At 44.1% G+C, this 72,089-nt stretch overlaps 2 protein-coding genes and 1 pseudogene across 2 annotated transcripts in view; 2 read left to right on the top strand and 1 right to left on the bottom strand.

The window, feature by feature from the left end:
* Positions 1–13,067: 13,067 nt before the first annotated feature.
* On the bottom strand, positions 13,068–57,906 carry kif20ba (kinesin family member 20Ba). The gene is made up of 35 exons (XM_070977602.1): positions 57,861–57,906; positions 57,153–57,258; positions 55,930–56,019; positions 55,526–55,648; positions 55,198–55,336; positions 54,162–54,346; positions 53,598–53,652; positions 53,064–53,270; positions 52,579–52,690; positions 52,194–52,265; positions 51,824–51,970; positions 51,230–51,392; positions 50,038–50,187; positions 49,833–49,931; positions 49,005–49,144; positions 48,791–48,911; positions 48,115–48,310; positions 47,306–47,490; positions 44,671–45,147; positions 43,244–44,430; positions 41,949–42,087; positions 41,564–41,686; positions 41,284–41,344; positions 41,052–41,177; positions 40,473–40,603; positions 40,043–40,198; positions 39,352–39,528; positions 37,043–37,168; positions 35,912–36,019; positions 35,359–35,568; positions 23,785–23,826; positions 18,122–18,196; positions 17,901–18,018; positions 15,305–15,453; positions 13,068–14,508 (listed from the first exon to the last, which is right to left on the bottom strand). Exons 2-35 carry the CDS (start codon positions 57,255–57,257, stop codon positions 14,428–14,430), a joined length of 5,775 nt encoding a protein of 1,924 aa, XP_070833703.1. The 5' UTR covers position 57,258; positions 57,861–57,906; the 3' UTR covers positions 13,068–14,427.
* A 3,750-nt stretch (positions 57,907–61,656) lies between these two features.
* LOC139341579 (high-affinity choline transporter 1-like) lies at positions 61,657–68,690 on the top strand (annotated as a pseudogene).
* Positions 68,691–71,916: 3,226 nt separating this feature from the next.
* Positions 71,917–72,089, top strand: part of LOC139341446 (high-affinity choline transporter 1-like) — a 7,323-nt gene continuing 7,150 nt past the window's right edge. Inside the window, exon 1 of the mRNA XM_070977989.1 lies at positions 71,917–72,089. This exon is cut by the window's right edge and continues 11 nt beyond it. Within this exon, the coding sequence (XP_070834090.1) occupies positions 71,917–72,089 (173 nt within the window).

Below are 72,089 nucleotides of genomic sequence, written 5' to 3'. Positions count from 1 at the left end.
TTTGCAGTGAATCTGATTGTTCTTCACTCCTGTCAGTCACAGAGGAAACGACAGAGGCAAGGTCATTTAATATGAGAGGCGCAGAGGTCTTAATTAGCCGTTTGACAGTCGAGCAGCGTGCGGCAGACTTCAGCTGTCGTCCAAACTTTGCTCCGGTGTCACTGAGATTGATTGTGATGCTGTAATTAATTTTTGAACCAGGTTACTCAGACGGCGTTTTGTGGAAGGCGTGTCTGCTGCCCACAGACGGAATGAGGGTCAACTTCGCCGCCTCGGCTTTTGTAAGAGTTTAGACTGAACTTCATATCACAGACAGCAGTTTTTTTCATGTTTCATCCATGTTTTTATTAGATTTGATCCTCTCCTGCTGTGTCGTGTTAGGATGTAGAATCCAAGCTCTGGAAGTTATCAGTGAATAAAAGTTGATTTCAGCTGGAGGGAAAAAGCAGTTAGTGGAGGTTTTCTGCTCTTGTTACGATTAAGAGAAGCTTGAAGAAGATCTCCTTCCTGATATTTAGACATGGTCACCTTCAGCACAACGTTCTGACCTTTCTCATTGTTGGAGAAGTAAGCGAATGTTGCAGAGACTCACAGGAAGCGCAGGGAGAGCTGGAGTTATGTACTTTAGGATTTAAATGGATTTGAAAGTGTCCGCATCATAAAGGGGCTTTGGATTTTAATTTAATGTCGCTGCTGTGGCAGGAAATTGAGTTGTGGGGACCAGAACTGACACTGATTCAAATTTAATCCAGGTCTGAATATAAAGCAGTCTCACCGGGACGTTGAACGAGGTTTGATTTCATTGTGCGACGTGCTCCTTGAGTGGAAAGCTATAATTCAAAATAAACCCATTCAGCATCAGTACATTTACAGCTTGTGTGTCGTGATGTATAACCAACGTGCTGCCTGCTGAGTGTGTGTGTGTGTGTGTGTGTGTGTGTGTGTGTGAGGGACTCTCACTTTCTTACCTGGAGACTCAGTCAGGTCTCCTCCTCGGTCTGTTTTTGTCACGCACTGCTGTGATTGGTTGCGCTGTGGAAAAGGTGAGAGATGAGTAAGTTAATGATTCATCACTGCATCATCCTGTTTATACTTGACTACACTCATTATTTTGCTCAAACAGAAGTGAACACATTACTGAAAATTGTGAGGCTGCTGTGTTCACACATTAATGCTGGGAACATCATTTCCCTCCTTCACAATGTGCTTTGTGTGGGAGTGACACAACATACGACTTGAAAGGTTTGGTAACAAATTCAGTCAATGAGGAAATGTTCTGAGAGGTTTGTTGGAGGTTTTGGCCTCTTTAAAAAACACGAACGTGCAGCTGAAACACAGCTCAGTAGAAACCTTCTTGTTGTCATGATGCCAGCGTATCTGCTCTTTGACCTCTTCTACCACACTGCTCCAGGATCAGACTGAAGCCTGGGCCAAACAGGCTCCTGCAGGCGTGCAGCACTGATGAAAGTTGTCTGCAGGCTGTCCTGCAGGAGCAAACAACAGAGGCTGCATCTATTATTTACAGAACACAGCAGCTCAGTGTCCCTCCAAACCCCGTCTGAATGCTGAAGACATACAAAAGAACAGGTGACAGAAGATTTTCCTCCTGACACAGTAAGAAAACACTGCATGTCCTGTGGTGGCACAGAGGGCAAACATCGCGAATGAATAATAAACTCTGGAGGCACACGATGCTCAGCAAGGCGGCAGAAAGCAAAGAGGAAATCTGTGGGCCTCTGATGCATTTAATTATCTGAAAGAGGTACAAAGAGTCAAAGTTCTGTGATCATTACAGGAACGTAGGAGACAAAACTTGCTGTTTTTGGATAAAAAGTACGTCAACAAAATTTTCTCAAAAGCTTAAAATTATGATCAAAAAGTAGCTGCTGCAATTTGTGAATATGTGATGAATTAATGTTGATAAAATCCCTCAGTACAAGAATGATGAAGAGACAGAGCAGCTTTTAAAGAATTTAAGATGGAAAGCAGTAAAACAGAATCATCTGAGCTCAGTTTGGTGGATTTTCCCGGAGCTTTCGGCCCGTCGGCATGAACGCATGCTTGATTGATTGAAGTTTTCTAAAGTTCATTTTATGAATGTGCTCAGATGAAGTGAAACCAGTCGCTGCCTGGAAGGCAGCAACGTTTTACTACGTTTTGCAGTAAAACGTTCCAAACCAGCAGTACTTTCTGTTCTTGAAAGGATAAATTATTCTGTGTTTTCAGTCTCTCCATCCTGTAAATCTCTAGTCTCATTTTTTAAAAAGACAAAGTCATTTCCTGTGACAGCCGAGTTCTTAACAAACACTCCTCAAACAGCTCCTCTGCTTCTTTTCTCCTTCGAGTGTGAACGTTGTGCTCGAGTTTTGCCTCTTGTCTGTCTGTGCAGTGTGTCCTCATCGGGCCTCCGTAGTGGAGAAAGCAGCTCTGCGTCCTCCATTCCTGGTCAGGGTTTTCTGTGTGTGTGTGTGTGTGTGTGTGTGTGTGTGTGTGTGTGTGTGTGTGTGTGTGTGTGTGTGTGTGTGTGTGCAGCTCATTAATGTGTTTTTAACAGATTTTGAACAACACTGGAGTAATAAATCACACAAACAATACTTCATCCATTACAGCAGCGTTTTAGCCATTTGTGAGTTTTGCTAACTGTTCGATGAGGTGGAAGTTTTTGGTCGGGGCTCCTGTGGGCGTTTACGTTCACATTCGTGTTTTACGACGTTGGAAAGGTCAAATTCTCATGAATAAACTGATGCAAACCATTTCAACATACAGTCACAACAGGAGGCGCAATAAACACCAGCGAACAAACAACTGGTTTTAAAATTGACACAAAATTGAGGAAACTCACCGCTGACGTCGCTCATTGATCCACAGATCAAAAACACTCCGACAAAAATGATCTGAAACACCCACAAAGGTCCAGAAGATCCACTGCAGTCAGGACATTTAGTCCAAAACATGAAAATAATCCACAGATTGATGTTTTCTCCTTCAAACCAGCGGCCGTGGTGCTCGTCTTCTGTGTTTCCCAAACTTATAACTTCTGGAAACATCCACAGATCAGCGCCATCTTGTCTCCAGATACTCAGATCAAATGACACCTGACTCGACCTATCACCATCTGCCATTGGAAGCCTAGCAACCAGAGAAACCAATAACAGTTGATCAGAAGGGCCAAGCCAATCACAGCCAACGTTGCAGATGACTGACGCTTTGATTAGCCAGTAAAATTCTGACCATGCCAGCGTGTGCCCACTTCAGGGACCTTTTTACAGCTCCGGCAACTCAAATTAAGGATAATACACAGAGTTTGAAGCAATAAATAAAAGAAATGGCGTCAAAATAAAGATAAATGGCTTAAACATGAATGTAGATGACTAAAATTTAGATTTCAGGAATATAAATATAGATATTTATGTAGATAAATATATAGTAAATGGCCTTTTGGGAGGATGACTAGATATACATGTAGAGAGACATGAAAATATTCATTTCTGTGGTATTGTTGTCAGTTTTTATTGAAGTTGTAGTGTTCAAATTTCTGTTACTCAGCAGCACTGACAGAGATTCTGACTGCTAGGGATAAAAGTTCAGCCTTGAAGACGCTTTGGGCTCGTTTTTACTGGAGAATATCAGCAGACTTACTCTTCTCAAACCCTCTTTGTGTTCTTGTTTTCGGGCAGCAGTGAACACCGTTACGTTTGATGACATGTGATCCCTCAACGCTGCTGCTCAAACATTTATGTGACAACGACGGAAGAGACACTGAGACGACGGCGAGCTGTGCCGTGGACATGTCACATGACGCGCCATGTCGTGTTGGTGCTGTGTTATTTAAGTGTTGGGTGGTGTTGCCTCTCTTTGCATCTCTCTGTGGTGTACACACACACACACACACACACACACACACACACACACACACACACACACACACACACACACACACACACACACACACACACACACACACACACACACACACACACACGCACACACACACTCTGCCAGCCATTCAGTGCAGCCAGAATCCAGGTCTGGATGGTGGAAGAGAAACAACCATCTGGATTCACTGCTGTCCTACATTCAGCTCTTACCTCCTATGTTATCATCTGAGAGCATGAATAATGCAGGAGGGGAAAAGTTTGTTGCTTGAACGGAGGAAATTTCTCTGTTTAAAAAGGACAAACTCACACACACACACACACACACACACACACACACACACACACACACACACACACACACACACACACACACACACACACACACACACACACACACACACACACACACACACACACGGTCACTGTGTGTCGAAGGTGCTTCAGGTGAAATATCTTTCTGCTGAGTATGATCTTATTTGCAAACACGGTGGAAAAAATGAAGTAGTGACACACACTTCTGCATGATTGACAGCACAATTTGCTTTTTAGCAGAGAGGAACGGCCGTTTGAGTGACAGCTGGAAACGATCCAGCGAGGGAAACGTTTGAGTCAAATCTCTGACATTGTTTTTGAAAAATGTCAGAAATAATTGGATTCTAATGGGATTGTCAAGCACCTCTCCCTCCATCTCCACGCAGCCCATCAGGAGGCTGTTCAGCCTCACTCAGGCTGCCCACACGGACGGTGCGTTCAAGCCCAGCCTGTTTTTTCCTCCGCTGTGGTATCATTTGAGCTGTGGCACCAACACAAGATGCCTGAAAGTGAAAGTGATGGGGACGCGTCGACTAGTCCACATTTCCACAAACCAAGGATATGGTGATGGCCTGCCTCTCTAAAGCAAACATCCCTGAAGTTTGAGGATGAAGCAGGTGTGTCCTCAGCCGCTCTCTGTATCCCATAATAACCCATTCAGCAGGTTGGACCTCCTATCAGAACCTTCATGACAGTCGTGTGTCTCTGGTTGCTCACTGCGTCAGATAACGTGAACATCGTGTCTTAATTTCCTGGCGGGACTCTGCTGAGAGACTTGTCAGACTACATGTTGAACCCTGACCAACACAGCCTGAGCTCTGTCACAACCTGCCATTATATGCACAAGTGATGGAGGTGGAGAGGCCAGAGGGAGCCGACCGGGGTCACGAACATCAGGAACCAGAGCACCGATGCTGTCTGAGTCAAACGAGGGGAGACAATTCACTCTGAGACGTTTGTCTTTGCATTGAGGCCTCGTCAGATGTCAGATAAATGCAGAACAATATATATATAATGTGGCTGAGGCTCAGGAGGTCGTCCACTGATTCCCAGCTCCTGAGCTTATCATAATATTCACGACGGCTGCATTTATTGCAGGACTGTTGTGTTTGACTGCATTTGTTTTAGCTAGGTGTACCGAATAAATTGGCAATGTACATGTAAATGCATGACTGTCAATGCAAAGCAAACAGTTCTGGCAATCCAGCAGTTTTCCTGGTTAAAAACGATCAGCCAATCAGAGCTTTGCATGCTGGACTCATTGGTGACATCGCTCCACCTGAACGTGCTGTCGTGTTCACAGAGATGCTTTTAAGTGTTTGATGGGTACGACAATCCTCATCTGGCCGTGTTAACTGAAAATAATGTGCAGGAAACGCACTCATCAGTCAGCGCCGCTGTCAGCTGCTCCTGCACCGAAATGAAAAGTGAACATGATGTCAGACTGAATAAGGAGGTAAAATGAAACGACTGCTCAGTGTGATTATCGGCCGAGCTCGTGTTCATCTTCATCCCTGATGCGTTTGCTGGATCGGGACATTCTGGCACCGACATTTTCAGACCGATTTATTTTCTGTTGTGCTGTGTCTGCACTCTGCTTTAACTGGCTGGTTTTTACACTCATCACTGACAAACAGCTCGAGTCCCCTGATTTTCTGGACAGAAAGTTACTGGAAAGGAATCTTTCTCCTGCTGAATTGTCCTAAATTCAGACACTGTGTGTAAGAAAGACTGTGAACACTGTTTACCCAATATGGATGCGAACAGCCTCGAGCTCCCTTAAAGCCACTTTCATATTCATATTCTGTGTTTTTTTACTGCTGCTGTATGAATCCATCCTGCCTTCACGGGGGGTTAACGTCTCTCTCTGAAGATAAAAGGTTTTTGTGGGACACTGAGGTTTTGGGGCAATTTGGTCCAGATGGGAGTTTTGGCTGTTTGTCTGGATCCTTTAATACATCCATGCTGGTGTGTGTGTGTGTGTGTGTGTGTGTGTGTGTGTGTGTGTGTGTGTGTGTGTGTGTGTGTGTGTGTGTGTGTGTGTGTATGTGTGTGTGTGTGTGCTCAACCACCTGTGCATTGTGTGTGTTCTTGGTTGTTTTAATCACATTTGATGCCAGATGGATGAAGTTTCATCAGAGTGGATTTAAGCTTCTACAAATATTTTCTCTAAGACGCAGATTAACTCTGCAGGCAGCTTATTAATTGATATAATTAATGTCTTAACGATCGTGGTCGAAATAGAAAATGTACATAACAATAATTTGGAAAGGATTATCCTTTCACAGAAATGTTCTGCAAATCAATTTTACAAGAGATTTAGTGAAACGGCTGTAAGGAAACGAATCGAAAAGCTTTTCAGCGCCGATGTCGAATAAATCATTCTGCAGTTTAAGAGATGAAACGTGGAAAACCAAGCAGCATGGTGCACCATATGTCAGTTTACACAAAGGTCAACAAGCAACAGCAAAGCAACAAGCTGTTCTGCATGTGAAAAGACAACTTTTAGTCTTTTATGGTGGGCTGATACGAGAGGTTCTAACATATTTACTTATATTATTATTATTATCCATCCATCCATCCATCCATCCATCCACCCACCCACCCACCCACCCACCCACCCACCCATCCATCCATCCATCCATCCATCCATCCATCCATCCATCCATCCACCCACCCACCCACCCACCCACCCACCCATCCATCCATCCATCCATCCATCTTCTATGCCGCTTATCCCTTTCAGGGTTGCGGGGTATATTATTATTATTGTTGTTGTTGTTAATAAAATTATTTAAAAAGTGTTCAGTATGCGGCTACACGGTGGCGCAGCAGGTAGTGCGTGTGCCTCACAGCAAGAAGGTCACAGGTTCGATTCCCGGGTCTCCGGCCCCCCCGCGACCCCAAAAGGGATAAGCGGCATAGAAAATGGATGGATGGATGTTCAGTATGCAGTATGCTCTCCAGACAGAAAGAACACACTGCCCCTTGTGGCGGATTAGATGTAAAGCAGGCAAACCAGTGTGTTTGTGCTCCATAACTACAAATCATGTGCATTTGTTTGTTTGATTGATTGATTAAAAAAACAAACATGCAAAATTGACTTTGCAACTCACTGAAGCCACTTAGCTTAGCTTCATATAAAGGCCCATGAAAGAGGAAACGGTGACTCTGTCCAAAGGTAATGAAATGCTCTAAGCAGCTCTTCCAAAGCTCACTAGTTAATTAATTAAATCTTGTTTGCTTATTCGATGAGTATAGAAAGGAAACTTTGCTGTTTTAAAGGGTGATGTGTGAGCCAGCGGCCTGCTGGAGCTTCATATTCATCATGAACGCATGAGCGCTATCAGTGCTCTCATAATAATAATAAGCATATTTCCTTAAATGTGGAACTGTTCCTTTAAGGTTACATCTGTTTTCCAGTGAGGGCTAAAGATGAGTTTAGCTCTCTGCTTCCTTCTGACATCTGACTGCCATCAGAGCCGCTCTCACGTCCTTTTCAGTTGGATTTATGTCTCTGGCGTCTGTAAAACCACTTTGTGACAGACCTTTTAGCTGCGAAGCTATAAATAAGTCTGCATTGGCACAAACGCTCAGTGTATCAAACCACCTTAAAACGCCTCCGTGGTGTCGCTCACTTCTCCAAAAGCTTTTGACATTGTGAGGAACGGCCTCCCTCCCTCCTCTCTGCAGGCTGTGAACGAACACAGGTCACCTCAGGAAACAGGTGACACACTGCATGGCGTCATGAAATGAGTTGAGCTTGAGGTACGAAGGACCCGGCAGCCTGAAATAAAGAATGAAGGCGTGTGAAAGGTTTTCGAATAGAAAATCCAACAGCGGTAATCACCACGGTGCAAATAATTATTTAGTCGACGTTTTGTGCTCAGTGCCTGGAGAGGGAGAGATGTGACGTCTTTTTCTTTTCCTTTCTGCCTTTTTTCAGCCACTGGCACCACGATATCTGAACAAACCCAAAACATAAATCACATCGCTTACTTCTAAAAAGACGATTCTTCAGAGGAAAGAAGCTCAAGATGTGAATTCACACGACGTGGAAGCACAAAAGTCTCTTGTTCTTTGAACCAAAATTTAAATCCTGATTTATACCAAAAACTACAAAAGGGAGTTGTTTCTCAGTCGGTTTGTTAATTCTTTGTGTTTTCTGTTGGTGTTCTGGGGATCTGGGAGATGCACAGGCCTCCAAACCTCATGAATCTGGTTGAAAACATCTCAAAGTCTGGAAATCCCTGCAGCACTGTACAGTCATTAGCCATAACTTGAGCACCACAGTGTGAATCTTTCTGTTTCTGCAGTTTATTTCTGCTGTTCGTGTCAGTCCAGTATGTGGAGCAGATACAGCTCATTATCGATTAGTATGAACCGCTGCTTTCTTCATTAATCTTTGTTAATAACTGGTGGCACGGTGGAATGGTGGCATGGTGGCAACACTGTCGCCTCACAACTGCAAGCTAGCTAGAAGGTCCCGGGTTCGATTCTTGCTGTGGGTGCTGGTGGTGTGTCCTCCACCATGCCTTCGGTGCCTGCTGCTCGAGGAAAAAGGGCCTTTCTGTGTGGAGTTTGCATGTTCTCCCCGTGTTTACCTGGGCTATCCTCCATAAAATACCACCACTAAAAACATGCAAGATCACCACCTGACCAATGGTGACGAAGAGGGTTGGGTCCCCGGGTGCCACTGTTGGCAGCCCACCACTCCTGGTCTGCCATGGAGGAAGACGGACCAAGGATGGGTTAAAGGCGGAGAAAGAATTTCACTTGCATGGCGTGTGCAGTCCTGTAACTGTCTGTGTGCTGTGTATAAATAAACGTGATTTCTTCTTTCTTCTTCTTCTTCTTATAACTTCCCTGCGTCCGAGACGTCTTTAAAGTGCTTATTTTGTCCACCCAGAAATTAGTTTCTGATCATATATGACAGACAAAGCACCAAATCTTCATCAGAGACGCTGAAACCAGAGAATGTTCAGTGGTTTTTCTTATAAAAGGTCTGCTGGTCTACACTTTGGACCTGGTCTAGATCTCTGGTTCCTTGAGGATTGGGTCTGTCTTCAAAAATAAATGAATAATGGATGTGGGTTGTGCCTCGAGCTCAGTAGTTTATTCCAGGTGATTTGGGCTCGAGTCCACTGGGACTTTGAGGAAGACGCCCAAAGCTTTTGACCCAAGAGGATCTGGACTCAGACGTGGATCTGCTGCCCTACAGTTCACTGTAACAGGCTGAAGGATTCACGCTGGACTCTTTGCGTCTGTTAGATTAGACTATTGCTGGTCTTGTGGAGTAAAACGTTCTCGTGACCAAAAAGGAGGAAATGGAACCAATGCTGATGAAGGTTGAATTTCCTTTTTTTAAGACATAAAATTAAGACCAATCCAAACCTGAAAATGACCCCACAAGAGCACACAAACACACTGTGGCTCCTCATATCTCTGCTTTTGTTTCCATCTTTACTCTTCTATCTGTGGCTAAGAGTAAGATCTGAGTACTGAACTAAAAATTAGAAAATAAAAGTAAACTGGACCACACACACACACACACACACACACACACACACACACACACACACACACACACACACACACACACACACACACACACACACACACACACACACACACACAGCCGTGTTGCTCTGTGTGTGTGTGTGTGTGTGTGTGTGTGTGTGTGTGTGGAGTGCGAACAGGAAGGCAGGGCTGTTCACGCAGCACAAAGGGCCCAGCTGTGTGGGACGTGATTGCTAAAATTGCATCATGGCAGCCTCTCCATCACTCACACAACACATGACTGCCTTTCCTTTCTCTGTGCTGAAAGCTGCTGAATTGGAGGGAAAAGAGCGCGAGCTGCAGATGGATGTGTCCTTATTTGAGTTCTCACCTTCGCCGCCATCCTCGCTCACCCTCATCCTCTTGTCTCATTTATTCTTTGTTCTGTAAGCTCTCTGTCATCCTGCTCTCCCTGATATATTTTTCTCTCCGTCTCTCTTGTATTTTCCCTGCATTTACCCTCCTCGGCTGTCATCTCTCTGCCTCTCTCTGTTGTCTGGTGATTATGAGGCTTCTTTCTAATGATGTCTTTGGATTAAAGTCTTTCTGACGCTCATAAAGCGTCTGCACTCTGCAGCATGGAGGCTTTCAAACCCGTATATTCACACCTTAATGATCATAATTTATCCATCGAGCAGAAAACATGTAAATAAGTCTCTGCTGCCCCGCCGACAGTCTCCACAATCAGGTCTGTGGTTGAAGCCTCGGCTCAGCTCGATTCATCGCTCCGCTGCTTAAAGTTAAAGCTGCAGTGTGTGACGTGTTTTGGAAGCTCCACCTTCCTCCTCCTCGTCCTCCTCAGTCTCCATGACTTCATGCTCCAGCACTGGTCACTCCTCCTGATGAGCTGTCCAGTGAACTCATGTAGTCCTGAAACGGTTGATCAGACACAGAGCGGTCCTCTTTGAATAGTTCAGCCTCAGTTTCTCTTGGTTATGATAACAGTAAAATAATGTGGGAACAAACTGGATTACAGGCCGAACCGCCCGATTCTGCAGGTCAAAACATTTATGGCTCAACCTTGACAACCTGTGCGATCGTCTCGTCAGCGAAAACAGGCTGATTTCGGTTTATCGAGGCCGCTGGTGAATCTGGGATTTGTTGGGAGACTCTGTTATGCTTGTTTGCTTCAGAGGCGGCGACTGAAGCGTGTACACAAGGCGAAATACTTTGAGCTGTGTCAAATGTTGACTGCCATTGTATTAAAGGAGCAGTGGAGCCTTTGATGCTTGTATTTTCATCCTAGTTTTCATTATCAATAATATTTCCTGCCCTGTTGGTCTCTGTCTTTGTGACCACCTCAGGTCAGGTCTGCCTGCTGCTGAGTGAAATATAACCATAACTGTCAGGAATAAAGGACAAAACCTCGAGAATAACATTCAAATTGATTGAAAAATTTCCTTTGACAGTTGTTTTTTTTCTCTTCTCAGCCAATCAGAGTCAGCCGTGCTGCTCGTCACCTGCTTTCTCAGCTCAGCTCCACTCAAACTTCCTCCTGTTTGCCTCCATTTGGATTCTCTGGCTGCAGTAACTGATGGAGCTGGTGGTCAGCGGTCAGTCCAGAGTCCAGGTTTCAGGTCATCCCTTCAGAAACTGTCGCTGACGTCATCAGCGCTACGTCCTGTTCCCTACGTCAGCGGGCTGCAGCCGATGCACAGCTGGCAGCATAGCATCAAAGTGTTGCATACTGCAGCTTAAAATAATAACGCAGGTGCTTGTGTCTGCACACACTCAGCATGTTTGGAGTGATCAGGGCTCCTTAAAGGATTTCTCTTTAAATGTAGCTCCATTAGGCTTTGTTCACACAGAGTTCTTGATTGAGTCTTTATTTGTCACAGGAAACATCCACCAGTGCACATGGTTTCATAAGAGAGGAGAAAAGATGGGCGCTAATTATTAAACTGGTAAACACCCTGTCGTGCATGTGTGTTGTTGGGGAAACACGGGCCGGAGCTGAGAGGTCACTCTGATCTGAAGAACTGAAGATACTGACGGTGGCGAGGACTTCTGGAGCCTCTCGACTGTCAGCCTGCTGCTTGAACTTCTTGCTTTCTCCAAAAAGCTGCGCTCACTGAATCAAAGCCTGTGGGTGCGCCGCTCAAAACAGAGAATCTCAGAGTTCACGTCGAAGAGTTGGTCAGAAGAGAAAAGTAAAGAGGAAGAATCAGCGTCTGATTAGTTTGGGGCGAGTCCTCGCAGGACACGCTGGTCCGTGGGTCCATGCAGAGGACGACAGCTGATGTCCACACTGACAGTGACAGTCTGTAGTAACACTTTGACCTTTCCTCTGATTCAGCCATCAGGTCAAAGCTTGAATGACCAGTGTGCAGCACATGTTCACGCTCCCCAGAGGATGACACCTTTTCATTTCTAAGCTTTCCTTTAGCGCCGCCTTCAGGACAAAATGAAGGCCAACACTACGTTTACAAAGGCTCCACTCGTCTTCAGGAAGGCAAGAGAACAGGAGAACCAATGAGCAGCGTCACATGACAGACCCTGAAGTTAGCTCACAAAGATCACGGCTGATCCTCGGCAGCTTCCGTGGGCTGAGCGTGCCGTCAGGGCGAAGGTATGGATGCAGATTGAAAGAGGCGTGACGTCCTTGGTCCCGCGCAGCATCCGGCTGCTTCATCGGCTCTGGTCACATGGTCTGAACGTGGCACTTTAATTTGCACTTGATGTTCTCTATCAGTTCCCAGAGGACGCCTTTGTTCCATGTTATCCTGTGCGGTCATGTTCGCTGCTTGATTGATATTCTTCGATGCTCTTTGTGCAAAGCGACTCCCCGCGGGGGCAGGAACGCTTTCACTCATTCTTCTTTACTTGTGCCCACACGCGACAGTCCACCTCCAACACGAGCCACCTGGGGGGGCTCGCTGTCGCCGACAGCTTTCAAACTTGTTTTTCACACTTCTGCTCTGTAAGTGCAAACATAAAAACTGCTTCTTAGAGCTCAAGTGCCTGAAAGCAGAGTTATGAACTCGTCTGTCATTGTGCAGGTGAAGCAGGTGATTGATATGTCGCTTAATTTCTGCACCGTGTGAGTCGTTAGCGTTGACACCAGAGTGATGGAGTCCTGCAGAGGCTGGCCGGCTTTACCATCACAAAACACGGTCAACATGTGACTGCAGGTCTGAAACCAGCAAATCCACCAAAAACAAGACGAGAGGCTGCAGGAGGACATTGAAAGGTAAATGATAATGCAAATACACAACATGTAGAACAGCTAATTATGGAATATTTTAGACATAAAAAGGTCATAAGAGTACTAAAATTCAACAATATGCTAAGAAATTTAAAAGAAAAACAGCAGATCTGCATATGAGAACAAATGTTTTGTATTTTTAATTGTAAATGACAAATTCAACCTAAAGAAATCAGGTACGAAAGAGGAGAAAACACATGATGCTGTGACTGAAAATAGAGAAAAGTGCACAATTTCCAAAGAGAAACAATCAGGAACGGAACAACAAACGTTTCTGAGGCAGCTTGAACAAAATTTTACTGCACGGAGGAAAAAAACTCAGCAGTCCTTCATCTGGAACCGAACACTGAACGAAAGAGCTCGACGTCCGCCATCGCACCGTCAGACCAGCCGCTGAGCAACACGCCGGTCATGTGATCCGGCGGCGTCTACACTTAGTGTCATGTTTCGCTCCTCTTTACTTTGAGGAAAGAGATAAAGTGCAGAGGGAGTTTAGTGAGCACGTCTGAACTGTTTCACAGGTAATGTGGCAAAAACAGGTTTCTGAGAACAACGTGAGGCGCTCTGTTAGCAGCTGTGCTGGAAACACTTTCAGAAAATAAATGTTTGTGGAGCTTCTGCCTCTATTGCAGATATTTGAAAAATGGTACTAAATTTATTTTTTTAACGGATGTAGCTTGTTCATATAAAGTGAAAATAAACATAAAAATATACCAACCAAACTCCAGCACAGTCCAGAATGTTCAGTGTGAAATTGCACGTCAAAGAAAATGAAAAATACAAGAATAAACATAAAAAAATCAGCATCTTTTGTCTATAAAGTGTAGTGAAAAGATATATAAATACTTACTATTTGAAATATATGCAGTAACTCTGGAGTTGTTTGATGGTAAATGTGAACAAAAAAGTGAGACTTACATACTTTTTACCAGCCAAAAGTTGATTAAATGATTTTGGGAAGCGAGTTATTTGTTATCAGAGAGAAACGACTCACGGCCGAGCGTTAAGACTGGAGGCAGCTGGGAGGCGCCGGCCTGGCTAACGTACGGCAGAGGAGCACTCTGATGGAGACACACCGTGAGCTGGTGTTTGTCCAGAAACAGTGAGCGAGCACTCAGTGAGCTTCAGAGGTGTTTTCTGAGCTTTGCACTGAGACAGTTTAGCCGTTTCCAGCCTTTGTGCTAAGCTAAGCTAAGCTAAGCTAAGCTAAGCTAACTCTTGACTGCCACCTTACCACATAGCAAACTTTACATTAGTGATTTTGCTGCTGTAAGAACTGATTTGAAACACTAAATATTGAAGATTTCAAATTAAATAAGACTACTTAGAAGACATTTTTCTGTCTTGGGGTTTCCAGCCATTAGGGCACAGAAAAATGTTTGTGTGCTCTTGAGAATGAATGGTCCCTTCATTTGTTCGGACAGTGTTAAGATAAAAAAAAAAAAAAAAAGTACAGTACTTTACGAGGACTAATCATTTATCCATTCGAGAGCGAAGGCGCCACTTAATGACCTGGTGGTCGCTCTCCTTCTCCTCCGGCTCTCTGTTGATGATCTGAAACGAGAACAGAAACAACAAACTGTTAAACTCACCGCCTCGTGGTCGTTGGCCTCGGCCACCCAGCCGAGCTGACCGTCGCCTGCCTGACAAAGTCCACCAAAGCTCACCTCGACTCTCCACTTATCAGTCGTTTTGTTGTGTTCGGAGCAGAGTGTGCCGCCATCTTTGTGTTTATATTTGGAGTACTGCGTAGGACACTGTACGTCACAGTAGTTCTGTGTTCGACAGTTTTGATGAGATAGAAAGAACCACGGGGGAAGAAGACGTGCTCCCGTAGAGTCAGACGACATTGGCGAAAGCGAAAGGAAGCCTCGTCCTGATTGGCCGAGTGCAGACTGCGTGTCAGGAAGCACGCTGGGGTTCATAGTGAGGTCAGTAAAGGCCGAATGCTGCAGCGTGCAGAAGAAAGCGCTCGCCCTGTGAGAGACGCTGCACTGTGATTGGCCAACAAACGTCTCAAAGCTTCTCAAGCTGAGTCCAGTTTTCAGCAGGTTTGCTCTTTACCAGCAGTGGGAGGGTTGAAGGACCCTCCTCAGGTCACTTTTGACTGGGACGTTCCTTCCATGTCTTTGAGCTGTTTGGCTGAACTGACTCTCCACTGTTCTCCAGTCAGGCAGCTGAAGTGTATCAACAGCAAGCGAGGTGGTATATTTCATGATAAGTCAAACAGAAATCTTACGTTCATACCATGTATGAGCACTGAGGAGCTGTGTGTGTGTGTGTGTGTGTGTGTGTGTGTGTGTGTGTGTGTGTGTGTGTGTGTGTGTGTGTGTGTGTGTGAGAGACTCACCGGGTGTGAGGGCATGTCCATGGGGGAGGAGATCTCAGGTGGCCTGTACAGTTTCCTTTTGTTCTTCTTTGCCCTCAGACTGAGGGAGGAAGAGGAGGCTGCTGAGTCTGCACCACCCCGACCGCTCACCAGACTCATCATCTTCTTGGCTGCAGAGACGGAGACAATTTAAGACGAGAGGAACGAGCTGACTGGACGAGAGATCTTTTAACTGATTGCTTCGTTTTCTGGTGGTGATGGTTAAATGTAACGTGAATGAAATGTGAATAAATCATCTGAGTCATAGATTTAAGGCATTTCTATAACTACTGTAGTCTGGAAGTCTCAGATCTGCACTTAAATCTTTGCTGGTTTTGGTCTTTTCAGAGAAAACGCTCATACTGAAAACAATGTCCTTTAATTGCTGAGACATTTATATGAAAAAACAATCGAGCATCTGTAAAGACGACAATGTCACAGCTGTAATTAGCAACTGTTCAGATTTAAAAAAAGAAAGGAGCAATCAGAGGAGACTGCGGGGTGTAGGAGAGAAAGGAGGGGAAGCAGCATGGGAGGAAGAGAAAGATACGGCAAGGGGAGGAGGCGAAAGGAAAGGATAGAGTGATGAAAGGGACGGAGGAAGGAGACGAGAGGACGACAAAGATGAAGGAAGACAGAGTGAGGTGATGGAGGAAGTACAATAACAAAGCTAAAAGACAAGCAAAGGTGAGAGATGAAGGGTCGAGGGACAGGAGGAGAGACGGAGAGGGATGGAGGGAGGATCAGATGGCGGCAGAAGACAGCACCCTTGTGTTGGAACCCTGCGGCGACAATTAATTGACCGAGTGAAAGCGTCCGTCCCCGAGGACAGAGCGCAGAGATGACTCCGGTTGATTCCAATATGCTCCCTGTCTTCGCTCTCTCCTCTGAGCCATCATTAGCGTCCCAAACTCGCTGCCCTTGCCCCGTCACTTTGTCAAACCTGTGCTATCCTTCGCCAAACGGCTCCGGCAGGAACTGCGAGGTTTGTCCTTGTGAGTCCTTCGCCGTGATTTCAACTGCGACATGTACAAAGTCTAAAACCCTTAGCGGACCGCGTGATCGCCCCCTGGAGCCGGTCAGCACATGACTGGAGGTGAGCGGTGTGAGGCATCAGAGCGCCGTGGCGAGGGGGGGGGGTGCTGCATGTATGAGCATGCTTTGGTGTGTTTGTCTGTGTGTGTGTGTGTGTGTGTGGGCAGAGTGGTTATGAAGAGCCATCGGCGAGTAACCTTGGTGTTCTTCTTGATCATGATTGGAATACCGAGGCTCACTTTAAATACCACCCCAACTGATTTTTAGTATTTCAGAAATGTTGCATCAGTAAAGCGATTTGTGCAAAGGGCAGATTCTGATAGGCTGACGCAGACTTTCATCATTTGATGACTGGAGTCTTGGTGGTTTCTTCCAGGACGCCTTCAGATTGTTTAAAATGCAGCAGCTCATGAAGATTAAAGAGGATGCACCTCTAATGACACATTACAGGTCACTTGATGGCTTTAAGACAGACTTCAGGTCGTCTTATTGGTCCTTAAAGCTGTTAATGTTGAAATAAACCAACAATGTGTTGACTCAAAAACATGGTTTGGTTTTAAAAAAGACTGACTGTGTTTGCTGGCAGATTCCTCCACGCTTGGTGCTCCTGTGAGTATTTGGGGAAGCACGACGGTGTGTGTGTGATTGCTTCAAAATAAACCGTTGTGTGTGTTTCTGGTAATGCTGGAACGCTCCCAGAGGCTCAGAGGAATGAGACGCATCAGGCTTTGGATTCTGGCCTTTTCATGAGATGTTTTGACAAGAAGAAAAATACAATAATTCTCCTCCTTCAGGAGCTGTTCTTTAAAAATCTCTCCAGACGCTGACCTTTCAGCTGTTCCACACACGACAGCTGTGGGTTCTTACCTTCACACTAAAAGCATCGCGTCAGGTGAACGAGCGGCGGCGCCCGAGGCTGTCTGACCCCGGTGTGACATTGACAGGTGGTGTGACTGTCTGAAGCACCGAAAAGTCGAAGGTATTTAAGAACAATTTCGTCTGGAAATTGAAAAGAGTCAGCGGAGAGAACTGCATGGCAGGTCTGAGCCGACGAGAGGAAAGCAGCAGTCAGACTGGACCACCGTTTGAAGACTTTTTGGCAGCGTTTCTTCACCATCATCAACATGTTTTTGTTTGAGACTTATCTTTGTTTTGTACTATGCGAGAAACATCTCATGGATGGATGATCTTTCTTTGTACTTATATTTACTTTATAAAGTAAAATGACTCTGTTCGGCCTTCACGCTCCTACTTTTTTCCTGTCAAATTTAGATGAATCTAATGATAGTGAATGTGCACTTCCTGTAGTGGTTGACAAGTTTAGTGCAGCTCAGACATGTCATCAGCTGTAGAGGCATTTGTTCTGTCCTCGTGGATGAAAAGTGGTCTTAACCCTGCGCTGGAGTGTCTTTGTGCTCCGTCGTACTGAACCTCCTCTTTGTGTTTGAAGTGAATCATGTGCAGCCTGTATTCCTTTCTTCTGCAGAGCAGCAGACTGAAAGTTAAAGTCCCGCAGTGAAGAGTCGCACACTGACACACTAACCTTTCGTGCCGAGCAGCGTGGGGGAGCTCTGCAGGAAGTCTCCGATCTTCTGCAGCGTTCCCTCCTTTCTGCTGTGGATGCTGCTCTGAGAGTTGTGGCGACCCGCTGGGGAAGAGATCTGATCACAGACGGCGAGCAGTGGTTAGTCTGTCGCCGTGCGCTGATGCACGTGTGATGTGTGATCGTACATGTTCTTGTGTCTGCATGTGTGTTTGCGTCACCTCTTCTTGGTGTGGGGTCAGCTTTGCCGTCAGTTTGGTCCTCGTGTTCCTTCTGTTCTCTGCCTCCACCTCTTCCTACGGACACACATGAGAAGCACTAAGACACACAAACGAACTGAGGGCGCACTGAGTCATCTGCACCAGAGGATCAGTCAGAGGCAGGCGAGCGGGGGTTACACAGAGGCAAGGGGCTGAAAGGACCACACAATGTTTGGTAATGACAGGACGGCTGGGAGGAGACGGGGCCGCTCATGAATACGAGGCAGAAAAACATTCAGACATCTGCGCGTCAGTCAGCAGTCAATTCCACTTTTACCATTTTACCAGCCGGAATAATTTTCAAGGACAGAAAACAAGCTCCAATTTAGGGTTATTTACCTGCCAGAGGGGCTCGAGGAGTTGACAAGCTCAACTGCTGCCAGTCAAAATATATTGTCTGTGTGTCTGAGAAACACCCAATTAATCTGCAGCGTTCACTTTGGAACAGGATTCTGATGTCAGTGACAAACACTGTTGTCAGCCGCGTGCAGAAAAGCATTCATTAAGAATAAACAAAGCAAACATAGACAACATAATGTGGTCTAAGATGCTTTCTTCTGCTGCTGGTCAACACAGTTGTGGAGGAAGCCTTTTGGCTTTCAGGAATAATAAAGGAAAATCTTCTCATGGCTGAATGTTTGCTGTTCCATGCCGGGCATGCTGAGGATGACCAGCCCGCCTGCAGCTACTTTCTCATCAAGCCAAGCGATCTGACATTTTCCTCCTGGTCTGCAGCTTCAGAGGTGATGAGCTGAATGACGTGATGTTAATGATGTATGAGTAAATGGAAAGTGATGACATAAGAGCTGTGATTTCAGACCTTTGCATTTTTCACGTTTTGACTGGAGAAACGTTCAGTTCACAGGTTAAAAATTCGCCTGTCACAGGTCTGCTTTTTCCATAGTGTTATTCCACCTAAAAGAGAAGAATTGAAGACCTGCACCTGCACACTTTATGCCCTTTGGAGCCATCGAGAGGAACAAAGAATGCTGAAAGGCTTCAGTTTTGTATTGCAATCTGACGCTTCACTGGGATGTATTGCTGAAGGACACTGAATGCTGCAAAGCGCCGCGGCCTTTTCACTAAACCTCCACTGTTGTTTCATTGAAGGCATGAACATTCAGTAACCTTAGACATTATCCAACCTTAAAACCTGCTGGCGGCTTCAAATGAAACTCATTTTCTTACAAGTTACACAAAGTCGACGTACTGGGAAACGTTCAACAACAGACCAGGTTTAGAAACAAGACTCAAATGAATGTGGTCAACTCTGCCCTGCGTCCACACACAGCTGTCGTGGTTAAAAGCTTTGGAAGCCAGCGAGGGATATTCTTTGATATTCCCAGACTGGGAAAGAAAAGCGTCACAAATAAAAGCAGCAATTGTTAAAAAACTGAAGAAATCCTAATAAAACCAACACACTCAGAGACGTGATGTGTCGATATGTTCCTGCAGCAGTTTCTGGATGCGTTCTGCTGCTCGAGCGAGTGAAGCGATTGTGACTCACGACTGGTCGTTGGGGGTGAGGCTGACCTGAGGGGGTGACTCAGCAGCCGGGCAGAGGAGGGGGCGTGGAGGATGCCGTAAACATGTTCCACTTTGAAAAGCAGGAAGAAGGTCAAAACATGTGGAGCTGTCAGTGACTCAGCGGACGTTTATAGAAATAATCCGAGGAAGGAAGGAAGGAAGGAAGGAAGAAGAAGAAGAAGAAGAAGAAGAAGAAGAAGAAGAAGAAGAAGAAGAAGAAGAAGAAACATAACGGAGCTGGAGTGTGTGACAGAGTGAGGAAGAAAGAAGGGAAAGCTACTGATGAGGAGTGATAAGTTAAAGCGATAAACCGTAATTGGAGTGTGTGGAGAAAGTAAACAAGATAAAACGTGTGTGTGTGAGTGTGTGTGTGTGTGAGAGAGAGAGAGAGAGAGAGAGAGAGAGAGAGAGAGAGAGAGAGAGAGAGAGAGAGAGAGAGAGAGAGAGAGAGAGAGAGAGATGAGATGATAGAACGAGCGTGTGGAGAAAGTAAATGAGACATGAGATAATGCGAATCAAGACTGAGGACAAAGAAAGATGCAGAGAAGGCTGAGATGTGCTGCGAGTCGATGCTTTCTGGGCACATTTAGAAGAATAACGCCTTTAAATTTGTTTGTTAAATAACAAAAACATGCTCATATTCTCTAGTGAGGCATCAAAAAAGGTTCCCAACGGACTTATCTGTCTGTGAATTAGCTCAAACAAATCTTTCAGAGACGTCCTGAGCTGATGCTCTGGATCGTATCTGGGACCATATTTTAATGGATGACTATGGGCTCAAATGAAGCCTTTCTTTCCTGAGCTGGGTCGGCCAGCTCAGCCTGCTGCCAGATGTGACTGAAGATTAAATGACCCTGAGGGTCTCTGAGGGCGGCCAAATACACAGATTTGCAAAGCTATGATGCTAATTACCGTTAGCGAAAGGGTCGAGAGGGACTTCTCAGTTTGTTTGGTATTGACTTCACTTTCACCAGTTAGTGACAAACATCATTATACCAGCTGTTACTAACGAATGTTAAAGTTAAAGTTTGCTTCTGCAGTCACAACACACTTACTGTTACTCACCAGCTGACATCTTATCTGATATCGGCTGATACACCCTGAACCATACCGTCCTACACACACACACACACACACACACACACACACACACACACACACACACACACACACACACACACACGTCCTGCTGCATTCGTCCAGCCAAGCAGGCTAAAGTTAATCCCCCATAAAAACGTGTATTTCTTCAAGAATGAATCGAGATGACTAACAGCAGAAGACTTTTTTTTTGCACAGCCGCAATAATTATCTTGAAATAACTCTGATGATCTCAATGCACTGCCTGTGATTCGGAGGAGGAGAACAGGGCTGTGAGAACAGAGAAGAACGGCCAAAAAGGACGAGTCGTACCGCGGAAAAACACCAGTTATACAGCGCATCGGTGTGTGTGAGCGTGTGTGTGAGCGTGTGTGATCCACGGCACATCTGTTGACAGGGCCACAAAAATCAGAAAAGCTAAGAATTCACATAAAGGTTTTCTGGGACAGATGCGATGTCTGAAGAAAAGCCACACCGTCGTCAATAAATCATCAGGAGCTCGTGGGCTGGCTGGGAGACGACAGGCATCACGAGAGGCCGAGAGGAGGACGGAGGGACGACCGAGAGGTTTAAAGGACAGACAGACGAGAGGAGCGCGAGCGCGACGGCCGAGGAGAAAACAGAGAATTAAAGGTGAAGCAGTTTGTTTGCTGGAGTGTGTTCTCGTCTGCACGTCCCAGCCTGTCAACGCTCTATTATCTGTGAGGAGACCTGAACAGCGCTGGGTCACTGCCTGCAGTTGTCACACCCATCAGATAAGAGGCGGCTGTACCACACAGCTCTCGGCCGGGTGAGACGAGAGCGCTGGCGCCCCTACACCTAAATCATTCCACTGATTCTGACCATGTGAACGAGACGAGAGACAATACTGGAAGCTTCTCTGCTTTTATAGGGTTCCTATGAAACTCCTTCTTTTCTCTTTTAGTATTTCTGAATTCTGTGTTTTACGATTCCAAAAAAAACAAACAAAAAAAAACTGTCGTTAGGAATATTAGTAAAAAGAAAAACATGAATGGAAATTATATGAAAGTTGGATTTAGACAAAAAAAAAAATCCACAAAAATGCTGCTTTGTGCTGATACACATGCTGTTAGATCAATGATAAACCAATATTGGCAGACGGCATCGACCCGGCAGGCGTGGGGCTCAACATGTTTAACCAGGCTTAACGCTGAGCAGACGAACACTTATCTCACCATTTGATGACAGCAATTCTGCAAAGACCAACAATTTCATGAAGCAGAGGCCGAGAGGGTTCCACTGAATAATTGGAGCATGAAAACTGCCAGTCTGAGCATTTCATTTTTCTATTTTTAAAGCGAGAAGGGGATGTTCTCATGGTTTCAGTGAAGCTGTGTTCAGGCCATGGATTCTGCAGAGCACAGCCGTCATCCACAAAGTGGTGAAAATCAGCTCTTCCCATTGGACTGTGCGGCCTCACCTTCATCACATTTCACCGAGTTGTAATTGGTTAAAAAAATGTTGTAAGTGCAGTGGCACAGGAAGAAGCGAGTCCAGCAGGGACTCCGCTGGGAGCGGAGAGGACCTGTGGTCATACAAGCCACCCGCTAATAATAACTTTATACTTCGACCCCGAGTCATCCGCTCAAGTGTCCTTGAACAAGAAGCTGAATCCCAACAAATTCCAGGAGCACTGCCCTGTGGCTCGACCACAACCCTGACCTCCCTGTAGGAGGGGGAGCAGGCACAGCTAGACTGCACCCCCCAAAGACAGCAAGAGTCTGCGGCAGCACGAACAGCAGAGCAGACCAAAACTCTGCTTTCCCTCCGAAATATTCTCCGGTCAGCCTGCTCGTTTACCTTTGTTACGATCAGAGAGAGTGAAGAGTATTTCCTGCCAACGTCTCATCCAACTACGACCAAGTATCACTCTTTAATCACATTGTGCAGCACACACAGCAATCTGACAGCAAACTGAGAGCGACTGTCAACTGAAAATCATTTTTTCTGCTTGACAGAAACGACCATCCCCTGTGCACGTGTTAAAGCCACCGCGTGAGGCTTTTTCATATCGCCGTGCATTGCTGCGTGCCAGGCGTCACCAGATTTTAAAATTGTCCAATTCTTTGCAGTGTTTTTTTTTATAAAAAGTGACATTATGATTCACTGCTCGACCTCCTAAAAGCAGGGAAACAGATTTGTCACTGACTTGTTGAGTTCCATATTTACAGCCACAGCTGAGCCCAATAACAGTCTCTCACTTGCATATGAAATCTCGTTCTCTGCTGACCTTAAAATCACATTAAATAAATCTGCCACCTTTCATCATCTGTGCTCGGTCCCACAGGACACCACCCATGCTGCAGCGCTGCACTGCACAGCAAGCTTATGATGGAGGAAATGTGTTTGAGGGTGAAAACTGGAGGGAATCTGCGACGCTGCCGTTTAATGTGAAAGTTGTCAGCCATTAGTTACACTTCGCTCTGTAGCGTGGAAATGGGTAAATGAATGGACCGCGACGACAAGCGACCGGCGTAAACATCCTCATGGTGTGATGCCTCACTCTGGATATTGGCTATAATCAGATTATGTGCAAATCAATATATCCTCACTCTCCCTACTGTAGCGAGAAAAAGACGGTTAGACCGTCTGTTGTCGAATCTTTAGTGATGCAGGATGGATGGATGCACACATACACTATTCTGCATCGTATCCTCACTGTTTTTCATCCACTCCTGCATGCTGTGTTGGAGCCAATGAAGAAACCGGAGGTGAGAAGGTCTGTTTAAGGACAACAAGCCAGCATCTGTCCAGAGAAAAGGTTTTCCTTAGACTCTGCTGGACAGATAGGCTTTACTGGGACGGTAACGTGTTCAGGATGAGTAAGCCACTCGGCACTCTGCATTATTTGGCCCAGGAGTGAAAACTATACTAATGCAGTAAATGATGATGAAGTGTGATGAGGGATGTTTCTCTGCTTGTGAGTTTGGAACGATGGGTGGATGGTGCTGTTTAGTAAGACGAAGAAATGAAGTTACCTGTCGCGTTGTTCGTCTTTTACTCCCCCTGAAAACACAAGACTTCAGAAAAGAAAGAACTTGGTTAAAAACGAGCCGGCATTGCAGTCAATCTTCTACAGCTGAACAGTAAACTAAATACTCTGCAGTGCAAGTACTAACATGCAAAAGCACAAAGTGAAATCTGAGTAAAGCGCGTTAGCATTGTTGCTTTTTGTACTTTTTCCTTGCAGTCTAACACGAGCTGGGCACTGATTTAGTGATGATGATGAAAGTGTTCCCTGGAAGCACGTTCCAGGCGTCATGTGGCAGCGGTGCAGGCCAATAAACTGCTTTGGCTCTGATGGTAAGGACAACTATTTCCCACTCAGAGACTGGAGAAGAAACGGGATGCCAGCACCACCCACTGAGGCTCACACAGCGCCCAGCGGCACAATGTGGGGAAGGTGACTTCTTTGTGCAAACTTCCTCTGACGTGCATGAGTGACAACCAATCACGATGTTTTATTCCCTTGAGAAACAGAAGCACACTCATGCTTTCTCCTCCACTCCACTGTATAAAGGAGCTTCAAACAAAAAGAAAGGCTGATTGTCGCGGTCATCCTCCTCCCATTCCTCCACCATCGAACCTAAATGAAGCATCGGGACTTAATAAGAGAAACAATGCATGAAAACACGTCGTCTGAAAATGAACCACTGATAAAACGGCAATGTCAAAAAATAACTTCACAGCCGGAGCCGAGCACGTTCAATGATAAGCTCAGTGGTAAACACGGCTGGGAGCTCCAGGCTGATGAGGCGCAGCAGACCACCTTCCTCTGAGCATCTCTGTGCTGTGCTGGAGTTTGTAGTCTGAACTTTAGAGCGTCGTTCAGGCCAGGGAGCTATTTCAGGTTGTGCTGAAAGCATTTTCATGAAGGGACGCGAGCTGTTTCCCCGTTTCCGGTATTTCCAGTAAGCTACGCTAAAATGACTGCTGGCTTTAGCTTCATACTGACTGGACGAAATGGCAGTGCCTTCGATCTTGTAATCCAACAACCGAAATGAAAGAGATCAAGCGGATTTTCCAAAATGTGAAACTATTACTTGAAGATCGGTTTCGAAGTATTTACTTTTTCTGCTGAATGAGGTTTGATCAGTTATTCATGCATTGCACACCTGCCTGTTTGACCACACATGTTCAGTTTGTTCACGGCGCTGTGAAGAGAAGCGGTACTCAAAAAAACATATGATCTATTCAGAAACTAACGAGATGAAAGCACTGACAGAGTTTGACGCTTTGTGTTATCTTAAAAGGAAGCATTAAAAGTTTACATGTTCATGTCCTGATGGGATTACATACAAAGCGCCACTGGAGCCACCGTGAGCCTCTTCGTCTGGCTCTGCTGGACCCAGAAGTGTCTGCATTGATGTGAAATGTTCAAACCAGCATGCTCTCCGTGTGTTTGGAGATTCATGTTGCTGTGCGTTCACAGAGGGAGGACATTAATATGCACGTGTCTACAGTACGTGTTCACATCACTGTTTGCTCGTATCTGTACATGCACGTGCACACCCCCCGCTGCCGTCTGTGACGAAGCCACAAGACGCAGCGATTGAAGAGTCATGAGGAACATACTGAAGGGAAAAAACACAAACAGTCAGAAGAGAAGCAGTGGAAGCATTGTTACAGACTTAAGTGCTGGCGAGGCTCCCAGGAGCAAGAGTTTTTCTGCTATGCTCCATTAGTGCTGAAAATGGAGTATTTTTTAGTATTAAGGTCATTGTAATATTGTCCTCTTGCACTTTACAATGTGATCCAAGTCAAAAGACATCACCACAACCTGCAGATCTATAAAGAGGTTAAAGGACGAGTTAACAGTGAATTTGTTCTTTGTCTCAGTGCTGTCATGTCCTCCTCGTCTCTAAAGCATAATAAAAACCACAACCCCCCCCCCCCCCACACACACACACACATTTGTTTTGATGCATCACAACTGCAGCCGAACAGAAAGTCACACTGTAAATATTCGTCCAATTAATAAAGAGCTAAAGAGCGAGACCGAGTGAGATGGATGCATTGTTGTTTCCAGCTGATGGACCTCAAAAAATGCAAATCTGCATTCTGGATGAAAGCTGTGAGGACATCGGCGTCTGTCTGTCTGTCCTGTGTCTCTCGCTCTGTCCCTGACCTCCTCGCCGGCCTGTTTAGTGCTGTCCCATTAATCAGCGGTGAACCTGCTCTCTGCCTGTGTCCTGCTGCCTCTTGGCTGGACAGACCTGCAGTGAGGGAGATGGAGTGAAGGGATGTGGCAGAGATGTGCTCCACGGGTCAATTTCAGATGATCTGAAACGGCCTCTGCCGAATGTGCTGCATGTCTCTGAGCCTGAAGCAATACTGGGAATTGTGCAGTGCGCTAACAACCTCTACGGCAGTTTCAAAAGAGTCTGATAAAAGTATACAGAACTCTCTGAGCGGAGCTCATGGGAATCACGCCTGTGGTTCCAATCGGACATTTTTACACGATGGGGGTGGGGGTCTGGCCTCCCAACCACATCAGCAGCACAAGATTAGCAGCAGGGTGCAAATGACATTTGGATATTTCTGGTTTTACACATCCAGCAGATGGAAAGTCAGATGATCATGTTTGAGTCCATGTGATCAATCCAAGTCCAACTTCCACACTCCTCTGTGTTTACTTAAAAAGGTTCGGGGGTATTCTTATTCTGTCAAAATGGTCCACTGCAACTGGTGATACAATTAAAAAATACAGAACTTCCCCGGGTAAATCTTAAGTCAGCAGAATGGTGTTTTTGTCTTGCCGGGTTGTTTCAGCAGTGTGTATGTTCAGCAGTTATTTCTCCACAGGGCCTGTGTGATGACGGCTGATGCAGAAAGCCTCTGTTACAGGCTGTGTAAACTGTGTGTGAGAGGGACAGCGAGAGCTCGCTGTGATCAATTACACACTGTGTGAATGGGGAGGGTACATTTCAGTAAGTACAGGCTGTGTCACTTCATACTGCGTGGCTGTGTGCATGCACGTGACCATGCAAACAGACAACGTATGCGCAGACTTTAGATTTTGGAAGGTTTTCTATGGTGCAATAATTACAGGCAACGCCACATTAGAGAGTGTATAAATCCATGACTGAACAGCTGATCAGCACATCCCGTGTCTTAATTCCTAATGTGAAGGAAACTTATCATGGCACCGTGTGTCTGAGGGTTAATAATTACAGGCTACATGAGACGAGTCGACGGGTCTGTGGTGGCACAGTAAGTATACACATCTGTGAGCAGATGAAGGAGAGGCGGTGTTAATGGATGTGTACATTAAGAACAGGCTGCACGCTTAGACTCAGATCTAAACTCTCAGTAGTAACTGTCGCCGCCGTGCCAGCTTCCTCTTCTTACCCTCCTCCATTGCTTTTTATTCTCTCTGCTCCTATTCCAACCACCCTACGCACAAATCCCTCCTCTTTCATCTTGCCATCTAACTTCCCTCCACCCCCCCATCTTTGCTTCAACTCTGCTTCCCTGCCACTTTTATGTTTCCTTCCCCTCTTTCCACTCTGCTCTCTCCCCTTTCCTCCACTCCACGGCTGTATTCTCTCCACCGTCTTTCTCTGCCTGTCCTTCCTCTCTGTCTTGTTTCATTTCACTTTCTTCCTCCCCGGCTGGCATTTCCCCCCTCTAACCCCCAGCCAATCTCTCTCAATTTATTCTTTCTGCGCTGCCTCCACCTCCCTCTGCACCCTTTTCCTCAATTTATTTTGGCTCATTTCTGTCTCGGTTTGAAACTCATCTCCCCCGTTTGTTTCCTCTATACCTTCTCCTCCACCTCTTTCTGCTGTGGCGCACAAAACGCTACTTCAGCCTCCTTTCTTGGCTGGCGACTGTATGAAGGCTGACAGGGTCATTTATGTGTTGACACTCCCATGACCCTTATGGCCCTTGACACTTCAAACAGCCGCTATCATCTTTCTCATATGTTCAGACGGAGGTAGACTCCATTGCTTTTCAAGTGGAAACTGGGTCATTGCAGCAGCATGAGCAGAGATATTGGTTAGAGAACAAAGTGTACGAACGGGAGGAAAAACAACCAAACCACAGACCATCTCTATGAGGATTTTTTTCAAGGTTTAGAAAAACTGTCGTCAATGATGACCAATTTTTAGATTTTTCTTTAATTCCACTGTTGTGGAAGACTGTTGAAACATTTGGGATTTTGCATACAAAGGTTTTTCATGTAATTGTCGTGCAGTTACGGACGACAACATATATCTGGTACCCACAGAATTAGTCTGCCTGCTTCCCACCTCGCTGGTTTTTTACTGCCTTTTTAAAAAAGATGTGTTCATGTTCATAAATGTTGACTGAAGTGCCCAAAATCCCAGAATAAAATGTGATGTAACATCACATCACTTTGGCTGTGCTGTAGAACCGCTCCCCAACACAAACGCCTCCATCTTTTTGTGGGCTTTTCATTACACCTCCCTCTGCTCGGTTTCTGTTCCAGTTCTCTCTCTTTAACCCGGCTCAGTCAGCAGTACTGCAGTCATTAGTGGAATTACTTTGGGGTTTCATCTCAGAGCTTTCGTCCCTGTCTAAGTACTCCCACTGCTATCAAAAGAGAAAGTGTCGTCATACCAGCAGGGTCCAAAGAGACCGTCAAAAGAGGCTAGTTACACCGAGGAAGTACTCGTAACACGAACGTCGCTGAAAATGTGCCGGCTAATGATCTTTAGTCAGAGCATGTAGGTGCATCGCTAACACGTCTTCGCGCAGCTCACACGACAGCTGGTTTTCTAATATTGAAGAGGGAGATGTGCGGTAACACGTGTCCTTCCCTTCACTGCTTTAAGTCTCTTGAGAATCCATCAAAAGTCTGCAAAACAATAAAACCGACTTCAGGTTTGGCACATTCACAAACCTGTTTTGGTTTCTCCACTTCCTCTGCCACAGTGTTCTTTGTTGACTCATTCTCTCACTAAATGTTGCTAATTCTGCATCAGTACCACCTTAAAACAAAACTAATCCTAAACACAAGAACAGGCGGCTCAAAACTAAATGACATGAACATTGTTTGGCATGTAAACACTCAATGACTCAATATTAACTTGAATATAACGACTAAATTGTGTCCGTAGTTCCAAAACTGTCAGGGCATTGAATGTCTAGTTATATTGTTTACATTAATCAAGTAACATCTTATTTTTTTCATTTTTCTTTAATCAGATTTTTACAGATTTAAATGAGTTTTGCAGATTTTAGATGATTAGCTGCATGTGTTCAGACAACATTTCAGATCTGAGAGCTTCACCTCGTTTAGTTAATTGAAAAAAGGCACAAAAACAATTCTTCCTTAAAGTACTATATCAAATAAAAGTATCATCAGAACTAGTACTGCAAAATGTCACATGATTCTCTGCTCTGTTTATGCAAAGGCTTCCTTCTTTTACCTCTTCTTTACAAACCGCTGATCAAAAACTTGAGCGAGCAACATACTTTAAGTTGCTGCATCTCAAAGTTGCCTCATTCATCTTCTAAATAGTTTTCCTCCTGGTGCCACCTTAAAATGATCTTCATCTTTTATTCAGCAAGGTTCACTTTTGGTGGAATGAAGATGACTGCAGTGTCAGAAGGCATCTGGGAAGACGGAGTCTCAAGAACATTTCCATAAAATCAGAGTACAACTCTGGTTACTTTACATATAAACCGACATTTGCTGACTGCTGCGATGAAAATACACGTCTTTCACTATTTGTACTCTTTAATGGTCACACCGGAATTGTTTACTTTGATAAAATGTACAATTATTTTTCTGTAAATTGACACATTTTAAGTGTTAAGACCATCAGATTGTCCATGCTGCTCCAGAGAGCAATGCTGCAGGAAAAAACAGAACGAAGCTGCTGCTATGATAAGTTTTGGCTGGCTTTTCCCTGCGATGTGATGACATGTACGAGCATCTGCTAAATCACTGCAAACAACATTTTCCTGAAGAAAAGTAGTCAGCTTTGTCAGTTTGACTATTTTCAACACGGTAACCCATATTCTGATAGCATCTGCACAGCATTCATACCCTTGCCCTTGGCAACAAAAAGTTATTCAGGGAAGTTTGTTGTTGTCAACGAAGGTGTGAAAATTGGTGTCAAAATATTGCCAACAAGTCCCTGAGCGAGAGTGTCAAACTGATTTCTATCTGTCAACCTGCAATAAGACGGGCTGCAACCACCAAAAGAGAAAGTAAACAGAGTAATCAAAGGGAGGCGATGAAATAAGTGTCATCCATTGTGCTGCACTGCGTTACATTAGTGTGTGTAAAACACACATTTCAATAACTGCTTTGGATTTTTTGTGCTTCAACTGCAGCTTACATGGACTCCCACAAATCTCCCAAAAGGATAACACAATAAAAATGATCACAGTATGAACTGACTGGAGGTCAGTAAATTATTCAACGCTGACAAAAATAAATGTCAGTGTGTTTTGCTGGCTAACATAAGAAACCAACTGCTTCTGTAGGTGCTGCATCCGTGCTGCGTTTAAGATTGCTGATGCGTTTGGAGTGCTAGATGATGTTATATCACATAAAAAGAAATATGCAAGACAAAACTTTGTTTCCAAATTGACCACATGCACCGTCACCAATTGTAAGCTTCTAAACTCATCAAAGATCATCTCCTCCATGACTACGGAGTCCTTTCTGATATCATCTTTATATCATCACTTTGTTATTCTGGTTTGCCATGCACTAAGTTGCCGACTTCAATGACGGCTCACGTTGCAGTTGCTATGAAAGTACCGTTATCAGTAGTAAACTTAAAACACTGGGCATATGCGAGTGAATTCCTGTCATAAGCTATTTTCATGCCTTAGAAATCAGAAAATATGAGCAATTTCCAAGCACATGGGCACTTTGCAAAAGAGGGAAATTCAGTGTTTACAGCCAAAATGATTATAAACATATATTTAATATTACTGTGCAAGCAAGAATGCTTTACTGTAGATTTGGAAACACGGAGTGGAAGGATTTAATGATGACTTACTAAATCCATAATCTAGAGCGCTAAATGAAAGAAGCAGCAGGAAAACACTGACTGGCCTCGTCTGCTATTTGTTCATAGATACCTCAGCTTTCATGTATTTGGACATTTAATATTCTGAATTCATAAAGCCAGTGAGAAGACATAATGAGTAGTAGAAAATTATCTCAAACAAAATTCTTATTTTTGCCATTTTTCCACATGCACACAAACATGCAGTCATTTGTCAAAGACACAAAAAGAAAAAGAAAAGTGAATAATTTGTGATGCAGAGGAGCCGGACGAGCTGCAGCCAGCGTTAACCTTTGCAGACAGTGAACGGTGATGTGACAAGTGAACTGTGCTCGACCTCGTGTTCCTCTGATGCTGGTTCAATGTGCTCTGAGGGGAGAGTGTGTGTGTGTGTATGCACGTGCTATCACTTAAGTGAGTGCATGTGTGTTTCTCCTTGTAACTGGTGTTTATGACTAATGAGAATGTTTTCTCTCAGCCATAAAGAGATGATGCATGTCTATCACTATCTGTACCGTAGGGTTCATACTATATCTACTGGATAGACTGCACACACTGGAATAGCTTGTGGTGTAATGTTAACACCATTAAAGGCAATCTTTTACACAATTTTGAAGAAAAAATAGTTTGAAAATATGCTTTATATATTGTTTATTTGAAGGCCAAAGATCTTAGGTTGCACAATTGCTCCACTGACTGACTGCACATTGAAATATGTTCAGGACGTTAGTGCAGCTGCATGATTTGGTCACATTTCTTTTCTATCTATGATGATTTAATAATTGTGTGGTAAACATAAAGGCTACTTTCTGTAAACAAGATGTAACTACATTACAGCATTTGACATGACTGACCAGGCCGTCTTAATCAATTGCCTTGAACAGTTGGTTGGTCTGTCTGAATGTGTCTTGAACTGGTTCAAACATACATCATCGTAATGCAGATGACACACAACTGTACATGTGTGCGGAGCCAAACGCTGCTGCAGCTATAGACTCCCGAAACTTCAGCTCATTCACATTAGTCCAGTTGTAGGTGCTCTGCAGTGGCTTCCTGTAACATTTAGAATTGATTTTATGGTCCTGCTCCTTGTACACAAAACCTTTAATGGGGTAGGAACAAGCTACATCGCTAAATCCCTTGTTCACTGTATGCCTTTAGGAACAACGCCAGTGGTATATTGAAGGTTTCCAGCAACAGCTGAAAGAAAATTAGGGATGCAGCCTTTCTCAATTATGTCCCAAAGCTTTGGAGCAAACTACCGATAGACATCAGGGAAGCAGCTCGCTGAATATTCTTAAAGGAAAGCTAAAAACGTATGTCTTTAATTTAGCCTTTAACTCGCAGGTCTGAAACTTTTGTTTGTTGGCCTTGTTCTTCTGCACTGCTGTGCTTCCTTTAAGGCTGCGAAGGCTGCGCCTGACACAGATGATGCCCACAGTGAGGTTAAACCCATGGTAAAATAATCTGGGGTAGGCTAAAACTGGCTTATTTCAGCTAATAAAGACCAGGAGTGAATCTGTGTCTGTCGGGAAATTGGGAGACACTGTTATGCTCGTTTTGCTTCAGAGGTGCTGATAGCTAGAGTGCGAACATGAGTTCTCGCCTGCAAGTCTCAAATTACTGACTGCCACGGTGGTAAAAGACAAAAAGGTTCTTATTTCATCCTTATTTTCTATCTTATTTTTATTATTATTATCAAATAGGTTTTATTCTCCATCTCATTTCACATACATTTTTGATGAAGCACTTGCATGTGATTTCTTTGTTGAAAAACACTTTGAGCAGTAATTTTTGTATGAAAGCTGATATAAAAATGACGTTTATTAACTTTATTGACGTGTAATCGTGATCATATAGTGTCACAGTCACTATTATAGGGACAATTCAAGTGCTAAAATACTGCAGTGTATTTTCTAAAGTACTGTACATGGGATTGGGTATGTTTACATTACACAGGCTTTGTATAGTAAAATGTGTTTCCCTCTGAGTTGTGTATATGTACACATTAGTGTCACGAGCCACTGGGAGGAGGCATTAGCCTAGTTCCCTTGCATTACTCAAAACAGCACAGCTCCTCCCTGCATTTAATCAAATTCCAGTGCAAACGTGTCCTAAAAACAACCTTTACCCTGTTCTCCCTACAGCGAGCTTCTGTGCAAGTATCACAGCCTGCTCTCGTTTCCATGGAGCCTGTTTGGTTTGCTCTGGGATTACTTTTCAAGACAATGTGTGACTTGCAATTTGTTTCACAGAGCAGCTGTGGTATCGACCAGTTCACAAGATGAAGACTCCGTAATCCGTTTCCAAATGGCGCAGATGGGATTGGCTCGTTGACCTTGTTACTTGTACTAGTCACACATTGCCTACACATGAATCAAACTGCATTTGTTGAGCTTCTGGCAACGGCATAATGCTGCTGGTGAGGACAATAGTATGATAATGGACTTTCTTATGTACTTGAGCAGTAAATAAAACTGTGTGCATTCTCTGTTGTACATGTTTTGTCATCACGCCTTTCTACAGAAACCTTTCTACCCTCTTACCTTGGGCTTTATGGTTAATTAAATACAACTCAGGTCTCAGGTTATCTCATGGATATGACAACAATTGTGTCCGTATGAGTGACGATATCATTGCCAGGGTCCGAAATTTACACCTGCCAGACCTCAAATCTGGGTCAGTTCTCCATTTGACGAGTAAATGTCAGATGGCTTTCCAGCACATTGGCGGGTTGATGCTTGCACCAATAAGCCATGTCATAAAAAACTATGCTGAGAGTCTCTGCATAGTTTAAGCGTCATTTAGTCTCTGATGTCATCCAAATCTGCACCTATGCATAAATTCTTTTCTCAGCTTTAGTGACCCGAATCCTCTCCTGGTCCCCGTAGCCATACAGCCTTTTAAATTATGTCCAGCAGCACAAGCTTTCCAGGTGATGACTGTGTGTTTTAGAGTTTTTGATGATTAGAGCGGCTGCTTTCAGTCATTTCAAACACTGCATGCAGTAACACCACTGCAGGATATTATGCAGGATTTAAGCACCAACGCTAAAAAATGCAGTTATACACTTGACAGGAAGGAGGAAACTCTCCAGAGGAAACAGAATTAAACTTTTAGCTTCGGAGATAAATTTTTCAGACAGCGCTGATGGAGCTCAGGATTTATCAGGAGGACAGCTGCTGTATTCCTAACCCTGGACTGTGTGCAACCTTTGAGAAGTGCAGAAACACAGCATTAAGTGACATTAGATCCTGACCATCCTGTCGGTGTGTCCGGAGACTTGAATAACCAGTGAAGGTGACCCGCTGTGCACCTATCCAAAACTCATCCGCTATTAATCACAATGTTAGCTATTACGACCCAGGCCACCCGACCATAGATCATCCAGAGAGCCTGCAGATATAACCACATCTCCCTCTCACACTCAATACCATATGTGTTTTTATGAGTGTCTTGACTGTCTTGAGCGCTCCTAGTCTTGCCGCACTGATTACTGTCTGCCACATCTGCTCTGCCACTAACTATCACTTGCTGCAGATCTTTTGCCAGTAGAGTGAGGAGTCTGAGAAGTTTTTAGTTCACAGGTGTACAAAACCTTCAGACTTGTGACTCCTGTCCATCATGAAGTGCATTCAATGCAGTGGACCACTCGAGAACAGCTACCATGGTAGTGCTGCTTTTTTCCACAACTGAATATGTGTCTTATTTTATAATTCAGTTATATATTTGAATTTACAGTATTCTGCCCAAAATGAACAAGTCCAGAGAGTATGTTTCCTTTCAGGAGTGTGGATGTGGAACCACAGTTTGCTAACAGCAGATCAAACATTATGAAAGCAGTCTCCAGTTGTAGCTGGACCAGGCGTTAAATCTGCCGACAAGTGAGCTGAACACACACAAGAAAACATGTTTCTGACGTGCTCTGCAGAGCAGACGACACACTTGGCTGATTGTTGTTGAATTTAGTGTGTCATGCATGGCAAGACAACAGACACAGACAACAGAAGGATGAAAAGAGAAAGACAAAGGAGGAATCACAAGAAATGCGGCTCTCCTGCCAGATTCAGAGGTAAAGACCCTGAAGTCCCATGGTTCCCGCACAATGACAGCCTCAGTGCATCCATTTTTAACAGCTGCAGTTGGAATACAACTGCTGTAAGACAATCCTGTACTACCGGTGCTGGATTGATAGGGGCTGAGGAAAAGGTTTCATGGTGACATTTTCTGCACCGAATGTGTGAAAGATGAACTCTGAAAGAGCCCATCTCATATTGCACAGCTGTTTTTTTCCTCTCTAGGAAGGATTTATTTTTAGGGAACCTAGAGGGGAACATGGTGTACAAATACACATTCATACAGAGGGATGTTTTCACATGCACCGTTATTCTGGTTTTGGGCACATATGGTGGGAAGTGTATCCACAAAGGGCCAAGACATAAGAAAGTGAATATCAATCCAAAATTTGCTAATTATTAATTTTCCTTTGGCTTCATTTAAATACAAAAACTGGTGACTGAGTGGACGAGCTGCTTGTGCTTGATTGGCTCTTACCTTCTCCATCTCCCCGCTCTTCCTCTTGCGTGCTGAGCGGGTGATTTTGACGGTGACGGCGTTCTCCTCTCCCTGGCGGCGCAGAGCCATCCGATTTGGCTGGAGAGGGCTGAAGGAGATCTCCAGCTCTGGTCGGGGGAAGCGGCTCGTCCTGCCGTTCTCTGTGGAAATCTCAGAGGAGTCCAGCACTGACGGATAGCCGGCCGATCCCTGTGGGGCCACACATGATTTTCGGGTTAAGGGTCACATCGTGGTCGCTCAAGAGAGGAATGTGTCTGGGTCAGTGGATGCAGGCTGGTCTGCCTGTTCATACGAGGTGCTCGGGTCAGTTGCCACAGCAGCCAAAGCATCTGCATCTTTGTAACTGTTGCTGAGCAACATCGCATCCGAAAGGGTTCAGGCTGCCAAATGCTGACTGCCCACTCATCACTGGCAACCTCTGAAATGCTTATGTGCTAATGTGTCTTGTGAAAGAGTGTTTAAAAAAAGAAAACTGAGATCCTGCATGACACACAGCCTTCAGCACATAATCAAGTGTGCAGGTTTGTCTTACCTGACTGCTGACTGACGCTCTGGTATCCCTCGTTTCTCGTGACTTCCCTTTAATGGCTTCAGTCGTGGGTTTCCCCACCAGTGCAGCAGGGCTCTCACTGCTTTCGGTCTGTCACAGCATAAGTAAGAAACTGAATCATAAATACGAGTAAAATATCCGAAACGTATATTTCCTGTATTGTTTGATGCTACAGTTCTCTGCCGGGTGCAACCAAAGGGACCAGGGATTTCAGATTGGCCATGCTATATAGATGAAACACTGTCACATACATTTTAAAGTGCCTCTCCTGTTTCTTACATGCAGATGCTGTTGAATCAACAAAGGTTAAAGACGAGCAATGTCAACGGACAGTGAGAGACAAGCAATCCTTGTTCTACCTTGTGGTTAAGCTGTACTCAAGTTCAAAACAAGAAACTCAAAAAGATCCAAGTCAGAGTAACAGTCTGTGGTCTGCTGTCCACATTTGTGTTCACTTTGAAGACGGAGAACACCTGAGGACAAACCATGAATAAATAAAGTGAAGGCGATTGCCCGGCGGGCTATCACGTTTTCCGTGTCACTGACATAACTTTGTGCTCTGAGTGTAATCCATGAATTCTGTTCCTCTCTTATTATATTCACAGTCACATTCTCACTGCACAAACAAACACAAACACAGAAGCTTTGAAAGAAAATGGAAAACAAGGATTCAAACTAAAACACCAAGCAACAACTGTGCTTCAGCCACGTCTATCCCACGCTCTGACCTGTTCACGCTTCACCTGAGCGCAAATGGAAAAACAAACATCAGTAATGAGAAATTTAAATATAAAAGAGAGAAAAAGTAAAACTGCCTGCCATCCTGCAAACCACAGGCATCTTTCACAACAAATACAATCAATTTTCTGGATATATATCTCTCTTTGCTGTTCTTTGGAATACAGCAACAGTTTGGATGGACACCACAGAACTTGATTATGATGCAGTGGTTTAAAGAAACTTGGCATAGAAGAAATAAATTGTCTATGATACAAAACTACTTTTGAAGGATGAAACAACAGAGCTTTTAACAGCGACCTCTCAAGCAAGCAGAGGTTGTTCTTTGATACTAAAAAGATCATATTTTGGGTGCAGCCTTCCTTTAAGACCGACCTGTGCCACCGCGTCCTCCCGTTCGGCTGCCGAGGCCTTGAGCTCTTCCTTCAGTCGCAGGATCTCGGCCTCCCTGTCGGACAGAGCCGCCTGCATCTCGGCCACGCTGACACCACTTCCACCGCTCTGCAACAGGAAGTTCATGAGCACTGAGGATGACTTCTGTTAAAATGTTATACAGAGCTCCAAAACATTCATGCAATAGAAACCAACATTGGGAATCTCAAATGATTGTTTTTTTGGACCAGCTGCATGACTGATATTTATTGGTAAACATCAACAAAAGTGAAAAAGAAATATTCATCTCATTCAATTAAGGACAAGGCGCTTGTGCATACTGGATGTACAAACACAGCGTAATCATGATCTACAGGAAGCTGGTGTTTCCATCTGGAGCGAACACAGAAACACATACAGACACCAACACCAACATCCCCAGACAAATGTACAAGACAACACAATCAGTGGACAACTGAAAGCGGATGATTGCGCTGTATGTGAAACACATGATGGAATTGCTTCCAGTGCACCGCTGACTGTGGGCCCTCGCTCCCATGTCACCCTGACAACTCGACGTGCGTTAGCTCGGACAGACGACAGCATGATCCTGCAGCAAAATATAGTGTTGGCACGGAGCGACTTATGGACGAAACAGACGAATAAAAGGACAACTCTGCTGTAGCTGCTGTGAAACTTTGAAAGGTTTCCAAAAGTATTCAATCATGGACATCAACCGTTCTCAGATGTGGACACAGTTGGCTTCAAATCTCGAAGGAAAAGTGTGGTAATAAGCGTGTCCTCTGAACTGACCCGTGATGCTGGGGTAATACACTTTGTTCGTGACTCCAGCAAGCAAGACCCCATTTACATAAATGAAGAGAAGGGAATAACAGAAACAGCTCTCTGAACAGCCTAATTCAATACAGACATATTTAACTGACCAGCTTAAGCTATCTATGTCTAAAATATGAATAATCAGTGTGAAACACTACAGTATGCAGTGTGATGAAATGCTGGTTGTAAAAAGGAATCTTTGCACGAGTCTAAGGCGAATGTTGAGGACCATGACAGCATCCTACCTGAGCTCTTATTTATTGATAAAGTCGTATGATTCAAGCTGCAGTTTGGACTCTTCTGCTGTGTCTTTCGTGTCATTTGTGGCTTAACTGATAGAAAGGCCTGCATTAAATTAGCTGCAATTCTCACCCAAATTCTGCCTGATACAAAAGTTTAAATCAATACAGTCATATGAGACACTGAGCGTGGCATCGGTTTAATGTGGTGAATCATTCCAGCCTGCCCTTCACGCTGTCTGTCCTGCAGTTATCCAAGGCAGGCTGTCTGTTCACAATGCAAGAAACTGTGTTATTCTGAAAACCACACAAAAGCTGTGAGAGGACAAAATGTGAGAGAGCAACGTGCCAGATACTGAAATGTGGAACACAGATATGGCTCCACGTTAGCAGTGCAAAATGGAACTAATCAAACGAGAAACCCAAAATCTCTGCAACTGTGACAAAACTGAGAGAATCTCTGCACCAAGACTCCTCTGCTGGGTAACACCACAGAAACTCATTCATAAAAACACTGAGGAATTCTTATTCATCTTCATCTGAGGAGTTTTCAGACAAACTGCATTTGAGCAGTGACCCTTCCCTCCCTCCCTTCTTGAGTGATTCGGTAATGTTGCTGGCTGACAGATGCTTTTCAGCCTCCCTCCCTGCACAACAATAGGTTTCTGCTGTCCCAGTAAATCCCATCTAAAAGGTAAATCAACAGTGAACGAAATGGGGCAGAAAACTGTTGATGCAGTGCACTCTGTGGGTTCAACCTTTCACTGAAGCTTCACCTCTGGCTAAACCCCGATCAATACTGTCACAGCAGGTGTTTTGCCTCGACAGATGATGAGAACCAATTGCTCTGACATCACTGATTGGAGTGTCTGCAGAGGTTAAACATACCAGGACATTTCAAACAGAGGAGAGCAGCCACGTTTGTTTAGCTTGTGTTGCAGACGGCTGAACAATCCATTAAAGCCAAAGGACTTTATTCACAAGAGGAATGTCATCTGACTAAGAGATTAGAGACTTATGCTGCTCATCCATTTTCTGAAATAGTCACTTGTGCCTTAAAGAACCTTCTTTAACCTTCTTCCTCCTCCCCTTCAGCTCAAGCAGATCTAACGTTATGAGATGTTTCACCCACATTCTTGTGGTCGGTCTCTTCGATGTAAAAAGCAGCCACTTGTGACAGCTTACGTCTTCAGTGTGTGCTCCCCGCGCCTCTTATCATCTTGACGCCATACTGACCTCTTGTGGCGTCTGTGTGGTATTTTGGCGTAGCTGCTGGATGACTTTGTCTTTCTCTGCTTGGCTGGTGAGAAGCTTCTGCAGCTGGACCTCCAAAGCCGAAACCAGAGTGTCTCTCTCCTTCCTCCACTTCTCCATGGTCTGCTCCTTCTCCGCCAGCTGGGATGACAAGGACTCCTGACAAAGAGGAAAATGTACATGCAGAGTACACGGTGTAAAATACTGGTTTAGTACTGCATGTGTGTGTGAGCAAAAACTCTAAAATGATAATATTTGAGCTCTAGAGTCAGGGTGGGAAATCAGTGCCAGCCACCAAATGCTGGTAAATGAGAGCTGCTGGTTCATTTCAGAAACAAAATAATGGTTTACGACTGAGCAGCTGATGAATCTGGACATTTATCTGTCAGTGACCGTAAACGTTCACATTTTAAAAAGCTCATTTCCCACCCTGCCGCCAGCATTGTACCAATGAGGCGGAAATGATGACAGAACATCGAAAAATAAATCTGCTGGATGAATGAAAAATGAGAAATGTGCTTTTCTCACACCAACAAGTGGGGCAGAAAACATAACTGAACCAAATCAGATGGTCGGTCGTCTGTGCAGCCTCGGCCCTCCGCTCTGAGACCCGGAGCCACTTTGTGGAAGCTGCCGACATGTTTATCACGTTTGCATTTCATCCCTTTCTTACCAACTGGCTCTGCTGCCGGGTGTAGCGTTCTCTGTCTTCGACAAATTTCCTCATTTCCTGGTTCCTCTTGTCCTCCGCCTCTTTAGCCTGGCCGATCAGGGACAGCTTCTCCTCCAGCCACCTTTTGCGTTCGGCCTGGTGTTTCTCTGCACACAGCTGGACACATACAAACGACACAAACTGAAGATTTATCTCTTCTCATTTCACACAACCGATAAACAGCAGAGGCCTGTCTGACAGAACAGAAGTAGATTATCAATTGTTCAACGTGGAAAAACATTCTTGATATATATTTGAGATGAATTATCTATTAATCATCAATATTCCGATTGGAATGTGATCTTGTGTGATTCAGTCAAATTACACAAATTGACTTCATATCTGGTCCTGCCATCTAAAACAACATTTGAAAGTAACTTCCTGTCATTACCTTCAAGCTTTCCTGAGCCTGGGCAGCTTCCTGTCTGGCCTCTTTGGTTTCATCTGACAGGCCGCCGTCTCGACGCTCTGTGCTGTTTCCACGGTCCTGATGCAACAACATCCCTTTCAGTTTCTCCACCTCTGCAACGGTCAAAACCACAAAATTAAAACCAGAAAACTGTTCAAAGATGAGAAAAGCACTTTTTCTTATTGCTCACAACAGAATAAGGTCGTGTTTTGGCCTTTCTCTTCGCCTCTCGGTTCATGCGTGGATCTCGCTGTGGTGATTCTTCACTCTGTGTTTCTGTCCTGACAGTGAAACCAACACTGTCTGACTTGACTTCAGCATCCAATTAAAATGTCTTGTGGCTGTGAGAAAGCACAAGCTTCCTCCAGACTCGGTGTCCAGTCGGTTTCATTTACTGTCTTTTATAAACATTCCTGTTTTCCCGCAGCTTGCAGGGATAAGAGGATTACACTAAGCTGTCCATGGGCCAAACCCCTTTTTGACTCAAAACAACGAAATCCACAATCTTTCCAAAATGTCTGTTTGCTTTCTTTCTTTGATTTTTAACATCTCATGACTTACCGCTGGAGAGCTCCTGGATGAGGTTAAGTTTCTCCTCCAAGACCTGCTCCATCTGGTCCTGCGTCTCCTCCTGCTCCGTCAGAGCCAGGCGCATGTCCTCCATCACACGCTCCTTGGCTTCAAGGTCTACGAGTGATAAAAGGCTTTTTAAAGACCAAACAATTATCATTAGCTGCAGCCCCCCAAAAGAGTGGCCACGCAGACTTCTTTCCACAAAGACACCATCTTTTACCTTTACAGGCCTGCTGATAGAGCGGGAGCGTCTGGTCAGACTTGGTGTCAGATGATTGTTCCTAAAGGGCAGGAGGAGGAGGAGGAGGAGGTGGAGATGAAGATGAAGAGAGGAGGAAAGCATGAAGATGGCAGACCAGTATGGAGGCAGTCTTAGGGAAATCTGTTGCATTGCTGATTGGCACACAACAGGAAGAGGGTGCTTCTCTGGGCGGGCAGACGGAGCGAAAGCCTTGAGACGTGGTGTGGTAAAGGGAAAAGTGAAAGAGGGATTATCTCACCACTCTGAGCTGCTGGATGGTTCTGTCTCTACTGGCGAGGTCGGACTGAAGCTGCTTCTTGGCCTTCTCCATGTCAGACAGCTTCTGCCTCAAAGCCCTCTCCTCTTCTCTCATGGCTGAGATCTTGAGAAAAGAAAGGCTGCTGTTTATATGAGTGTCCAGCCAGTATCCACATTAATGTGTTCTCTGAGCTGAACTCCTACACGGTGCAGCAAAGTGTGTCGTGTGCTTCAGCTCCTGTCTGCTCTCTGAACACACTGGTCTGTCTTTGCCAGAGAAGCTTCTGTCTCTGAAGCATGAAATCTATCTGTAAATGTATTAAAACACTCATTTCTACTGGCAGTTCAGTTTCTAACTCTGTCATAAGACAACGTTTTGTTTCTACCTCCTTCTGGACTTGCTGGATCTGCTTCTTGTAGTCGGCTAGTTTCTCTTTGAGGTCTGAAGTGTCGTCCTCTTTCCTCTGAAGGTCGAGGCTGAGGCTCTTGGCTTTGTCTGACTCCTGCTTGGCATTTTCCTTGAGTCTGGGAGGGTGAGACAAGATAACAGTGACATGCTACCAGTATATTGTGACCAGAGCACCACCCGTGCTGAGCCCCGACGTATTGTTCTCTGCAGTGACACCAGGGGGCGAACAAACAAAGCATTCTGTGAGGAAGCACATCAGGATTCTTTGACAAAGGAAATGGTTTTGATCTCAATTATTCTTCATTTATTGTGAAGCCTATAATTCTAAATACATAACGAGAGTTTGTTTCAGTGAGTTAAACAGACATTTCTTAAGTGCCTTTTGACTGACAGAGAATCAGAAAACGGGACGCAACACAAATGAAAATGGATGAATTACAACACAGCAAGACTTGTTTCTGACTGTTGAGTCACTTGTTTTACAGATGAGTCTTGTGCATAGGAAAGGTTAAAGAACAAGCAAGAGACAAAATCTCATTTCAAAACCTGTCTCATGAGGGGACTTGGAGAGGAAAATCATCAGACATTCAGGTGTGTTATTACTGCTATCCTGTGTATTTCAGGCTTCGTTTCACATTGCTTATCACACACTATAAAGTCCTAAAAGATAAGCAGGTAAGCAGCAGCCTACCATTAAAAAAACGGTAGACCTCGTCCTCTCCTACACCACTGATCCCACTACAGCGCTGTCCTTTCAGCCATTCTCAAGAGATTTAACATCGTTTACACATGTGACACAGCTGCCACACCCAAGTGGTTTCAACGACCCCACAGAGGTTAAATACTTGGACTGCTAAACCAGAGAGAGATTTACTATCATTACAGAAATATTCTCAGCTCCAGGCTGACCTGAACTGCTCAACCACATGCAAAACTTGTATTTGTTACCCCAGGATAAATGGTAAGTCCTGGGATACATTTAAAATCAGAGCCCAGGTTTAGCATCATCAGAAGGTCTGAGTGAGCATGTGGATGTTGAGATTTAACTGACCAGAGGGTCTAAGGATGGACTGTATGCTGTAAACTTTGTAAAGCCGCTTGAGGTAAATTTGCAATATTGAGTTATATCAATAAAATTGATTGTGACATCAAAGAAGCATAACATAACAGGGTAATCCAGTAAGTATCCAAGTAAGACATCTGACCGTAAACAGGGCTGGGCTCAGTGTAAACAGATGGAATTTCGGACTTTGAAAGGAAATAAGCGCCTACCTGCTGATCTCCTCAGCTTTCTTCTCCAGCTCGGCGTCCTTCTGGGCGATGGCTTCATGTGCCACAGCCAGGAGCTCCCTGCGCCTTTCCACCTCCCTGCGCCGCGCCTCAATGACTGCCTGGCTCTCCTCCTCCTCCCGCCGCTCCTGCACCTCGCGCAAGCTCTTCTCCAGCGATGTCACCTGCGCCTCCTTTTCCTGCAGTTTCCTCTGCAGCTCCGCCTCTCTCTCTTTCGCGTTCTCTAACTCAGCTAGCTTCTCCTCCACCTGTCTGTCCTTTTCTTTAAGCATCCTCTCTGTCTCTGAAGAGGCTTGTTGAGCTTCAGTTTTGCGGGGAGACTTCTTAGTTTCTTCTATGTTGGAGACCTTTGCTCTCAGGGATGCAACCTCAGTCTGGAGATCAGAGTTCAACCTCTTGAGAGCAGCAGAGCCAGAGGAAATGTTTGAAACCTGAATCCGAGCCTCTTCGCTTTCTGCCTGGAGCAGCTCAGTGGTTTGCTCGTGCTCGCTGAGCTTTTGCTTTAAATCATCTAAAAGCTTGCCGGAGGTTGCTTTTTCTTCACTCAGTTTGGATTTTAACTCCTCCAACTGCTGCTGTGATATCACGTCTTGTTCACGCAGCTTCTCATTGAGAACCTCGACCTGCTTCTCGAAGGTCTGCCTTTGTTCCTCGAGTTCTGCTCTCAGTTGTTCTACTTCCTCTCTGGAAGCGAGCTCCTGGCACTCGAGCTTGGATCTGAGCTCATCCAGTGGCTGCTGCGACGTCTCTTCTTGCTCCTGAAGCTTCTTTCTCAGCTCTTCAGCTTGCCGTTTTGAAGCGGCTTCTTGCTGATTCAGCTTCTCGGTAAACTGCTCCTGCTGCTGGTCAGAGATCAGCTGTCGGTGTGCCAGCTGTTCTTTTGCTTGCGCTAGCTCCTGCTCCAGCTCCAGCATTTGTTTGTGTTGGCTCTCATTCTTATCCTTTTCCTCAGCCAGACTCCTCCTAAGCTCTGACACTTCATCCCTCAGCCGATCACTGTCACCAGTCGCTGAAGTCTGCAGCTCCTGTTTCAGGCTCTGAACTTCACGCGTCAGGGTGTGGATCTGGGAAGTTTTCTCCACGATCTTCTTGGACTGTTCGTCCAGTTGTGCCTGAGCAGTTTGGAGTTGGACAAGCGCTTGTTCAGCTCTCTCTGTCTCTGCGGTCACCTGTGGTAATTTCCACAAATATCACTTATTTCACTCTCGTAGCAGTAACAACACAAAAAAACATCATTAGAACATTATCCTATAATTATTATTCTTATTATGTCAGACCCAGAGCAGCCAAGAACTGAACTAGCATGAAATTCTCCTGCCAGTAACATTTTCAGCTATATCTTCCCTTCTTTGGGGCAGTGGATTTACTGTTAAATTTGGCCAAAAAGTTCAAATCACACTGTGGCCTACCTGGCACTCTGTAGCTTCGAGTTTGGCGGTCAGCTCTCTGGCCTCTTGTCGAAGTGCATCACTCTCCTGTTGCCTCTTTCCTCTCTCCTCAGCCAGCGCGCTGACCTCCTTCCTGGTGACCTCCAGCGCAGACTGAGCGGCCTCTTTGCCACACCTCTCTTCACCAAGAGCAGCACGCAGCTCCTCTTTGCTCTGCTTCTCTTCTTCAAGGGCTGCAATGGCCTCCTCCTTGGCTTTCCTCTCAGCTTCAAGGGCTGCCATGGCCTTCACGTTGCCTGCTTTCTCTTCTTCGAGGGATGCTAGCACCTCCTCCTTGTTTCTCTTTAGCTCCCCAAGTGTGGCAAAGGCCTCCTCCCTCGCTTTCCTCTCCTCCTCTAAGGATGCCAGTGCCTCCTCTTTTCCCATAGTCTGATATCCCAAAGCAGCGAGGGCATCTTCTCTTCCTCTCTTCTCCTTCTCAAGGGCAGCCAGTGCCTCCTGGGTGGGAGGAGTATTGATTAATTCCTATTTTAAAGTTTAAACAGCATTGAATGGACTTAACAAGGGTGGGGAGCAACACTGAGAACAGAGATGCGTTGCAGGTGTTGTTTTAAAAAGAGGCTTTTCATGTTTTAAGTTGTTACTTCAAAAGATAGAGGCGTAACGGTATGTGTATTTGTTCCAAACCACTGAGCACTGGACGTTTGGTTCACATCCCATGACCCAAACAATTACTATCAAAATATTCTTTTGATGTCTATTACTCACACATGCAAAACAGCAATTCTACAGCACAAGTTTTACCCTGAAAGTCTTGGCAGTGTACTAGTTGTAGTCTACAAGATTGGCTAAGCCAACTAGCATGCTATATGTGGTAGCACCGGCATCTGCATGGCAAACACAAATGAGAGACCAGAGCTAGAGGATCCTCCCATGACACCCGCCTGTATGGGAGCATTACGGCTTCCTGGTTAGTTAAAGCTAAAATGGGCTAACATTGGTAGGATGACAACTGTACGCGGACATCGTTCAACTGAAATCAGGAAGCACTTCAAACATGCGATTTACCACAACATCATCTATCTAATCTATCTTTTACTGATGCTGCTGTAAATTGGAATTTCCCCTTGCGCAACTAATAAAGGGCTGCACGGTGGCGCAGCAGGTAGTGCGGATGCCTCACAGCAAGAAGGTTGCAGTTCGATTCCCGGGTCGGGCCTTTCTGTGTGAAGCATGTTCTTCCCGTGCATGCGTGGGTTCTCTCCGGGCACTCCGGCTTCCTCCCACAGACCAAAAACATGCTCATTAGGTTGATTGGTGACTCTAAATTGCCCTTAGGTGTGAGTGTAAGTGTGAATGGTGTGTGTATGTGCCCTGCGATTGGCTGGCGACCGGTCCAGGGTGTACGCCGCCTCTCGCCCGTTGACAGCCGAGATAGGCTCCGGCCCCCCCGCGACCCCAAAAGGGATAAGCAGCATGGAAAATGGATGGGACTAATAAAGGTATATTGAATTGAATTGAATTGAAAAAGTACCAATGAGCAGAATGAGACAAACACAGACTGGAAGGCCAGTCCTCCCCACAGCGTTCAGGCAGCCTCTCACTGGAGATTCGGGCCAAAGAAACAACTGATGCTATTGGAGTGTTTGTCTCTGAGGATATGCAACCATACGCGATGTGCATGTTAATTAGGATTACTGACATTTTTGTTATATATTTTTTCGTAGTGATGATATATTATAATTGAGTACCTTTACTGTTACAGTAAGACTTGAGGCCAATGAGCCGTTCGATATGAATCAGCCTCAGACATCCATGCTTAGTGGGTACTATGTAGGCCAGTGACAGCCTGGGGAAGAAAGTCAAGTCTGTGAACAGGTCATTGGTTTAAAGGTGGGATGAGTCACTGTTGATATTGCCATCTCTCCTCCTTCACAGTTGGACTGCACATTAGCACGGGGCTGTGCGATCTCCAGAGGGGATCCTGATAAACTTTACACAGACGGTGAGAAGCTTCAGATATTTTTAATCAATATGTATAGACCTAAATAAACAGCCTGTCACACAGAAATAAACACACCAACAGCTGGTCAGTCTGCAGTTTTTTGGCCAATGCCAATGTCCTACTGCACAGCGTTGTTTGAGCAACTGCTGAAGAAAGCAGATTCCCATCTCTCCAGCCCTTGTCCTGTGCACAAGCGCCACCTGTTGCCGAATGGTTGGAACAGTGCAGTGTGTGAGGAAATAGTCATTGATTTTTAAATCCAGCAAAAATCAACAATAACTCTCTGGAATGACTCACCCCACCTTCAATTCCATGAATCTATAAAAGCATAAAACGAAAGGCAAACATCTTGTTGCCAAGGCACCACTGAAAAAGACATTAACGTGATTTAGTGGAAATGCTCATTGGTCAATATCACAGGCCTGTGGCAGCATACATTAAGAGAGCCGCAAAGCAGTGTTAAGGAAACAAATACATCTTTCTCTGGACAAAACGAACCATAACCCGAACAGTGTAAGAGATGAGCTCATGCTAACTAAGCTCAGGTCGGCGTTTACTGACCACTGGCTCGACTAAGAGTTGTGACGACAGTGATGGCATTGCTTTCCTCTCTGGATATTCAGCACCTCCGCCTGATTATGTGCTCCTTACCTGCAACTGCTCTCTTTCACATGAGCACCCGTCCTCGACCAGCAAAGCGTGGCCCCGTGAGCCCAGCTCGACAGCCTTCTGCAGGTCTCCCAGCTGTTTCTCCAGGTGGGAAGCCTCGAACGACTTCTCCTGTAGCTGCAGCAGATGCCTCCTTTTCTCTTCTTTCTCTCCTCCACTGGCCTCGCCTGGGAAGTAGCACAAAACAGGATGTGAGAAGTAGGCCGGAGGTGACGCACTGTCACTGCATCCAACTCTCAGAGTGATTCGATTACTGACATTTGTATTCTAGAGCATGACATTTCGACATAAAATGAGTTGTTACTGTCAATGATAACAGTCTAATGCTGTCTTTCATTTGGCTGTCTCACTGAAATGTTCTGCACAGCCTTCATGTTTGTGGATAACTCTGTTCTGTTTTTATTTAATGAGGGGATTGAGGTTGATGTGGTAATTTCATTTGCGTTGCTCACAAACAATGAAAACATACATGTCAGTTTCTGTAACAACCCACAGGCTGCAGTGGGAACAGCTGTCTTTACAGCTACTTTCTAATGAAAAATATGAACTTTTTTGAGAAACATACAGAGGATATGGGTGAACTGGTCCTTAAATGTGTGCTGGATCTCAGAAAACACGCACAGAGGCCATGAACTTATGCCTTTGGATGTTGGGAGTATTTATAAATGTGCATCAGTCCTCTAAAATCCACAAACTATAACTGAAAGCAGAGCCGCTCAGTTTGTAGTTTCCTCTTTCATTTGCCCTTCTGACAGATTAATGGATGGATTCAGAAGTTTTTTTTATTTTACCATTGTGTTTGTGAGCCATCTGCTCTCTGACTTCCTGCTGGGGCTCATTAAGCAGCACCTTCCCCTCCGGCTCCTCCACAGCGTCTCCTCTGTCTCCCTGAGCTCCTGCTCGACCCGAGCCCAGACATTCATGAGCAGCCTCGGCGGCCATCTCCGTGCCTGCCAAAGCAGAGGAGTGGGAGTCCAGAGATTTGTCCTGTAGCGGCAAGCAAACATCAGAAAAACCAGGCGGAGATTTTAGTGAGCAGTCAGAGCATTCAGGTTTCAGCCACACCTGTCAGAGTATCCTCAAACACGATACCTGCTCGAGTAGCTGCGCATCAATTTCTGCGGTTAATTAAAATAGGATGTCAAAAAGATCAAACAGCCCGTCGAAACCTTGCAATTCCTTTTGCTCTCACAGCACACAAAGTGCCTCTAGCGGGAATCATTATTATTTTAATGGCAGGCTGTAGCAGAAGCAGGTCAAAGACAGGTCAAACTCAGTAATTAAAGTGACTGTCAGTGAGAACGAGGTGAGAGTGCAGCTCACAAATCATGTCACTGAGACGCAACTGCATGCGTATCGAATCCAGCCTTTCCAGGTCATCAAAAATCTGTATTCAAAGTATCTAACAGCCATTCAGTACACAAAACATTTTTCTCTTCATGATCCGAGGAAAAGAGGTGGTGTTACCATGGCTTGTGTGTCTGGGCCGGGTCCAGCAGTGGCCATTTTGTCAATGAGGTTCTTGAAGATCTCCAGCCTCCTCTCTGCTCGCTCCTCTAACACTTCTCTCTCCCGCATGAGGCGTTCACTGGCACAAACACACACACATCTGTATGACTTGAAAATCAGACTCCAAACTTTCCGAGACACGCACAAACACACGCAAACAAAAAAGTCTCACTCGTAGTCATTCTGCATGTCAGAGAAGAGCTGTGAGAACTCCCTGCTGATTTCCTCTCGGACTCGCGCCTCCATGAGGAGGCTCTCTGCTCGCTCCGTCTTCAGCTGCACCTTCAGCTGTTTCAGCAGCGCCGCCTGCCTCTGACGAACACACAAGGAAAAGTTTGAGAAAGTTATGTTCTGCACACTCATCGGCCACTTTATTAGGAACCCCTTTTATCCTCGTAACTGCCTTAATGCTTCATGGTATGGATTCAACACATCAGAGACTTTGGTCCATACGGACACCACTGCATACTGTCATTGCATTATCCCAAAGGTGCTCGACCGGATTGGCCTGGTGACTCTGGAGCACAGTGACCAGCTGATAGAAGGCAGGATGGATCCTTGTTATTGAGTTGTTTAGGTCAAATTCTGACCCTACCATTTGAATGCCACAGCAGAAATCACAGCTTTATCAAGTCAAGCCACATTTATCCTGTGTTGTATTGTCCAAACTTGGGTAATTTTGGTGCAAATTGTAGCCTCAGTTTCAAGGTTTGCTGCAAGGTTTGATGTGTTCAGAGATGCTGTCACATGAATGGCTGATCTGATGTTTGCGTTAGGGAGCAGTTGAACAGTTGTCCCCTCCACTTTTGTGGAGAGCCATTTACACGGAAATCATGAAATACATTTGTGAAGAGACTCATCTGATTCTTTAGCACGTGTCTCATGTCTACAAACAGCGTGCCTTAATGACACCACGTTTCAATCTGTCTTAAACTAAACGTATTCTTACCTCCCTTCGTGGTAATTTTCAGTGTATGAAATTAAAAAGGAAGGGACGGACCTGGTGCGTTGCTTTCGCGATGAGAATTTTATCTTCTTCACTGTCGGTCTGATCCATCGTGTCCTCCATCAGGCTCTTTTCTTCTTCGTCCTCGTCCTCCTGGACAAATGATTTTAATAACAACACAGTGAAGATTTATCTGGTGATAAAATATAAATATTGTATAAACTAAGGAAGGCATAAGCGGGAATCCCCTCCACCTCACCTGCACATCCTCCAGGCTACTATCCCAGCCAATCACGGAGCTCCGCCTGCTGCCGCAAAGAGCCTTCCTCTCGGTATTGTTGATGAAAGGTTCCTCACTGTTGGACCTCTGGGGCATGATGGGAAGGTGCTTGGTGGACAGAACCACAACCTGGAAACAGACAACTTCTTTCAGTCAGTTCCTAAATCTGTTGTGACCGTTAAGTTATCCGCATGATATCTACGCATGGATAATATGATTTACGGACAAATTCAGTTCAAATTAACCCTGCGTGCTGTTCATATTCTGTGGATCCTGTCATAACAAGTGTCTACAGCAAATTTTGAACCACAGATCTGTTTAGAAAGTATAATTTCTGGAAAAACATCCTGCCTATCTCACGCAGGACATGAAAAGCATAACAGCCATAATCACTCGAATATATTTTGCAAAAACTGAAAAATGTAACGGGTGTAGGAAGAACAGTTTGGGAACTGTTGGGTTTATTATATAAGCATCAAAATCTGCCCTCATTGAAAAAAATCCTTATGTACAGTTTAATTAAAACTATTAACTATTGATGCAACATTAACCAACAAAAAAATATAAAAATTTATTCGCCAACTGCAAACTAGTCTTTGCATTCAGAGCAGTGGTAGGAAAATGTGCAAATGTGGAAACGCAGATGGTTTTTGTGACAGCATCGAGGTCCCCTTCAACCCTCTACTGTCACTGCAGTCCCATTAAAACACACACAGACATGGCATGTACTGTTTCACACTTTCTAGATTCCCTAAAACCACCATCTTCCCTGCCGGTGGATCTAAAATCCATTTCAACAGATGCGTCAAATTTGACCGGGAGCAGCTTCAATCTATAACAATTTTTGGCACCTACACAAAAGTATAATATTAAATTTGTGAATTTTGGGCGACATTAGGAAAAGTTATTAAAATTCAGGGTAAAAGAATGACATTTAGGGTGTTTGTACTGCTGTTAAATGTCAAAAGGGGTCAAATTTGACCTGAAAAGTATGTGAGGGTTCAGGGTTAAGTCAGAATGAGGTTTGGGTAAGGGGCTCAGGAATGCATTGTCAATGAGTGTCCTCTCACAAATAGAAGTCCAATTATGTGTGCGTGTGTGCATGCGTGCGCTGAGAAGGTCTGCAGCTGAAAGAAAGAAGATGAATAAGAAAGTGAAAATGTGTACGCACCTTCTGCGCCACAGCAGAGAATTTGAGGACGTTGAGAGTCTCGTCGTACACGGAGGCGCACTGGTTGATGTTGACGATCATACAGGCTTTACCTCGACCACAGAAGAAGCCCTGCAGGTAGTGGGTCAGCTTGCTTTCCCTGAAGGGAACATGCTGAAGCAGCCTGAGGGAGGAAGCAGACAAACAAGCAGCTCGGTACTGATGTAGTGCATATAGTGCTGCAAAGAGGGTACAAAAACAACAATATAAGCCGGGAGACACTCGTAGCACCAGCTTATTAAGCTGTTTCTGCAAACATGTCAGCAACTGTGTCATCCTACTGGGTTTGTGTCTTCTTGATGAACAGAAGTCCAACATTCACTTTGCTTTCAGTTCTGGTCTCCAGAGGAAAACATCTGTCACCTCAGCTGCTACATTTTAACTTTCTTCCTCGGTTAATTGCAAAATGTGTTTCTCTGTTGTTGCCAGTGGACGTTGAGCGGAGCTATAATGCATCCACACTGAAGACCAAACCAGTGAAAGAGAAGGACGATAAAAAAGTCTCATGCCACATCCAAAAACACAGAGAGAGTGACGGACAGGTGAAGATCTCACTTGGCCTGCTGATTGTGCCTCAGTGCATTGATGCATTTTCCCAGGATGAGCAGTGACGTGTTGATGTTTCCGGCTTCTTTCAGGCGCTCTCCTTTGTTCTGGGTCTTGGCGCATCGCTCTGAGCCAGCCAGGTCACACAGACTCAACCTGATGACAAACGTTTATCCACATGAAGATGACTCGCAGGCAAAAAGCAGATGCTGCACATTCATGCTCGACATTCATACATGACGCAAACTTTGTCAATGCTGCCTTGCTTCACAAACACACAGCTACAAACTTAAAACTAGGGTGGTATATGCAGTCATTCTGCACAATCCAACCTAAAACCACGTTCTTATATGCTGTTTAAAAATAAGGTTTGGCTCACTCGCTGACTGTGTGGACCCTCGGGCTCCCAGCATCCTCGATCCTCAATATGCGAATGGAGAAAATACTGTGACTGCAGAAAGAGAAAGAAAGTTGAAGATAGATTCAGCAACTTTGTATTAAGATGGAATAAACACACTCTTCAGAGAGAAATTACACCAGAAAACACCTGTGATTTAAAGATTAACATGCTTTTTGAATATGTTACTGACATCTCTGTTAATGAAACTTCCACAAACGGAGCAGAAAGAACAAACCTGGGAAATGTTGGGATGTTTGACTATGTTAATGATCGAGGAGTTCATGATTATTTGACTCTTCCTGTGAGTGTTAAACTGCTGTTTGAATGAAAACATTATGTAAAGGCTCCTGGCTCTTGTCCTCACCTCCTGCTGGAGAGCTGGTTGAGCCGGGTGGAGGAGAAGCTCTGGTTCTTCTTGCCCAGCTTCATCACCATGTAAGCCTCCTCTGCACTGTTTACCTGAACCCAACGCAGATCTACATACAAATGCACAAAAACAGGATATTCATATAAACTGACTGGAATGGGTGTCCACTTGAGTGAGTTAAAGAGTTCCTGACATATCAATAACCCTGATATGTTGAGCAACATGGCTGCTCATTTATCAACATTCCCTCGGAAATGTCCCACATTCATGTCTCCTCAGAAAATGGACGGGGTTCATGAGGACAAGAAAGCAAAGTACACCCATAAATACAGAGCGCGGGGAAACTGCAACTCATTTCACATGAAACATACAAGAACATGAAACTGTCACTCATTCTCACTCCAAAGCACTTCACCATGTCAAAACACAAACACGCACGAGCATCTTTGAAGTTTAACTTCAGAGAAAGGCCAAATTCACACCTTTGACAAAGGCGTTGCCCTTAACGTCCTGTGACAGGCGCAGTGCAGCCCTCCTCAAGGCCCCGCCGGGAACCACCTCCAGGAGGTCATGAATATTCTCATTGTAGATTTCACAGAAAGAAACCCAAACGGAGAACTTTGTGTGCGTTTCCACCTCCAGGCTGATTTTGTCCTCTGCTGCGACAGTCGTCCCCAGCGTAGACGAGTCTGCAATAGAGACATTATATAGGACACAACATGAGAAGCCTCTGTGGTAACACACACAGTTACAGTGAACGTATAGTATAGTAGCAGTGGTTTGGAGTTACTACTGAAACACAGGATGAGACTTTCTAAAATGCATTCCTGCCCCTGGGCTCAGCATTAAAGTTTAGAAACCCAGGCAGTGCTGTCAATCAGAATTATTATTACAACAGTATCACAGTGCACAGATGCTTTCTGTGTCAGATTTGCAGCTGCAGTGCAAAAAAAAAACAGCAGAAAAACAACAGATGACTAATTAGGAGATAAACAGACTAAAAGAGCAAATCTTGCCTTCGAGGAGAGTCTTATTGGTTGAGTTCAACAGGCTGGCGTTGCTCTTTTCACTCTACGAGGAAAGGAGGAACGATGTTAAAAAGGCAGTTACTTAAATTCTTTAAGATTAATTATACACAAGTGTATTTATCTTTTGGAGCAATGACACAAAGTGCTTCACAAAAGTGGAAACCAAACACCTCTGAACCGATCGAACAACTGGCAGCTGGAAACAGGCGCAGCAGGTGGGCAGGGGGGTGGAGGGTCCTCTTTTACCACACTGGCCTTAAGAAGGATAATCAAAAACTTCCAGGCCTACTAGAGGTGTGAGGTACATATTCTGGAAGAATACCTCAGTGTATGCAGCCCTCTGACCTTCTTGAGCTCCAAAAGCAAACTGAACCCTCGTACGGTGATCACAATCAATGAGCTACAGCTAAGCTATGGGAATGCAGCGTGGCTTTAAGCTGCAGTAATGCCTGAACTAATCATGTGTAGCCACTGATGCAGGACCGCAGCTGTCACTCTAAATGCTGCCCTGCTTGTCTGAAGTACCGCGGCACCCTTGAGCAGACGGATCACCTCTTTAAGTTGACTGAGGAGGTTTCTCTTGAACAACGCCTCCTCCGCCTGCTGCTCCCTGGTGAGCCGTGTGAACTCTCGGCAGCGGTGAGGTTTGATGCTCATCCCGGTGAAAACCTTTTCATCAATGCTGTTGAAAATGATATGGAGAGACCTGGGCAGGATGCCAGCGTCAGCATCTGGACCTGAAATGAAAAGAGCATTAGGTTTGGAACAACTAATCGATTAAAATCAATTAGAAAAATAGTTGAAGAGGCTTTTTGGATGAGAGGTGAAATGTCTTCTAGAACCACAAACGAGTCCAGCTGCCTTTGGAAGCAACACTTCATATCTTTAGTAATCATTGTTAAATGGAAAATAACTAGGTCTGTACCAAAAGGCATCTTTTTGCATTCAAAGCTTCTACTGAGGTTTTCAGCTGCTCCTGTGTTTCCAGGATCATGCAGCAGATATGGTGACGATGATTGAACGTTGGTTTAGAATTCAAATGTCAATGTGAATGAAGCTTCTTCCTCTTCAGTACGGCCCGAGAAAATCACCACTTGCAAATTTGTGCTCAGTTTCTTTTGTAAAAGCTATGGACCATCCCTACCAGGTGCTTCGACTAAAAAGAGCCCACACATCCATTTAACAATAAGATTCAGCACAGGCAGGGCAGACATCACACTGACATCTGCTGACAGCTAACCAGGTAGCTACACAAGCTCGGTGTGCGGTACCAACAGGGCCAACAAAGCAGAAGGACAGTTACGGCTATCGAAGGCAAATGACGCATTAATAAGTAGACACACTCATAATTTGAGATTTGAGGACTGAAACTCATCATGTTACTCCACGTGGCACTAATCGGACACAACATGAGTATCTGCATCTGTGGTGGTGGAGAAAAGGAGCTTTCCTGCCTCTAAAATGCACTTCCTCCTGAGAAAAACATTCCAGACTGCAGCGTGCCATTTCTGAAGCGATTTAATCAAGAAGTCGTTTTCGATTTAGTTTAAACAGCAGAAACATTTCAATGTGTGAGAATGCAACAGACCCAAGAATGTGAAGGTCTTCCCAGCGTTGGTGACTCCATAAGTGAAAATCAGAGAGTTCCCTCCTTCTAAAACATCTTTCACCAGCTCCTTCGATGTGCCTTGGAAGAGCTCTCTCTGGCTTGTCTCAGGACCATATACCTAATAAGCAGAAACATATTATTAAAAACATAATGAAAACACTCCATCTTCTAGATCGGGATCTGTCAACCGGTCCAAACTTTAAAGGAACAATGTGTAAGATATGGACAGAATTTAAAACGTTCAAATTATCAACTGGATGAAGTAACACTTACGACGCTACTCTCCTATCAACCAGGAAACACCAACCTGAGAGAACTGGAAGCGTTGTCCAGTCTGCAGAAGGGATTTCTCAGCGCTGAGCCTCGCGGAGAGGGACAAACTGGGAGGCTTCAGCAGAACTGTGTCAGGGGGCTCGATAGTAACACACTCCTGTATATGAAAAACAAAGAGAAGAGAGTGAGACAGACAAGACGACATTATTTATCTGTCTTTCACAGTTATTCTGTTTTTGTTTACATCTGTTTAAATTCTCGCAGCAGCATCAACAAAACTATCAGGGGAAATCAGTCGTGTCTGACTCTTTACACCTGAAAATCTGGACTTGGAGTAAATATCATAAAGAGTTCTCAAAACCAAGCAGCTACAAAGCACAGCATCACTTTCTGCCTGAGTGCCTGCAAATGAAGCATTTTATGTCTCTTTCTTTTTACCTGCGACTCTCCGTTACTGCTCTCTGCTGAGGTGAAGGGTCGGATACGGAGGTAGACCTGAAGGTGTTCCTTCTCCTCAATCCTGGAATGCTGCACAGCACATGAGGGTTTCATCAAAAACAGCAAGAGGAAAGTGAAAGATTACATGTTTCTGGCATTACGTTGACGCTCATATCTGCATTAGATTGATAAGAAATGATCTGTATGTCTATATAACAGCATAAAAAGCAGTCTGACAGGGTCTGAATAACTGGATACACATACATTATAAAAAGCATGCATTTTTTTCCTGACAGGTTAAGAAATTCAGCAGGAATTAGACTGCAGACTTTAGAAAATGATCTAAAACCACTGATGACACAAAAGCACAGACTTCAAAACTGGAGGTGGCCTGACTTTCCATTTTTTGCTTTACACCTCGCGCACACTGGAAGAAGCTTGAGGTCACTGTGGTCTAAACTTCAGGTTCACAGTTTTTCAAGTCTCCCATATAAACAGTGAGACAGGCCAGTCCTCCTCCTCCTCCTCCTCCTCCGACATTTTATTTGGGACTTCCCAGCAGCCACTGCACAGGGAGGTTGGTTTATCTTCAACAACAGTCCACAGAAGCTCTCTTTGAGCGTGACGCTGGGCTGGAACTGCTGCAGATACATTTTTGATCAGGAGCCAAACCTAATATTCATCGTCATCGGCACAGTCTTCCTCGCTGCCTCGCCTTTTTCCAGAAAATGTATGGCATCCAAGAACCATGTTACAGATTGTGACTGTTGGCTTTCAAGCTAACTAGCATACGTCACCACAGTAAAGCAGAAGAGCCCTCTGGGACATAAATTAGTTGACTAAAAAGTACATCAGTCCTTTAATTAAGAAGCAGTAGATAATATCACTGATGGACTCTGGAGTTTAACTATCTGTTGTCTTTTCAACTACAGATCAACCTGTCATAGTTACTTGAAGAAAGTTTATGAGACACTGACACCAACAGCACAATAATTTCTCCCAATACTGGAGCAGAGGAGCTTCCTTTCTTTCATCGTGTGAATTGAGGAGTTTATAGCTGCATGCATGTGCAGCAGTTGCTCAAAAATTTGTGAACACTTTATAATGTTGTTAATATAGATATATTCTCCCCATATTCATCTGTGTGTTGACTCCATTAGCATTATTCTGGGCAAAAGTATTGATAGTATCATTATGAAACACCCTGTCATTACCAGGTTTACCTGTGAGTCCAGTAAGATGCTGAACTCTGAGAGGTCTCTCCTCAAATCGTCGACCTCGACCTGTTCCCGTTTGTCAGCCTTGTTGCTCAGGCTTGATTCCATCATACTGCAGCAAATAAGGACAAAAGAGGTTACGAGGAGTTTTAGCTTTCTGTGGACAGTAACTGAACAGTACGCCTCGCCTTTCAAAAAGTTGGCTCTTTGTATTCACTGGATCTGCACACACGTACAAATCATCAGCTGCTTACCGTGACTTCGGCATACAACTGGTTCACCTGTTAAGTCCGCTTTGTTAACCGATAGCTGGTGATCATACCGCAACGGTTAAGCAGAAAATGTTCCGCTAACTTGAGGTGAGTGTTACGGCTTCAGAGGAAAGTGCTGCCAGGATGTGTGGATGATATTCCTGAGCTCAAAGCAAACGGTTCCCTGACTGAAGTTTCAGTTAATATAAGACCCTTTAAACGTTAGTTCGCAAGATTCAATCGTTTCTTATTACGTTCACGCGACACTGCAGCTACGTTAACAAACATTTACTAAATGTATCTGGGTCAGCCCAGCTCACGAAAACAAAAGCTAGCTAGTTAGCTAACTAGCAGACCCACCTGTCAACTTGAATTTTAACACAGTCACGCATACTCGCAAACTTTTATGAAAATAGTTCAACCATGGCAGTTCAACTGCGATATTAGACAACAAAGCACTTACCTGGCAGTTTTATTTGGGACATTAGGTACAGGAACTGACACAGAAGAGTTTGCTGAGTGCTAACGTTAACTAACGTTAGGCTAAGGAAACACAACAACACGCCGCGGTCTGAATTTGAAACGGACCAATCGGATTAATGAAAAACTTGCACATGCGTCCTTGCCGTGCTGCGTTCACAAGTTCATCACGTGGTTGGAAATTAGAGATCCACAATGCGTCTTCTTCTTCTTCTTCTTCTTCTTCTTCTTCTTCTTCTTCTTCTTCTTCTTCTTCTTCTTCTTCTTCGACGATTGGCAGTGATGTGGCTAGAATGCTGACCATTTTAGCACCAAATAAAGTTTGACATTGATTTTGAAATGAAACGGTGTTGCACAAGTTTTATAGTTTTATAGGAAGTACTTGCATTACCGGCACATACCTCATACTATTTATACCTCATGCCAATTGCATGAGCATGTATCTATATTTGGATATTATAATGATTTGCACTTCTGGAAGGATGCTGATCTGCATTCTCATTCCTGATCTGCTATCTTGGGACAACATCTCACAGTCACTTCATGATGTGCTGGCCAGGGACAGGAGTACGTTCAGTGAGAGACTCATCCCACCAAAACTCAGGATTAAACGCTACAGGAAATCATTCCTGCCTGTGGCCATCAACCCATACGACTCCTCCTCCCTCTGAATGGCCCTTGGACTTTTCACTTATGCTGTTACATATTTGACTAAATTCAACTTGCACATCCTTTTGTAGCCAAATTTACTTTGCACATCCGTTTGTATTACTTTGCACACCCGTTTGTATATACCGTTTATTTTTTCTCAGTATATATATAGTTTTATATTCTGTTCTATATTTTATGGTATATTTTGTTATATATATTCTCAATATAAATATTTTGTTTTTATATTTGCTTTTTATATATATAGTTCTCTCTCTTTTCTATCTTTTGAATTTTATTCTAATTCTATTCTTGTAAGGAGCACTGCAACAAAAACAATTTCCCCTAGTGGATAAATAAAGGATTTCTGATTCTGGTTCTGATTCTGATTCTGATTCTGATTCTGATTCTGATTCTGATTTCATTGTGCTGCACTCTGACAATAAAGTTGAATCACACACACACACACACACACACACACACACACACACACACACACACACACACACACACACATATATATAGCTAGGTCATCACGCGTTAATGTAACGCATAGGGTTATAGGGTTATGGCAATGTCATTGTGACAAGATGGGGCAGAGGTGGAGTGTGAAGAGTGTCGGGGGGGGGGGGGGGGGGGGGGGGTTCCGGGCCATACAGATGGGAAAAAACTGTTCTTGTGCCGTGAGGTTTTGGTCCTGACAGACTGCAGCCCTCCTGTCAGAGGGGAGTGTCTCAAAGAGTTTATGTCCGGGGTGGGAGGGATCAGACACAATCGCAACCATGGAAAACACTCAAATAATAAATGTAAATAAAAGTGTAAAAATGTAAACAAACAGAAACCTGAGAACTTTTTTTTGCAGGTTTAGTGCAGAAAGTTCACAAGCTGATTCACCTTCTGGTGAATAAAATGTTTTCAAATATGTGCAGTGTTTTGTAAACATAGCAGAAACTGAGGTAGACTTGACATCTGTAGCATACAAACAAACAAACATGATAGACAGTACAGTAACACTGACTGAACTATAAAACCAGGCTAGACATATGAACAACTTTAGTCACTCTTCTTACTCTAAACATACATGAACTATTCAATTATATTTTTATTGCAAGTGTGTTTAAGAAAAAAAAGTACGTGTAAGAGATGTTTATAACCTGGCTTCTCCTCAGTGCTCAGTGAAGCGTGTCTTTAGCTATATGATATGCCGCTGCCTCCCTTATGTCTTTGTGCCTTTTAGATGATTTGTCATCTGGCACTGAAGCAGATACCTCTGCATGGTGGTCAGCTGCTTGTGCGGTGGGGCTGCGGTTGGCGGACGTTGGCAAATACGGCTGCGCTCCAAAGAGTGAGCGTGGCTAAGGTGGTTAAATAAGTTTGTGGTATTACCGGTCTTAGTGGGGATGACAGTCTTGCATAAGTTACAGACCACATTGGTCTGACTACGGTCCGACTTATAAAATCCAAAAAACTCCATACTGGCGAGCTGACTTTCCCTGTTTTATCGACAATTTCTTCGCTCGCTGCAGCGCTCACTTTGTATTTCTCATCTCACTCCTCGCGGAGCAACAAACACGTGACAACAAGATGGCGCAACCGAACTTGATAATGTTACGATTGGCGTGTTAGCGTGTCTCTCTCACTGATCAGCGATTACTCCCTACGTTGCTCAGTTACCTGAGAGCGAGTGCCTTTGTTCATGCAACCAACCTCGCTTCGCAACTTCAGGTTTCTTCCGACAAAGAAAAAAAAAAACTGAATGTTTTATCGAACGCATTTTATATTGATATTGATGACGTGTCTATCACGAGACATATCGCTATTGTTCTATCGGCCCAGCCCTATCTGTAATCCACTTGTAGGTGGAGTCAGGCATGCTCAGCTGGGAGAGCTTCTCCTGAAGCAGAGTTGGGATGATGGTATTAAAGGCAGAGCTAAAATCCACAAACAGGATCCTAGCGTAGGTTCCTGTGGAGTCCAGGTGCTGGAGGATGAAGTGGAGGGCCAAGTTGACTGCGTCGTCTTCAGACCTGTTGGCTCTGTAGGCAAACTGCAGGGGGTCCAGGAGAGCGTCGTTGATGTCTTTGAGGTGTAAGAGCACAAGACACTCAAAGGACTTCATGACCACAGAGGTCAGGGTGATGGGTCTGAAGTCGTTAAGTCCTGTGGTCCTTGGCTTCTTGGGAACTGCAGAATATAATTAGCCACTAGAGCAAGACTCTGAATCAGTAGCTCTGATGTCTCTATTGGTCATGGATCCCTTTGTGGAGGGGCAAAAATTTCCTCTGAGGCATCAGTATTCCAGTGATAAACCAATCAACAACTGAGCATTATTACGAAAAACTACAAAACTTGCCAGATTAATGGTTATCCTCACAGTTCAAACACATTTACATTCACCTGAAAACGAAAGAAAGTATTTAAAGAATAGGGCTTTCCTCTTTGTTTGAGATCCAGACTGTGTTTAAACCTTAACACAGAAGTTGTGGTGTCTATGTGTTCAAATAGATAAAAGCAACACCACAATATAAAATAGTATCATCTGCATAAAGATGAACATGATGAACCCCAGAGATGAAACACAACTAAATGTGAAAGGTAGAGGGCCAAAAACTGAATCCCTGCAGCACAGCCTGAGTAATGACCATAATTAATAATAATAACAATAACAGTGTAAGTACCGACCCTAATGCACTGATGTCTGTCTGTTAAACAACTTTTAGAACCAGCTGCAGGTAATTCTCCTTCTAATTCTTAACAAAGACAAGAGTCCACAGCCATGTGACCGCACAGTACTGCTTGGAGATGAATGACAGTTCCCTTAGTCCTCAGTAGTAATGACTTCATTGTCATGGTCTCAGGGTTTTCGTTATGTCTAGTTATTAATATCTGTTCTTTTTCCGTTTCATCACAGCTGATTTCGGTGCGGAGAGGCGGAGCCGCCGGCACGGGGGTGAGGCATACGAGTCGCACCAGCTATTTTCAGCAGAGGGCATCAATGTATCTTTAAAGTGGAGGAGGTTTTTGTTTCCTGTCTGTCTGGAATTCCATGGTTCTTTTCAAAAACACGCAGCCAGTTAGTTGTTTAGTCACTCAGACATCAGCAAGAGGAGAAGCCAGTCAACCAGTCCATCATGGCCGTCCACATCCCAGGAGTGATCGTCATGGTGTTTTTCTACCTGCTGGTCCTCGGGACCGGCATCTGGGCTTCTTTCAAGTCCAAAAGGGAACAGAGGAAAAGTGCAGCCACTGGAATGGATATGGCCCTGCTGGGAAATCGTAACATTAGCTGGGTGGTGGGAGTCTTCACGATGACAGGTGAGGAGAGCACAGTTCAATTTCAATTCAGATCAAATCAATTTTATGTATATAGCACCAAATCACAACAAAAGTTGTCTCAGGACTCTTTCCATATAGAGCTGGTTCAGACCAAACTCTTTATGTATAGAGACCCAACAATTCCCTCATGAGCAAGCACTTTGCAGCAGTGGTGAGGAAAAACTTCCTTTTAACAGGCAGAAACCTCAGGCAGAACCAGGTTCTGGGTGGGCGGCCATTTGCCTCCACAGATTGGGTTTGAGAGAGAAAGAGAGACAGAGACAGAGAGACAGACAGACAGAGAGACAGAGACAGGCAGAGGCGGACAGCCTGAGATCTACGGCTTCGTTGGCAAGTGGAAGGAACAAGTCATCACTTTATGGCTGCTGCTCCACAGTTGTAAAATTCTGTCTCTTAATCAGGGCTGGACAAACAACTGGGAAAAGTGGCCAACTGTCCCGGGGCCCCAGACCCTAAGGCTCCTGGCTCACCACGTGACAGTTAATTAACTGTAGTTCAATTACTTACAAATTTCAAACAAGCTCACCTTAAGTTCAGAATAAGTAAAGCAATAAGGGTTACGAGGTGGCTCCTGCTCTATTATGTTGTAATTGAGTGGCCCAGTGTCAAAATCTAGTTTTAATACCTTGATTATTTTCAGTTGATGATGATCCCACTGAAAGTTTATTAAAGGTGATGAATTATTCCCCAAACTTTTGTCCAAATATCTGCTGTCTGTCCACTCAATGACTTGCTGTGTGTTCATCCGTCCTGTAGCTACGTGGGTTGGAGGATCCTTCATTGTTGGCACAGTTGAGATGGTGTACACGCCCTCCATGGGACTAATCTGGACAATCGTGATGTTGATGGCATACAGCTTGTCTTTTATCATCAGTAAGAGTTTCAAATTACATCTGACCTGATACTGTATGTCTGCATGTGTAATAAAAAAAATACAGCCTGTTAATCTAAAAACAAAACTGCATCTAACTGATGCACTCAAGCTTGGTGACTTTACAGATTAACTAACTGAAACCAAGGGGGGGTGTATAATTTTATGCTTTATTTAAATGTTAAAAGGCAAATAAAAGAAATAGATATACAAAGTAATCTTGTTGCTGGGTGTGATCTTTTTCACCTTCACTTGATTGATTGATTGATTTTTTTTCCAATCGTGATGTGATCTGTCCTTTTGTAAATCAAGCTGGCTTGGTGTTTGTCAAGCCATTGAGAGAAAGAAACTGTGTGACGATGCTAGACCCTTTCCATATCAAGTACGGAAAAGTACTAACAGCTGGACTGAGCCTGGTTTCACTTATTATTGATGTGGTGCCCTCAACATTACTTGCTTTAGGTACAGTATATGAATGCCCTTCATATACATATATTGCATATACATATACATACATACATATTTGTATTTGGTATATCCACTGCCTGGACAAAAAAAAAGTCGCCACCAAAAAAAAAGGTCACACTAATACTTCATTGGACTGCCTTAAGCTTTGATTATGGCACACATCAGCTTATCGACATGTCATTATTTCGATAAGCTTCTGCAATGTCACAAGATTTATTTCCCTCCAGTGTTGCATTAATTTTTCACCAAGATCTTGTATTGGTGATGGGAGAGTCGGACCACTGCGCAAAGCCTTCTCCAGCACATCCCAAAGATTCTCAATGGGGTTCAGGTCTGGACTGTGGTGGTCGATCCATGTGTGAAAATGTCTCATGCTCCCTGAACCACTCTTTCACAAAGTGAGCCCGATGAATCCTGGCATTGTCATCTTGGAATATGCCTGTGCCACCAGGGAAGAACAAATCCATTGATGGAATAACCTGGTCACTCAGTGCATTCAGGTAGTCAGCTGACCTCATTCTTTAGGCACATAATGTTACTGAACCTAGACCTAACCAACTGCAGCAATCCCAGATCATAGCACTGCCCCGGCTTGTACAGTAAGCAGGCATGATGGGTACATCACTTCATCTGCCTCTCTTCTTACCCTGATGCGCCCATCACTCTGGAACGAGGTAAATCTGGACCCATCAGACCACATGACCTTCTTCCATTGCTCCAGTCCAACCTTTATGCTTCCTAGCAAATTGAAGCCTTTTATTTAAGTATTTAAGTAGTTTCTGCAATCTCCTAGATGTTTTCTCTGCTTGATGCATACCAATGATTTGACCCTTCTCAGACAGACTAACATCTTTTCCACAACCACAGGATGTGTCTTTTGACATGGTTGTTTAGGAAATGAGAAGCTTCTCATTGCGTCAATTGAGGTGAAGGATAATTGCCCATGCATTATCCAATAGGATGCTCTTACCGATTGGCTTTGTTAAATCAAGGTGGCAATGTGTTTTTTGGGGCAGGCAGTGTACTTTATCATTTCAGTGCAGTAAATGTATACATGGATGTAAATTCGCACCTATACTATGTCGATGTGACTTGCTATAATGAATGTGAACATGTAATTCTGACAGAAAGACATGATCATAAAATGTACCTGATCGAATGTGGTCCTGGATTTGTCCAACACTGTGTGCATCTGGATCTCTGCTGCAGTCGCCATTATCTACACGCTGCTGGGAGGCCTCTACTCTGTGGCCTACACAGATATTATACAGCTTGTCCTCATATTCGTCAGCGTGGTGAGTTTGGCTTTTTGTTTGAAGGAACTTACACAAGGTACCAAAATCTCCAAAGGATGCTTTTTAAAGTTGTGTGTGTGTTTATCATTTACATTTTATTTGTCTCTGCAGTGGCTCTGTGTTCCCTTTGTTATGATGAGTCCGTCCACCATGGACATTAGCCAGACACTGATGAACAACACCTTACACGCTCCCTGGATTGGTCAACCAGAGCTGGAAAAGACCTGGATCATGATTGATAACTTATTATACTTTGTAAGGAAGCAACAATACAGCCTACATCAAACACAGTTCAGTCTAGTTTTGATGGATATCTTCAGAATGATAATAAATAGTATAAAGATTTAAATAATAGACTGTTTTTCATTGTAACTAAAGGATCAGCGTGGCTGTAATTAAAGACTATTATCTGAAACAGCGTGTCTGTACATGTCAAAGTTAAATTAACAATCCTATGACTGGAATTTAACGTTTACGAGACAATCCCTTTCATTTGAAAGAATGCTTCAGTGATAATAGAAGACAGACATTTTTCAGCATTTATCTGATGTGGGTGCTACATTCCTGATTAAATTAACAATTATCTGTTTTCCGCTTCAGGCTCTGGGGTCTCTGGGATTCCAGCCCATCCATCAGAGGACCTTGTCAGCTTCTACCTCAACCACAGCGAAGCTCACATGCATTGCTGCCGCTTTCATCTTATATGTATTTGGGATACCTCTTATTCTGCTGGGGGCAGCATCTGCATCCACAGGTATTAACAGCTTCTACATACTGGGGTAAACTTTGAAACCGAAGTCTATATTTTGATTGTATAAACGCATGAATTACTTAACATTTCCATGAAAAGTCAATGAAGACCGTCCATCTAGAAAGTCTGTGAACAGCTTTTATGGCAGCCACCATTCCCTCCACTGAAATGTTCTTGAGCAAGGCTCAGAATCACGAGCTGCAGCGGAAGTTTAAGTTATTTTTTATGTAACCATTTTGTAACCAGCAGGCAGAGGGGAGACCAGCAGAGGTGGTGGCAACAGCCGAGCCAAAGAAGTCTGGAGTGTTTCGACGCGACCTTACGGCAGCGGCAGAGTGAGGAGCTCTGCCTAGCCGTGTAAGTACCCTTTGGGACTTACAGTAGTAACACTCCGACACGCAGAAGGGAGGTATCTTAGTTTTCCGTGTTGTGTACCCCCACTGCTGCTGTGGTTGATTTGTTCCAGGTGTCCTGGCCGATGGTCCATCCTCCTACGCAGTGAGACAGGAGGAAGCCAGAGAGCGGTGTGGCAACGGCCTCCGAACCATGGGCAGGAAAGCTGCTGTTACTGGGTCCAGCCGTGGATATGAATTCTGAGACTTTTAACAGATTTTAAGCCGTGAACTGAAGACTGTTGGCCAATTTTAAAGACTGTTTAAAGGACACATTTTTTTTATCTTGCTTGTTTTTGAAAAGAGCTACTGACGTACTTCTTGTTCCGTACTTAAGGGCGGATGATAATAAAAAGAAAGGCAGTGTGCTAACCGAAAAGTTGTTGCGCTCTCCTTGGTTTAACACAGTGCTCACCACTTGATTTTAAAGGACCAGTGCAAAGTTTATAATAAATCATCAATTTTCATTACCTACATTACATAATGTCTTTATAGGTCTCTGATCTCTTTGTGGAGGGGCAAGAATTTGCTCTGAGACATCAGAAAACCAGTAATCAACAAGTCAGAAACTGGTAATTTTCACCGAAAATTAAGAAGCTCACCAAATCTGCAGCAATTCAGACAAATTTCAGTTCACCTGAAAATAAAAATCTTTCCTCCTTGTTGGTGATCCAAACTCTGTTTAAACCTTAACATACACTTTATGATGTTGTGTTCATGAAAGAACAAGACTTTTAGATAATAAGGTGTGAAGCAGCAGAAAAATGTTGGGCTTTTCGTCCGGTAAATTTGTTAGGAGCCAAAGATACAGATCAGAGACAGAGATATAAGAAAAAATACAATTTATTTTAAACACAATAGGTGCAACAAAAAACGTGCATTCTGACCGCATGGAGGATGAGTAGTTCAGCAGTTTCCAGAGCAGAGGGCAGCTTAAGAAGTGAAATGAAGTGGACAGCCTTAAAGAATCGATCAACCACAGTGAGAATGGTGGTGAATGAAATCCACAGTGAGACCAAGGTCTTCCAGGAATGGGTAGAGGGAGGAGGAGTCCAGCCGGAGCCTTGTGCGAGGCCTTGCTTCAAGCACAGGACGAGCAGGCCGCTATGTACTCGTGGGCATAGACCTCTAGTATCAGCCACCAAAAGTGGTGCTGAAGCAGCAAGACAGTGCGGTAAGCTCCGGGATGGCAGGCGAGGCGGTGAGAATTGGTCCAGCGTAGAACATGTGAGCGAACGGTGTGGGGAATAAACAGTTTGTCCTGAGGCCCATTATCTGGGTCTGGGTGCTGTAGCTGAGCCTCCCTGATAACCCCTTCGATGTCCCACGTGAGGGCAGCAATGACCCGGTCCTCAGGGAAAATGGTCTTGGGTTCGGCCACTGCTTTGGAGGAGGAGAACTGCCAAGACAAGGGATCAGGCTTGTATTCCTGGAACCAGGTCTGTAGGTGAGAGAAAAATTGAAGCAACTAAACAAAGCCCAACAGACCTGGTCGAAGTTCAGTCTCTTGGCTGACTTGATGTATGCCAAATTCTTGTGGTCCGTCCAGACCATGAAAAGCTGCTCAGCTCCCTCCAGCCAGTGTCTCCAGTCCTCCAAAGCCAGCTTGACAGCCAGCAGTTCATGGTTACCAACATCATAGTTCTGTTCAGCAGGGGAGAGATGGCAAGAGAAGAAAGCACAGGGATGCAAACGATTATCTGGTTTGGTATACTGAGACAACACAGCCCCCACCCCAGAGTCCGAAGCATCCACCTTCACAATGCTTTCAATGCAGAATGGGTGTAGAGGTGAACAGTGCCTTGTGTTTCTGAAAAGCAATGTTACCCTCTGCTGACCAGCTAAACTTCACTTTGGAAGAAGTCAGCTTGGCCAATGAAACGGCTATTCTGCTGCAGTCCCGGACAAACCTACGATAGAAGTTAGTGAACCCCAGAAATCACTGTAGATCCTTTTGGGTTTTTCCCCTTAGTTGAGTGATTCTTGAGTATATACAGTAGGCCCAGATTAAAATCATACAGATAATGGGAGCATTGTTCAGTCTTTCTTTCTTTTGTGTCCATGCCTCAGACTGGAACCAGACTACCTATGGTTCTCCATCTCCATATGAATGTGGGGAAGCAGCTTTCGTTCTGCCCATCGCCCTGCAGCACCTCACCCCACCCTTCATCTCCATTACTGGTATCGGTGTGTCACCTGACTCTGCTTTGCTTTCTGCAGCTTCTGTCTTCACTGCTAACATCTACAAGAGCATCCTGAGACCTCAGGTGAGACAATGTACTTGTTAGTCAAACTGCTGTTTGCTATTGTGAAGGTTGATGTTTATTTTGAAAGAAAGGCAATGGAGTGCAGGAAAGTATCAATGGTATAAAGTGGCATGATGGAGAAACAAAGTAGGAGGAAGAGTGAAGAAGACTAAAGAGAGGTATCTGAAAGCAGGATAGTCTCAGTCTGTTAACCTCTTCTTCTTCCTCTCTTATCTTTTCTTCAGGCATCAGACAGAGAGAGTCAGTGGGTGATCCGTGCTTCTGTGGTGGTCGTGGGCTTGATTGGTACATCACTAACCAGCATAAAAACCAGCATCATACTCTTCTGGTTCCTTGGTGCTGAAACAACCTACATCATCATCTTCCCTCATCTCGTCTGTGTCCTCTTCTTCAAAATCTCCAATGATTACGAGGCTATTATGGGCTGCCTGGTGGGGGTTGTATTGAGACTGCTCAGTGGAGACCCATCTCTAGGGTTAGCACCAGTCATACACTTCCCAGGATGCACTCTTGAGGACGGAGTTTATGTCCAGTACTCTCCAGTTAGGACCATCTCCATGCTGTCTGCCATTGCTGCCATCTTGTCGTTCTCCTACCTGGCTTCTGTGCTCTTCAACAAAGGCATGCTTCCTGAGAAGTGGGATGTGTTTAAAGTGAAAGCCCACCAATCACCACAACCACTGACACCAACAGATGCTGCCACAGGACAGAATGAGAATGAGACCTTGAACAGAAACGACTCTGAGATTGAGGCATCAGAGCCAATGATGAGCACAAAATGTTAGTGTTCCTGTGTGTACAGTAGAATCTGTTGTCTCAAATTAAAATAAAGACCAGTGCATATTAGTGCATCACAAAAGTTTCTGTATCCAAAACATATTATGGTGGTGGCCAATGCTTCATCAAAGTTGCTCTCTGTCTGATTGGCATCTGTGATGTGTGCTTCATTCACGATTCAGGATTCCTTTATTGATCCCCGAGGGGAAATTGTTTTTGTAGCAGTGCTCCATACAAGATAGAATTATAGAATTAGAATGAAATTAGAAAAAAAAGAAAGAAAGAAAGAAAGAAAGAAAGAAAGAAAGAAAGAAAGAAATATATATATATATATATATATATATATATATATATATATATATATATATAAGCAATATAAAAACCAGAATATTAATACTAAGAATATATGTAAATAACAAATATACAACACAATAAAATGTACAACAATAAAACAAATATATATACTGAACATTGAATGTGCAAAATTGAAATTGGAAAATATATATATATCAGAACAGATTCACATGCACATTAGTTTTATTATCAATTCTGAAACTGTCTCATAAATATTAAATATACAAGACATAATAATAGAATAATATTTGACTTTTGTTTGCATTCCGGTGACCTGATTATGTATTTGCTATTTGAGGAAACAACTCTGAGATCGACGCATCAGAGCCAATGATGAGCACAAAATGTTAGTGTTCCTGTGTGTACAGTAGTAACTGTTGTCTCAAAATAAAATATAGGCCAGTAAATATTAGTGCATCACACAAATTTCTGTATCCAAAACATAGACGTATTATGAAATGGGTATAATGTGTTTCAAGGTGGTGGCCATTGCTTCATCAAAGTTGGAAAGTTCACAGCACATTCGTACTGATTAGGAATTCTCTCTCTCTGATTGGCATCTGTGATGTGTGCTTCATTCACATGCACATTAGGTTTTTGTCAATACTGAAACTGTCTCATAAATATTAAATATACAAGATGCAATAATAGAATAATATTTGACTTTTGTTTGCATTCCAGTGTCCTGCTTATGTATTTGCTATTTGGGGAACATTCTATTGTGCTGCAGGGTATTTTTTTTCCTCTTTTGTTCTAGCAAGGTGTCATAAATATTAAAACTTCCCAATCCCATCTCAGTGTGCTGTATATCAATATTGTATTATTATAGTCTCAGAATATCATTAAAAAGTCATTAGAGATTTTAAGCATTTGGTACAAATGATGCAGAAATGTTTTCGTTATCTAAATTGGGAATTTAGACTGAAAGATGTAATCTTTCATATTTATTAAATATTTTATTTAAACTGTCCATCAAAGGTGTGTATGCCCATAGTGAAACCAGAAAACTTAGTGACATTTTATGAAATCAAGACATTTGAATTTAATAGCTTGAATGAAGCCAACCATCAATCCATCTATTCATTGTGGTGGCAGCAGGGTGAGCAAGGTATTAAAGACGTTCCTCTCCCCATGAATGTTTGATATGGTTTGACTTGGTTTCTGTCTCCATTGAAAGATAGTTATCCAAAATAAAATTGGATTTCAAAAAGAGAGAGAGAGGACATTTTAAAGACCTTGAGGCAACATTTAGCATGAGAGTAACAGAATATAAAAACAATGGAAAATTTCTCCTCTCTTTCCTGCTTCTCTTCCTCTCACATGCTGATTTTTCTTCTTCTTCTTCTTCTCAAATCTTTCACTGGGCTGTTCAAGCTTTGAGTGGAAAGTTACAGAGCAGTGGATGGTCGACTGTTTTCAAAAATTATCCTTGGGTGCTAGCCACTACATTTCACAGATAAAACAATGTGATGATACAGACACCTTCTGACACATGGAAAGTTACAGAAAGAAAAGAAATGTGGACATTGTTAAGCAAAGGTGACACACTGTACCTTAAACTGAGAGAAAACTGGAGTTAGACATTGTGATGACCCATGTTTTACCAGTCCTGACTCACTGATATTGAGGACAATGTGAGAATTTCTGTCCAAAAACACCCTTAATCCAAGAAAGAAATGTGCAAATTAATGAATTGTGGAAACACTGATGTAGTCAGTATTGTGAAGCATGTATGGATGAATGACAGTATATGTGTGAGCCACCCAGATGACACTTAAAAGGTGTGTAGAACATGAAGACATGTTGATTGACAGTGACAGTGAGAGATGAACATACAAATTAAAAACTGTGCATCTTTGGTGGATAAATGGCCATTCAGTGGATGTTTTGGGGTCAGAGGTTGGTATCAGATCCTGATTGGTGGCAAGGGGTCAGTGGGGACAGGTGAGGGGGGTGTGAATAGCGAGTACTAAGAAAAACTCTGCACCTACTGGTGATGAGGAGGGCCGGATAATACCTGCAGCCAAGGATTCCTGAAAATAGATCTCCACCACATCTCTTCCTGTGCGTGACCGGTGATAGAGACTCTTCCTTCCTTCTGTCTGAGAAAATCTTCATTGTTCATGTTACAACTGTAAAGAGCTTGAATTTCACTTTTATGACATGACTTGATTAAAAAAAACAAAAGACACATGATTGGCAAACAAAGGAGGGAATTACTGAGTGCTCGCAGGTAAAAAACGTGGTGGACTCCAGTTAAATGTAAAAAGCACAAAGCTTTCTTCAGGCACTCCGACCGAGCCAAGGATAGTTAAAAAAGCCTTTATTAAATTAGGGCATATTGATATAAAATATTCTAAACGCTGACCGGTTTCGACCACGGCGGGTCTTCGTCAGGGCGTAAAAAACAGGTAAAATCCAATTAAAGCTGCAGTAGGCAACAACTGTTGGATTTCTTTACGTTAAAGCATTTGGTCTCGACCTGCTCTACATGGAAAGTGTCATGAGACAACCTTCGTTGTGATGTGGTGTTATTTAAATACATTGAAATGAACTGAAATGAATTTTATGGTTAAGTTCAAGCTTATCTGTCATAAAGCTGAAATTATATTGTTTCTCCTGGGGCCAGTTTTTAAAAACCAACAAAACATTTGACAACATAAAAATGCAGGACGGCCTGTTTGCTTGCCAAGTCACTGAACTTGAGATCTGCTATTTTCACCAGAGGGCATCGACGTATCTTTAAAGTGGAGGAGGTTTTTTCTTTGACTGGTCTGGACTTGGTCTGGAATTCCATTTCTCTTTTCAAAAACACTCAGTCAGTTAGACGTTTAGTCAGTCAGACATCAGCAAGAGGAGAAGCCAGTCCACTAGTCCATCATGGCCGTCAACATCCCAGGAGTGATCGTCATGGTGATTTTCTACCTGCTGGTCCTCGGGACCGGCATCTGGGCTTCTTTCAAGTCCAAAAGGGAACAGAAGAAAAGTGCAGCCACTGGAATGGATATGGCCGTACTGGGAAATCGTAACATTAGCTGGGTGGTGGGAGTCTT

The sequence above is a fragment of the Chaetodon trifascialis genome, chromosome 13, assembly GCF_039877785.1.
Source record: "Chaetodon trifascialis isolate fChaTrf1 chromosome 13, fChaTrf1.hap1, whole genome shotgun sequence".
NCBI classification, from domain to species: Eukaryota; Metazoa; Chordata; class Actinopteri; order Chaetodontiformes; family Chaetodontidae; genus Chaetodon; species Chaetodon trifascialis.
This window is presented reverse-complemented; position numbering and strand designations above follow the sequence as displayed.

Bases quoted from the DNA above. Each gene is read 5' to 3' on its own strand.
- kif20ba (XM_070977602.1), bottom strand. From the start codon at position 57,257: ATGATGGAATCAAGCCTGAGCAACAAGGCTGACAAACGGGAACAGGTC. The intron at 48,311-48,790 runs GTAACACCACCT...TTGCCGCTACAG, and splicing joins GCCCAGACACACAAGCCATG to GACAAATCTCTGGACTCCCA. The intron at 39,529-40,042 runs GTAAGAAAGGGA...CCTCTTTGTCAG, and splicing joins CCCGGCAGCAGAGCCAGTTG to GAGTCCTTGTCATCCCAGCT.